The 72089-nt window shown below is 45.0% G+C and overlaps 1 pseudogene; it reads right to left on the minus strand.

Annotated features, from left to right (window-relative positions):
* Window positions 1–35082: 35082 nt before the first annotated feature.
* Window positions 35083–43962, minus strand: LOC144768958 (mas-related G-protein coupled receptor member H-like; annotated as a pseudogene).
* Between the last annotated feature and the right edge of the window lie 28127 nt (window positions 43963–72089).

Below are 72089 nucleotides of genomic sequence, written 5' to 3' on the forward strand. Positions count from 1 at the left end.
ATCCACAATTAAGAACCGCTTACTTCTTCCCCCAATCTCTGACAGCACCACTGATCTAATTAACCACTATAATAACTCTATTCTTGAAGCCCTCGACCAAATTGCTCCAATCAAACTCAAACAACAACAAAAATCCCTCCTAAGTCGTGGTTCAATACTGAACTAAATAATCAAAGACGGACCCTTAGACATTCTGAACGGGTATGGAGGAACCCTCCAACCGTTGAGAATTTGGCCATACTTAGAACTGCTAGAGCCCAATACAAAAACATATCTTCAATTAAGAAGCCTCCTTTCTACGGTCACAACTTGATCAGGCGAGAAACTGCCCTAGAGAACTCTTTAACACTGTTAAAAAACAAACTTCTACTGGCCCTCCTAAAATTTTAGCCTCTACTGACAGATGCAAAGAAATTGACAGCTTCTTTACTAACAAAATCAACATGATCGAACTATCCTTCTCTTCCCTCCCACTTTCGCTCCAACCTCCCCCATCCAACGCACCCTTCCCAACACCTCTAACTCATCTTCGTTGACTGTCTCAACACCTCTCAATCCTTCTCAAGCCCTCCCTGCTCTCTCCCAACCAGACCCTGTTCCGGAATAAAGCCCCCCAGCTAAAAACAATGCCTCTTGGAGTGACTTTAGTCCAGTATCTGAATCTACGATCACTAACATCATTGCCAAACTCAAACCTTCCTCCCACTCCAAAGATCCTCTTCCCACCCATTTCCTTAAATCTATCATCGCCCCTATATGGACCAATATCATCAACTCCTCTCTTTCCACTGGCTGCGCCCCCGCCTCTCTTCAACTTGGTCAAATCACACCCATTCTTAAAAACCCCACGACCGACCCTAATGACTTTAACAACCTTTGCCCTATCTCTAACCTTCCTTTCCTCTCTAAAGCCCTTGAGAAATGTGTCCCATTACAATTAGAAAAACACATCATCACCTTCAATCTACTTGACGTTTTCCAATCTGGCTTTAGAAAGGGATGTAGTACAGAAACTGCTATGCTAAACATTACCGACGACATCCATCGCTCACTAGACAAAGGGGAATCCTCAATACTAATCCTCCACGACCTCTTAGCTGCTTTTGATACTGTACACCACCCCACCCTTCTCAACACTCTAAAAGTTTGATTTGGCCTAGAAGGTAATGTTTTCAAATGGTTCTCCTCATTCCTTCAAAATAGATCACAACAAATCAAGCTCAGCCACTTCCTCTCTAAACCCCAACCCGTCCCACTCGGTGTCCCTCAAGGATCCATCCTCTCCCGAACCCTATTCAATCTGTTCATGGAACCACTCACTCTCATCCTCAAACAAGCTAATATCAGTTACCACCTCTATGCTGATGACACCCAATTATACTACAAGATCAAATCCCACAAAGACATACTTCACCTCAATGACACCTTGACTAGAGTTCAAACCTGTTTCCATCTGAACCATCTCAAACTAAACTCGAAAAAAAACTGAAATCATACTGTTCTCCCCCAAAAACAATTCCCTTCTCATCCAACTCTGGATCAATGACATCAAAGCTCTTAACTGTTCGCTCCGCACATCTAATTCCGTTAAATCCCTAGGCATCAGTATTGACCAGAACCTTAATCTCATACCCCACATAAAAAATGCAGCAAAAAGTGCTCTTTTCACCCTTCTCCACCTCAAGAAAATTAAACCATTTATTCCAGCACACGATTTCAAGCTCGTTGTCCAATCGCTTGTCCTTTCTAGGATTGACTATGGTAACGCCACTTTGGCCGGCACTCCTAAAATCCATCTTGCTCCGATTAAATCTGTCCTCAATCTAGCTGCGAGACTCATCTCGGACTGTAAAAAATTTGATCACATCTCCCCCGTCCTCAAAAACCTCAATTGGCTCCCAATAGAAGGATGATCCACCTATAAGATCACTGCATCGCTCATAAAGCTCTCCACCAAAACACACCTTCTTACCTTGCAACCAAACTACACAAAGCAGGATGCTCCAGGTCCCAGAGAAACATTAACTCCCTTGTCCTTATCCCTCCTAGACTCAAATGTCAAAAGACCCAATCCCGTGCATTCTCTGGTAACGCTCCTACAATTTGGAACTTTCTCCCCAAGGATCTTCGTTGCAACCCCTCTTACTCTCTCTTCAAAAAAGAACTCAAAGTACTTCTTCTCAACAAATACTGGGGTATCTAATGCTATCAATCCTGAACATGCTCCCTCTTCTTTCCTCGCATGTCCGCTCCTCTCCCATCCCCCTCTCTATCCCTTCTTATTCTCACTCCCCATCTTCACACCTCCTTCTCTATCCTAACTCTCAATTACTCTTTTCTCCTCGCATGTCCACCCCTCTCCCCGCCCCCTCTCAATCACCTCATACTCTCACTCCCCCTCTCCACACTCCTTCTTTCTCTTAACTTTCAATCTCTCATTTCCCCCTTAATTTTATCTCTTTTTTTCTCCATTTAGCTCCCTTAGTTCTGCCGATTGCATTATGTATATTTGCTTTTTGTTTTTCTGTTTTCCGCACAAGCATACGTTTATCTCACTTTGTTCACCTCCATGTAAAGCTTTCTGATACTCTTGGGTCCAGCAGCGCCATATAAAACCTTTGAAATAAATAAATAAATAAATAAATACTACATGTCAGACACCCCTAGGTTGGCCCTAGCTAGCCCTATCGGCAGGGTGTTTTGGAGGTAAAAGGTAGGACATGTACTATAAGTGCGTGACATGTCCTGGTAGTGACAAACCCATTTTGGTTTCTCACTGCTGTGAGGCTGCCCCCCCATGGGAATGCACGGGAGATTCCCTGATAATTGTTTCAGTGGTTATTCCTGCTATGAGAGGAGCAGCCTGGTCAAGTTTGGTATGGTTGGAATAGTAATAATAAATGCTACGCAATGGTGTGCGCAGATTTATTATCAGTATTTTAGAAATGCCACTTCTACAAGTTGGCACACTTCTACAAGTTGGCATTTCTGTGTGCTAAGTGTCTCCCCGCCTGATGTGGATTGCATGTCTGGCTTTGGGGTGACAGGGGCTGGTAAGGTACGTGTGGCTCCAGGGAGGGCAGGGTGAGTCAGCGCTAGGCTGAATGGGAGATCTTCATTTGGAGTAGTTTGGAGGAGTAGTCCCCTGTCCCTGAATAAGTCTGTGCCTACCTGGGTGAATGCTGGCTCTGCCCCCCGGTGGGGGTCTGAAGACCGAACCCCCACCTGACAATGAGAAAGAGGAGCCCTGCACACAGAGTGCTCCAAAAACTGTAGAACCAGTCCAGGCTTGTTCCCTCAAGCCCTTTGCCAGGGGAAGACACAGGAAAAGGTACTATACATATTGTGGCTGTGATCCCATGAAAAGGTTGTGCTTCTTTTTTTTTTTTTTGGCAGAGTTTTATATAGCTCAAACTAGATCCGAACCAAATCAGGTATCAGAGCGCTTACATAGCACCAGTTACGTTACATTAGGACACACATTCATTTTTGTTAGGCACGGGGAGATTAACCCCCAGATGCATCAAGCATCCATTTTGCGATTCCTTATTAGCAAAAAATAAGGATTCGCTAATAAGGAATAGCAAAATGCTATGCATGAAGAAATCGCAAAAAAATTGCGATTTCTTAATATTCCTTAATTGCGAGTCGCAAATTGCGAGTCGCAATTAAGGAATTCCTCCCCATTCATTCCTTTGGGCCTAGAGGCCCATAGGAATGAATGGGAAGACATTCTCAATTTGCGATTAGCAATTAGCGAATCGCAAATTGAGAATGCAATTTCAAGGGTGCAGGGGTGTCCAAAGGACACCCTGTTGCACCCCTGAAATTAATCTGTGCACAAATGTTGCGCACACACATGCCCGAAGGGCATGTGTGTGCACAACATGAAACTTTGAAAAATGCCCAAAAGTGCATTTTTCAAAGTTTTTGCAAATTACCATGAAGTTCAACTTCATGGTAATTTGCTCCCCCTATTAGCGAAATCGCAATTTTTTTTACTTTGTTGCATTGCATTTAAGGAATCTCAATTTGGGATTCCTTAAATGCAATAGCAATTTAAGGAATCTCAATTTAGAGATTCCTTAAATTGTGATTTTTGCATTTGGGATGATGCATCCCAAATGCAAAAATACCGGTCGCAAAGGGGCAGATTCTGAGAATCTTCCCCTTTGCGAACAGATTTTCCTTTCATGCATCTGGGCCTAAGTGATTTGCCCAGAATCACAGGAAGTTTGGCGTCGTTACCGAGACTCGAACCCAGTTCCTCCAGGTCCGAGGTCGAGCGCCCTAGCCATTAGGCCAACTCCTCTCCCCATTTCCTCACCGCTTCTTGTGCTTCCTTGTGACTTGGGGGGGACCTGCTGCTGCTGGGCCCCAGGAGGAACCGCCACTAGGGACTGCATGCCTCCTGGAGGGCCCTGTGAGCTGGCCTGCCTGGGCCCAGCCTTGTGCCCGTGAAACTTTGGGATTCAACACACCTCGTGTGTGCTGCCCCGTTTTTCTTCTGGTGCCACAAGAGAAGGACAGTGGTGGGGCTTCGCAGCACCGAGCTGCCCATCGTTGAGAGGAAATCCCTGGCATAGGGATTCTCCCGTGCTTAGAGGAGAAGTGGGAGCCCACCCCGCATTTGGTTTCCTGAAGAGCAGGAGCATACCCCGCATTTGTATTTATTTAGAGTGGAAGCCTACCCCGCACGCCCGGAGTATCCGCCGAGATCTACGAGAGTCACCGAGATCGTTGACCCAGAAGCCAGGAGGCAGTGCCTAGTTGGGGGCGTGGCAGGCCGGCAGAGAGGAAGTCAGGCCGAAGAAGGCAGGCCCCCGTGTGCCAGTGGGAGCCCCTTGTGTCACCACAGAGTCTGCATCCTGGCGGGAGCCCACCCAACCTTTGTGGGTGCTGGAGAGAGAGAGCTGGTAGAGTGGCTGGAGTGGAAGACATGCAGTACTGCGCCTGATTCGAAGCAGGGCTCCCGTCTGGTGAGGAGAGCCCTGCTTGCAGCCTAGATTGTGCCAGAGCCTCGTATGCTCATCCGACAACGAGGAGCGATGTCCCAGAAGGAGCCCCGGTGAGTTGGGCTCTTTGATGCATTGCGGGTGCCTATTTGGAGTCCTGTGAAGAGGAGCCCCTGGAAGGAGGGGCTCCCGAAGCACCGTGAGTGCTGATTGCTTTTTGTTGAGCATTGCGCTGGTAAAAGGAGGCATCAGGGGGAGCCCCGTGAAACGGGGCTCCCCAGGCACGGTGAGGTCGAGTGCTTGTTGATTGCAGCTGCCATTTGGAGGGCAGCTGCAATGTTGGGAGCAATTTTTTGAGTAGAGTCCCCGAGTGGGGTTCGCCCAGTGGTGCCAGCGCCAATTTCCCCAGCTGCACCATGAGAGCGTGGGCAGCTCCAACGTGGGGGACAGTTTCTTTTGGTGAGAAGGAAGTGGTGAGATGTACCCCTCAGCCCCCAGTGTCTGACACGCATATTTTCCGCTGCATTGGCAGCCAGAGGGTCATTGGGAATGTCCTATCATTTAGAGACCTGACATTTGGGACAGAGAGCATTGGAGCCCCAGAGAAGGCCAATTGGCCTGGGGTCATTTGGAGTACCTGTATGCAAGGCTCTAAGGTAATGTATGCACCTGGTGGTAGTGTTACTGTGGTGCACTACTGGTCTATGGATAATGTGTTTATGCAGAATGTGTTTTATGTTGCTAGGTATAATGCTGAGGTCATTATTGTACCAGCAGTACCTGGTTGTTTTTTATTTCTACTACTTGTGCTTGTGGTGGTTCTGACAGTGGCCCGATTGGCCCTGTCCTGTATATAATCCCCTGTGAATATTGGCCAGTGCCAGTTGGCACAGTGTATATTGTGTGATTATGATTCTAATGTGTTTTGGATAATACGAAGGCTATTTTTTATATAACCCTGTGTGGAGTCTCTTTTGTAGTGTGCCTAGTGTGTTGCTGCTGTGTGTGTCTGTTGCGCAAACGCTTTACACATTGACTCTGGGATAAGCCTGACTGCTCATGCCAAGCTACCAAGGGGGTGAGCAGGGATTATCTTCAGCTATATCTCCCTTGGCCTGACTAGACTGGTAGTTTCGGCTTGGCTTAGGAGCATGCCCTAGCCAACCAGAAATCCCATTTCTAACAGACAGGGCCGGATTGGCCATAGCAGGCACTGGGCATTTCCCCGGCGGGCCGCTAGGGTGGGGGCCGATTAGCTGCAAAATCGGCCCCTGTACCAAAATCGGCCGAAACCGGCCCTGGCAAACAGCTCAGCCGCTCCCAGGCGGCCGGCCAAGCTCTTTGACAGGGCCAGTTTTGGTTCCCAGTCCGGCTCTGCTAACAGATACCAAATACGAATCCACGGACAAAGAGAGGACACACAGAGACAAGATCATTGGTGGAGAGGACATTTGGCTACTGAAATGAATATTTCTCTTTCTGCACAAACAGCTCACTGTTTGTCACAGTGAAACAAAAATAAATGGACATCAGGGAAGCTCTTGTCAACATTGATTTATTAAAAGGTGGCCTGTTGATGTCCACCGCACTGTGAATGTAGTGTGGTAGACACCAATGGGTCACCGAGCATGCTCGAGCTGTGAACATTTTATGTTAATTAATGTTAATTTCTTTAGTATGTTAGTTATTTAAAAGCATTTTGTCCTGCTTTTTATTTTAGAAATGTTTAATATATTGTATAATTGTTTATTGAATTTAATTACAGGTTGTGGATTTATTGGGAGTTTGAATCTGTAGTATTTGTAATGATATATTAATTATTGATAGTTGATTAATATGTTGAATATTTTTTTTATCTTTTGAGTGCTATTAATTTGTTTAAATGTTTTAATTATGTATTGAATTGTAATTTCAGGTTGTGGAATTTATTGGGGGATTGGATGGGTAGCCTTTTAAATCATGTATACACATATGTGACTTTTGTCGTGAGAAATGTGGTAACTTTTTCAAAAAATCTAAAAAACACTGAAATTTGGCAGCTACAGTTTAGTGAGCTAACCATTATTTGTTTTCCCATAATGCACTGCTTATGACTTGGCCGGAGGCCAAGACTGAGAAGTCATTTGTAATGTCATCAGTTGTGTCATTCAACAAGTCATGAGAGATGTCATATATAAGGTCATAAGCAGTGTACTAATAGTCCTAATATACATAATTATTTAACCTAATCCATGCCTAACTTGAGCCCCTCTTTACACATTAGTTTTTTTATAATGACTTAACAGATTTACACTAAATCAGAAAAAGTGTGCTTTCTGTGTTTAGTATTTAATTCTTGCCAAATTTCGTGTCTTTGGGTCCAGCTATTTTTTCAGTATTAGGGAGCAAAGGCATAAGATATAGTTAGATCAGTAAGCTATATCTTGTGAATATCAGTTTTGTTTACATCATTTCAACACTTAACTATATCGTCACTTTTACTTTAGTTTTTTTTCTATGAATTCTTGTATATGTGTGTGTGTATATATATATATATATATATATATTATTATTTTGTATTTATTTATTTATTTATGTATTTTTTTTTATTATTTTTTTTATATATATCCATCCTTGAAAAGAGGAATTAATTTTTGCGTCATATGAATTTGGCACAGGTCAGGATTGACCTCTATCTGTATATCAGAAAAATTAAACTCGCAAAAGCATTCAAAGAACGCACCTTAAAAGAAAAATCCAAAAATCAATCAGAAACAACACAAGGTGAATTACAAATAAGAGATGCAGAAGGATTTTTGACCCTGATGAATATTGATCAGGACCCCACAGAAGAACTGACACTAACACAAACAGTACATCAACATGGGGCAGGCCAAAGTGGAAAAGAGCCCAAGTCAAAATTTTACCCACAATTAGGTCCAGGTAACAAAATAGATCTTTTTCAGGAGTCTGTAATTCAAGATCTTTACAAACTCAAGTGGAATTGTGATCAAGACAATCTAACTAAGGCAGAAAGAGCAGCATTGAAGAACCTATCTGAGGATGACAAAATTGAAATAAAAATCGCCGACAAAGGCGGTAACGTAGTAATCATGGAACGCAATGCATACATGACAGAAGCCCATCGACAATTGAGAGAGACTCAATTTTATGAAAAGCTCAAGAAAAATCCTTTGTCAGAAATAAAAAATAAAATTGACACAAAATTAACAACATGGGCTTCAAATGGCCTCATTGATGAAATGGAAAAGAAATTTCTAACGGTGGAACACCCAAAAATGGCGACAATGTATTTTTTGCCCAAAATACACAAAGATCAAAAACGGCCCCCGGGAAGACCCATCGTATCGGCCAAGGGATCTTTATTGGAACCAATGGCTGAATATATAGACCATTTTTTGAAACCTTTTCTGGAAAACTTGAATTCATACATTCAAGATACAGTGATCTGTTGCGAACCATACAAAACACACCTTGGCAGGATTCATATCATCTGGTCTCAATGGATGTGATCGGTTTATATACTAATATAGACAATGAGATGGGGAAAGAAGCATGTAATTTTTTCTTGGAAGGAAGAAACCTTAATTACAACAGTCACAACAAAATGTTGTTGGAAATGATTTCAACCTGCCTGGAAGATAACATCTTCACATTTGGAGAAGAAATCTTTAGACAACGCAGTGGAACGGCAATGGGATTTTCTTTCAGCCCTAGTTATGCCTGTCTAACTATGGGTTGGTGGGAACAAGAAAAAGCGTGGAACTCAACAAATGAGTGGGCAGTGAACAAAATCATCAGTTGGAAAAGATTCATTGATGATTTATTAATAATTTGGGATGGTACAGAGGAATAGTTCCAGGAATATTTCAACTCAATGAACAATAGCACTAAAAACTTAAAGTTCACTTACACCATAAGCAAGGATAAAGTCATTTTCCTGGACACAGAAATCTATATAAAGAACAATCAAGTCCACACCACACTTCATAGAAAATCAACTTCAACCAATGCTACTTTAGAAGCAACAAGCTTCCACCAAAAACCATTGCTGAACAGTATACCTTAAAGGGAATTTTTAAGGATCCGTCGAATATGTAGTGAACAGGAACAGTGGGAAAAAAACAGTAAACATACGATGGAAAGATTTGTGAGGAGAAAATATACCGCAAAGGCAGTAAGGAAATGTTGGATAAGGGCAAATCAGAAGACAAGAGAAGAATGCCTAAAAAGAAAAGATCTAAAGGAAGATAAGGAAAAAGGAAAAATCAGAATGATCATGGACTTCTCCCAAGAAAGCACTCAAATTGGAAAGATACTTAGAAAAAACTGGAAATTGTTACAATTGGATAACACTGTCAAAGAAATTATGGGCAATCATCCTGTAATAAATTACAGACGTGCTAAGAATCTTAAGGATCACATGATACGGAGTCACTTTCAAAAAAAGAGACAAGATGATTGGTTGAAAACCAAAGGATTTGTAAAATGTTATTCATGCAAAATGTGCCAGATTGCCAGACCAATGAAGGAAATAACAATGGCCAATAACAAGAAATGGCAAATCCGACAATGTATCACTTGCAAAACATCATTCACAGTCTATATAGTGGAATGCCCATGCCCCATGTTGTATGTGGGAAGCACCACAGTGGAACTCAAAAACAGAATACTACAACATATGAGGGCAACGATTCACAAAGATCGTTCGAATGCCATATCAAAACACATGGAATTATTTCATCAAAGTGATTGGCAAAAAATAAGATTCTATGGCATCCAAACTATCCCAAAAGAGGTACGAGGTGGAGATCGTGAGAAAAAACTGCGACAAACAGAATCACGATTCATATTAAATCTGAGAACGCTGCACCCATATGGACTTAATCAGTCGGAAGAATTATATGTACATTTGTAATAATTGGATTAATGACTTTGTGTACAGTGTAACAGAGGAGAGGGAAAACAAATTGAAAACAAGCCCTGACTTGAATATAAAAGTGACACATTGCCAATGAATGAAACTAAAATAATTATATAATACAGCCTATTGGAAGGCGAAGAAATGATGTATGTGACGTATAAACATAATCAATATTGAACTGATGTAAAATACAAACAAAGACAAAAACGTTGATAACAAAGGAAAAATAACATAAAACAGGTGATTATGTGGTCAAAAGTGAGGACTGAGGAAACATTCAAGTCCCGACAAAGGACCATTGTTTGAGTAAGAAAATATATGGTGCAGAAGTTGTATTCAAAGTAAAATTCACGTAGTCATTGTAAATATTGAACTACAAGTGCCACAATCCTTGGTGCACGGACATGTGACAGGAAATGATCACAAATCTAATCAAGTGTAACATTTAAATTGGAAAAAGGCGGCTCAGTCCGTTGATCGTGAGCAAGGTGAAGTCACACCGAAACGCGTAGATCTATACGTGATGTCAGCCTTTGTATTGTTAAAATAAAAGCAGATTTGGTAACGTTATTGGGTGTGCGACCCATTCTTTCCCTATCTGGGGAAAAGTTGTTGGATATATATATGTTGGACCTGGCCCTTTTGGCAGGTTCATCCCTAGACTTTTTGCTTTTTCCTAGCCTGTTTCTGTGACCTGGTGTTGGTGATTTTAGGCCTCTGCGCACTTTTTCACTGTGGTACAGTGTAAAGTGCGTGAGCTCTCTGTGTATGTGTGGTGAGTGACCTGCCCTCCCATAGGAATGAATGGGGAATATGTATGCCCATGGTAGTTCCTGATGTGTGGGGAGTGCAGGGTCGAGTTTGATATGTGCGAACTCGTGAGATTGAATGCTGCGTAATGGTGTATGCGGCATGGTTGTGTCTAGTCTAGAAGTGCCACTTTTAGAAGTTGGCATATTTGTGTAATTTGTGCCTGGCGTGTGATTGGCTGGTGAGCCTGGCCCAGGAGTTCCTGGGCCTGCTTGTGGATTGACTGTCTGGTTTGAGGGTGACAGGGGCTGCAGAGCCCCAGGAGGTTGTCTGAGTCAGCCCGTGGATGAAAGGCAGCATCTGCTGCCAGGGAAGTGGGAGGAGATAGCACCTGGGTGGGAATGAGGCTGTGCCTGCCTGCCACAATGCTGGCTCCACCTCCCCGCTGGGCGACTGTCACCTCTGTCCCTGATACTGAAAGGACTTCCTTATAACCAGTTCTAGCTGGTTCTCACACTGCCTGCACAAAGACTTCAAAGACTTTTCTCTGTATAAGAAGGGGCTGTGTCCCCTTCCAAAATGTTCTTGTTGCTGACTTGAATCTACCAGGGGTGGGCGCTGCCCAGCCCCTGGATGCCTGGAGGACTTCTGGGGGACCCCTCTGCTTTGCCTGGGCTGAGGGGGGGACTTGGCTTTGCCCTGGATTCCTGCTGTTTTCCTGGACTCTGGAGACCCTTTTACTGGGTCCCCTTTGCTTCACCTTCCTGAAGGACTTTGTGGAAGACTTTTGGGGCACTAGCGCCTGAGGAGCGCTTTAATTGTACTTTTTGCTGGACTGGTGACCGTTGGTTGCCTTTTAGCGCTAGGAGCGCCTTATTTTTCTGTTGTAGCGCTTGGAAGCGCTTGACTTGCTATTTTAGCGCATGGAGCGCTTTAAATTTCCTTTAGCGCTTGGGGAGCGCTTTATTTGTTGATGCCAGTGCCCACCCGGCATTTGCCCCAGATTGCCGTGTCTTTTTGCCGTTTTTGGTGGCTGCCCAGAAGAAATCGCAAACGCAGCCTTGGCAGTGCGACCAGAGCCGTGGGCTCGTCAGGAGGGCCGCGCTGCCATTGGCTGGCCCCAAGAAGAGTTGCCGCGCCGTGATTGGCTGACCGGCCCGGGATTTCCTAATGACGCGTCCCCGGGCCGCGCCGTGATTGGCTGCCGGCCCGGGGAGAGAGAGGAAGATGGCGGCGGCTGCTGCGGGGCTCCCGTGACCGAGAGGGAGCCCCGACAGAGGGAAGCATGGCGTTCGTGGCCGGTCCCCCGGCAGAAGAAGGAGACCGGAGATGTGACCGAGGGTAGCGGAGGCCGGCGTGAGCTTTCGCGGGGCTCCCATGTGGACGGGAGAGCCCCGCGGTGATGTGGTGGCTGCAGAGGCAGGCGGGGTTCCAGTGTCATCGAGAGCCCCGCGCTTCCCAAAGGAGTCGTCCAGCAAGCCCTGAGGAGCTTCGTGACTGCCCGCCTGCAATGAGGAGACCCGGTGAGTGGCTGAGAAGGGGAGTGGGGCGTCGGGGCACATTGCCAGTGCTCGCCCCTCCCCTCGAGTGCGAGGCTCGTGTAGGCTCTTTTGTTGAAGAGTCGATCCCGCCCCAGCGAGGCCGCATTCCTGTTTCACCCGCGAGGGTCCCGGGGGCATTTGTTACTGAGTGTTAAGGGCCCAGAGAGGCTCGTGGCCACCATTACTGAGTGTTAAGGGCCCAGAGAGGCTCGTGGCCACCATTACTGAGTGTTAAGGGCCCAGCGAGGCTCGTGTCCGCATTTACTGTGTTTGGAGCCCAGTGAGGCTCTTGGGGGACACGAGTGATTCAGAGCCTGTGTGGCTCCAAAGTTCTGCACCATGGGGCATGTGTGATATGCCCAGAGCCTGTGTGGCTCCAGCATTTGGCCGCAGTGTGGTGTCAGAGCCTGTGTGGCTCCAGCAGTGGGCGCAGTTTGCGCCTAAGGGTCAGTGAGGACCCTGCTGCAGTTTTTGAAGTTTCCAGCTGCCCAGCAATTAGTGGGCAGCTGCCCCGTTTAGGTTTTGGGATGTTCCCAGGTGCCCAGCAAGTAGTGAGCACCTGCCACGTTTAGGCCCCTGACATTGAGACACAGGGCGTCCTAGCCCCAACAAGGCCAGTTGGCCTAGGGACTGCCACAGGTGGTGGCTTATGTAGGTTTTGCGCAATTGTGTGGTTTTTCCTTGCACCTCTGAATGTTTTAGGCATCATGTGTCTTTGCGCTATTTGAGTTGTGTCTTTCTTTCCCTGCGCTGCACCTCTGAATGTTTTAGGCGTCATGTGTCTCCTAGCGCTGCACCTCTGAATGTGTTTGTGATGCATCATGTGCTTTGTTCTTAACACCGCTGAATGTGTAGGTTTATGCATCATGTGTTTCCCTTTACTACTCCTCTGAATGTATATTTATGCATCATGGGTAATGTGATCTTTCCTAGACCCCTTGTAGTGTAGCTCCTATTTTCCCAATAGGCTCTGCGCATTGGAATAGTACCTACAGCAGTAAAGGCCTAGGCCAGACGTTAACTAGGTCTACTACTGTCGAAACTAGACTTAATTTTTGGGTTTGCCAGCTAAGCTCAGAGTTCGCTAGAAACTTTCTCGAATGTTCAAGGAAGGATTAACTTCCCTGATTAGACAAGAAGGGATTTAGTTTCTGACAACCATAGAACATGACAACTTTACTCTCCCCTAATCAAGAGTCAATCTCAAGAGTCGTGTGAGCACAAGGCAATTATTTTACTCAGTCAGTACGTGCATTCTTAGTCTCATCAGAATGTAGAGAAAAGGAAGAGACGGGCGTGTTCAATAAAAGATGTTATTTATTGATCAGTCTCTTTTCTCGTACAAGAGAAATGGATCGATATTATTGCAATACTTATAGTTAAGTAAAGTGCATACATTAGAAGCAATAGTATAAAATAATACTGTAAAAACATTGATATGGTTTCTGAGCCATATGATGTTTAAAATGATTAAAATATATTTACATACACATATACATTTGACTAAACGTACTCAACTGGTGTTTCTAAATACGCCTACCCCGTGTACCTGACCTAAGTCTAATGCGTGGGCGGGAATAGAAAGTTACAGTTTAAGTTAAGTTTGTTTTTGCCAAGTTAATAACTAAAGAATTCTCTAGGAGGGGTTATTCAGTTCTGTACCTGGAATTTAGGATGAATGAGGAATGGTATCTCTTTCTCTGCTCTCGATATTCCAGGCTGCCTGCGAGGGCTGCCCAGAAGCGCCGGTGCTGGGTCTCTCGGCTTGAGATAGCAGCGCGTCTCTCAGCGCGTCAGGAAGGCGGGGCTGCTGCCTGCGGGGTCTGCTTCTGCTCTCGGCTTCGGCAAGTATGGCTGCTCCGTCTTGTCACCACGCGTGTGTTTGCATAGGGCACGGTCGGCAATATTTATACCTTAAAGGTGCCGAGATTGACGTAAGGATGGACATAGGTACGTCAATAAAGATGTCATACGACTTGCTCGTTAGCACATTCTTTTGCAAAAGTTCTCTGTGAAATCAAAACAATGGCCGCACGGATTTTCCAGGTTGTCATAGGTTTGATTTGTTATGAGAACGTCGTATGCCTTATCAGGGGCTGGAGGAATGTCGCTTGTCTAATTAGATCTCAAGCTTTATGACCTAATCAGATAACACGTTCCTGTGCCGTAGTGTGACTGCGTCAGATAACGGTATCTGCATCATGGGGGATTTCTTGCCTCATGGGCTGACTGTTAGTTAACTAGCTAGGTAGTTTAACCAGAATAGGGTCAGGAATAGGGGGATCGATTCAGAACCTATAGAAATACACGACACCCACTCCACGCTAACTATGGTCATATCTACTAATCTATGCATAGTATAACATAGTACAACATACTATAGAGTATAGTGTATACCTTACCACCCCAAAATACATAAATGCATTTCGAAATTTTCAAATATACTGAAAAATTGCAGTCATATATATTGTATGCACTTAAGCTATGAATTAAATGCAAAAGTAAACACGCATTGTAATGCATTATTGCTTTTTGGTATATGAGAAATACACATGAAATGGCTCTTAATATAGCTATACAGAAAGGAAGGTCGAGACCATTTCATCACATAATAAAATATTTGTGAACATACCAGCGGGCAGCTAAAGTCTATATAAAGTCTCTAAAATAGAAATCTTAGTTCTCTAGGAATAGTTTCTTACTTTAAGCAGAAGATCAGTGTCCCGGGGAAAAAATATATAGAAAAATATTTTAAGGGCTTGCTGAAAAAAGTTGCTGTCCGTGAACTGGATTGTAATTGTTCATGTGACTTTATTTTTAAAGGTTGAAGGCCGAATTCAGGGAACGCCGTGTGCGAGTTTACTCAAAAGTCTCTATTTATGTTCCGGAGAGAACATCATATCATTCAGGCTTTCGAAAAAACTGTCAACAGCTTCATGGGAAAGTTCCACTAAGTCGGAAATAGGGGTAACCATGCATTCGTGCGCATGATTGTCTCCATTGACATTCTGATTTGCATTGCTGACAGAAGGTCGTACCTGTTCGATGCTGCTTTCATCTTGAACTTCACTACTCTTCAATCGTAGTGGTGAAGATTCCAGGAATGCCGTCATCAGAATTGGCAGCCTTTGAGGGCAGCACAGTGCGTGAACCTTGGTAGGAACCAACAGTGTATCTGCATCCACCGGCGCATCGGATTGTAGCGTCAGACAGGTGTCTAACACGCATTCTTCTCCGCATAGCAGACACCTTAGTACAGGTAAAACACACCTTTGCCACATTGGTCGAAATGATAGAAACCAATTCATGTTTAGGTCTCTAAGCCGGGAGAGTCCCAGGATTTTTGATATCCGGTCCCGGTATCCAATGGCTAGGATCGTATCTTCCATTGTCGCGAGAGTTTGATCTGTGACATGGGTTGCCATAACGAAAAATAAGGACTAGGAATAGGATTCCTGCAATTAGTCCCAGGATCAGGGGAAGTCCGCCAAAAATCGAATGGACGAAATCTGGAAAAATACCCAGTATGGCTTTGAATGGTGTTAATGCCATCGAAAATACTGTCTTAAATACCTTTGAGACCCCAGTGGTATCAGAAATATTTAAGATTTCGCTCAGGATTTCCGCGAAATGTACGGGGGAATTAGTTGATAATAATGTATGTATCTCTGCAGTCGTCCTTGCGACTTGTAGATCATACGTTTCTTTAGATGACGTGAGCCTTGTAGGCGTCTGAAGAAGCACTGTTTTCATTCTGCTTAAAGTGTCTATTCGAATAGAAGTAATTTTCAAACCGGGCCATGCCCTTGCCTCCCTGTCTGGTAAGGAGCTGGGGAACAAAGAACGTCCACAGCACTTGACCTTCGCCGTCGTGGTGACGAGATAAGGAGTCCCGGGCATAAGACTACAACATCTGCGGTCTACAATAAAAATGTAACTCCCATTATAGAGTCTTTGAAAGAATGGTTCTATTTCAGTTGCAGGTGCGCCTTGCTGGTGACATGAAAGGTTGTATGAATTCCCTTCACAGGCTCCGTGCAAACTAATACCGTTACACAGAAGCGTGCCGCTTAGTGACATAGCACAATTGTTGCCACTAAGAAACACTTTCTGTCCTTTGTTACTGACACATGCATGTGAATAGGGCAGGTTCCAAGTTGTTTTAAGGTACCCCTTTCCCAATTTCTCGTACATGCCAGCCTGTATATATTTTTGGCAGTATTGAAACCTGAAGGTTGAGATTGGAATATTTATGATTCCGTGGATTATCCATTCACTGACAGGTCGTTCTGACATTGTCATCGGTAATCTTTCTAGTTTTTCAATGCTCAAGATTGTATAATCAGCACCCTTCTGCGCCATACCGATTTGTCTATCAGTAAGGTTAAAGATTTGGAATAGTGACGTTGTGTTGATTAAACGCCAAGGCACATAGCCTGAACGCAGATTTTGTAACGTCCAGCCAAGCTGTACAATAGAGCGCAATTGCGACTGACCATGTTGTAATAACAGTAAGTCTTGCGATAATATGTCGATTGCTGAAGACACAATGCTGTCCAATGAAAATATTCTGGAGGACAGAGTCATTAACCCATTGTCCACTACAGAAAGTGATTTTTCCAAATTAATACGATCAATTTCACGTATTCTCTCTGCTGTTTCAATTTGAGTAACCTTCCAGGCCTCATTGTATGCTGCATATACAGAGGCTGCTATGAAACGCTTTTGACGCTGTTTGCGTGGTCCCAGTATGAAATCACGCAAGTCAGCACCATCAGTAAGTAAAGTAAGGTGTTGCTTAATTTCAGGCAGTGTGGAAGTTTGTAGCCATTGAAGGCATAATTTGCCCACACTGTAGGTTGTTATTATTCCTGGGTGATGTCTTTGAGGATATCTAGGGTCTGGCCTGGTCATTTTGAAACCCTGTGTTTTATTCAGGAATCTATCTTGACAGTTATTTGTATCTGTGGGCCAGATCAACCATTGTTTCCAATCAGGATGTGTTCTGTTTTGGTTAAGTATATGGTTTATGTCTATTTCTTCATCTGTATCAGAGTTATTGCTAAACATTGTTGGCTTTGGAATAGACGGGTTATTTAAATCTTTGATTTTGGCTAAGCCAAGACAGGTGGTTTGTTGAACAGTGTCATTTAAAAATATCATTTGTTCTGGGATCATGCAGGCTCTAAACAAAGCTTCTAAACCCTGTACTTGCCATTCTTTTGTACCCCAAACACTTTTCAAATCAACATTTTTGTCCCAATAATCAAATCCAAAAGTATTCATTTTTTCAAAGAATGAATCTGAATATATCAATTTCGTGTTGGTTATCATGGTTTTCATCCCTGTCTTGTTTGACAATTTAAAATAAAATGTTTCAGCATTACTTGTGTTAAAACCTGAAAAATATGAATATTTGTCATAAACGGTTCTAGAGCTCCCTTTTGGAGGTGTAGCACAATGTTCCCATTGATTATAATTTAAAACATTTCTAGGTTGTGCAGATTTATGCAAGAAATGGTTACCATAATGGTTATAGCAATACATACTATCATAATTTGTAGAACCTTGCAAATAATCATGTTTTGTAAATTTAGCAGACATTACTAAGTCAGACATCATATTGTTTATACTTTCAAAGTCCCAATCATCAGCAAATGAGTTTGGTTTTGCAAAGTCACTCAAGGAGATCTTGATTTGGTGTGGATATTTCAGGATCTCGACCGGACCATAAATTTCATAGTCAGTGTTGTCCCAGGCTACCCCACCAGGTATTGGAATTGCTGTGAAGTTGGCTGAAGAAAGTTCTGAAGAAAGTTCTCGTTTCTCGACGTGTGAAGATGTGTGTGGTTTGAGGACCAAGTTGATGTTCTGACTTGCTGTGTCCATTTTAGCATATTTTCCCTCAATGAAGCGTCCCAAGGTAAATACCATGATGAGCCAAAGTATGAGGATAAATGCACCAAAACCCACCCAAAATTCAATCCATGGAGTAACCAGATATGTTTCTTTCAGTTGTTTCAAAAGTTCCTTAGCTTTGTCTTTAAAGGATTTTGATGATGGCTGTGTCTTTTGTTCGCTGAAACCTTCAGAGGAATCATCGAAGTTGATGAAGTAACCAGATGCAGTTCTGTCAATTGTTCCAATTTGTTCAGGATTTTTGTTTCTTGCATTTTCACTTGGAACTTCATTGTAGATTGGTGTGTCTCTGCTAAATGTCTTTATTTGGGTTTTCAGAGGTCTGAGTTCTATTGCATTGTTGCATAGTCCTTGTTGTTCTTCTTTAGGCGTTTCGAATGTGATGAGCCTCTTTGATAGGACCTCTGTACTGGTAGCAAACCTTGGTGTTCTGCTTCTTATTGGGAGTCCACTAGGCCTACTGTTTGTTATCGGCCACATGTTGTGGTTTTACCAGGTCGATGGATACAACTCGGTTCTCCTTTTTTCCAGCAAGTGGCGGTAGTACAACTGATCTTGTCCCGTTGACAGACAAGACAGGAACTGCTTTTCTGTAAGAAGGCCCAAATTCCTTCTTTACCGCGATCTTCTCCCTGACTAGATCCCCGACTTTTGGAATCCAGACAGGTCTTGCTGGGACAGGTGGTGATTCTTCAGTGGTTGTTGGCTGTTGTTTCAACTGTATGTTGCTCAGGTCTTTTCTTGTTTTGTTTAAGTCCTGCAAAATAGCCAAACGGTCTTTGACATCAAAGGTTTTTTCTATTACCACTGAAGTCTGACTATCAAGGTCAGAGATCAACATCCTAGTTCCGAATAATAATTCGTACGGACTGAATCCCTTCAGAGAATTTCTTGGCAAGTTATTTAGACTACGTTGGACACTTATTAGATGTTTGACCCACCCAGCTCCCGAACCTAATGTCCTTTCCATTATAGATTGCTTTCTGCCTTGGTTTTTTCTTTACACCATCCCATACCCTCAGGAAGGAAGTGAGAAGATTCCCGCTGGGCTGTGCTCATTTGGCCATTCTTTCCCCCCCCAGGCTGGATTGCCTGAGTGAAAAAAAATGGTCGAACGTAGCATGCTCTTAGCGTATATGCCATTTAGACTCGCAAATCTTGTATAACAGTCCGGACGTCAGCCGAGTGCTGTGGATCTACATTATAAGTGGAACTAGCCTGTGTATGTTAATCGCAAGCCATTCTTTTTGTTGGTAATATTATCTGCCTTGATACGACGAGGTATTAAACTGCTTCTCTCCCCACTGCGATCTCTGTTGCAGTTTGGGCAGTTTTTTACAAACATGGTGTAGTGCAGGCTCATGCCTGGCCACCAGTACCGTGATTGTAATTCTTCCAGAGAATCTTTTAATTTAAGGTGTCTGAGACCCTCGCCCATGTGTGCGTCTGCGATTAACAAGTTTCTCCTGTCCATGTTTGGAATCACTCTATCCCCCACTCCAGGGATTCGAGCAAAAGGGACGGAGTTTGCATCGATTATGTATGTATAATTGAGTGGATAATTGATCGGTAACGCTGAGCAGTCGCCTTTTGATGACGTTTTCACCGCCAGCAATGTTTCGCCGTCAATGTATTTTAATGTACGCTTTTTTCGATCTACGGGAGCCGGTTTACTGGCTGCCGCTGCGGCTGTTTCAGCCAATGAATTCCCTACAACGTGAACGCCATCACGCTGGTGACTCAGTGAGTGTGTCACGTGAGTCTTTGGTAGTTCTTTTTTCAAAAGAGCTACTTGTTCCCAGAGCAGTCTCTGCTTTATTGGTGCATCTGTGTCATCTTTGTAACCGTTCTGAATCCATGTCTGCAAATCCTTGTTATATGCTTTGACGCAGTAATATGAATCTGACACTATAAGTGTCGGGAATTCGCGATCCGCATTATCTAGCGCCATTTTCAAAGCTATTATTTCAGTTTGTAGTTCTAAATTAGTTTCTACTGAGTGTGATTTTGTTAATAGAGGTCTTAGTTTACCTCCGCGCCACACTTCTTTTGTAATCTCACATGTGGGATTGTATGCATGTTCTCCCCAAACGGAGGGTTGAGCATGTCCGTCTGTATAGATTACACAGGCGTAATGTCGTAGAGGCAGAATGTCGATTGGCAGAGGATACGTCTTTTCATATTTTAGATTTTTTAATTCTTCTAGTTCTGGATCAAAGTAGTAGTATACTTTGTCCGTTGTGATTGAATTCACCCATTGTATCCATTCTGGATCCAATGTTGTTGATGGTAAATTACACGGTGTTGTTAATGCCTCAAAGGCTGATTCAGCTGTTCTGACTGTGATATGTCTACCGTCAGCTATGTCTTTTTCTCTAGCTATTGCGGTTTGAACTGCTTGAACAATTTTTCCTTTGTTGCTGAATCTCTGTTCAGCTTTTGTGTACAAGTGTGATTTGAATGCAATTGGTACCTTTTCTCCCTCATTAGAGGTCAGGTATGTGAATCCGCATCTCCCTGGGATGACTCGGATCACAAGGTTGCGTGTATTATCACGGGTTTCTAATTTTGTCTTAATTAGCATGTCTGTTTGTAAGGATCTCAAAATTTCTGTGTGTGTTTGAGTCCAACTGGATCTTTTAAAGTCTGGTTTAATTAGATCGTAAAGGGGTTTCACCCTTTCTGCGTAATTTGCAATGTATGTTCTTCCGAAATTTAGGAAGCCTAAAATTGACTGTAGGTTTTTTAGTGTTTTAGGAGCTTGGATAACGGCACATTTCTCTAGGAAATTGTCTGCCAGGCTTTTACCTTCACTTGATAGCTCATATCCTAAGAATAGGACCGTCAGATGGGCAATTCTGGACTTTTTGAAGTTGAATTTGTAACCCTCTGCAGCGAAACCAAGTATTATGGTGTTCACTCTTTTCAAGTGAGTCTCCAAGTCATCATCTGTTAAGTAAATGTCATCGACATAAGATAATGCTTCATCATCATATAGTTGTAGTAATTCTGTTACTCTCGCTGAGAATACCCCCGGGCTGTTCTTGTACCCCTGGGCTAACCGACAGAATTGTTTTTGAGTGCCATTTATTGAGAATGCAGTTAAATATCTGCTCTCTGGTGCTATGTTTTGACAAAAGAATCCGTTGGAGATGTCCAAGGTTGTTTTGTATTTTTTGCGCACTATGTTATTCATTAGTGCAGCGCTGTGTGAGTTTTGCACTGCAAAAGTTTTGCAACATGTGTTAAGGTGTCGGTAATCCAAAACTAGGCGATATGAATTGTCTGGTTTGGAGACCGGAAACAAAGGGTTGTTCATTTGTGAGGTGCAAGTTTCAATCACCCCCTGGTATTCTAGCTGGTCTAGTATTTCATTTACCTGTTTTTTAGCTTCTTGCTTAATTGGGTACTGCCTTTGTGCAGTTGGTTGTGATTTTAACTGGATTTTGTGAGGAGGAGAATCCTCATCCCATCCTACATGATTTTTATATAAAGCAGGTGCTAAGGCCACTGCCCACTTTCTAGCAAGTGTGTATTTTTTATGAATCGGGATTTGATTCGAGAAGGCAGGCATAATTACTTCTTCGCCATGAGGGCACTCCCTGACAAACTCTGGTGGCCAGTCTTTTTCAGCTAGAAGGATGTCATAACCCTTGGAGAGGTTATCCCAAAATAGTCCCCTTATTTTCCTAGTCTTATCTCCCTCTATACGTAATGTTATCTCGTATATTTTGTGGGGCTTGCTAACTCTGGTATCTGCAGTTTCCACTTGAAGGTATTCATTCGTGTCCACTGTCTCGAGATGATTCATAAGGACTTTGCGAGCTATGCTCACCTCTGCTGCGCTGTCTAGCATTGTCTGAGCCCACTCTCCGTTTTTCAGTTGTGTCCTCAGTATTCTCGGCATTGTTAACTACCTTGATACTGGCTACCTTCTTTTTTGGAAATTGTAATTTCTTTTTCAGTTGAGCAGGTTCCTTGTCTTTGGACTTGGCGTGCTCTTCTGATCGTCCTCTTCTTTCCGATTTCTGCGAGGAATTCTGAAAAGATTGAGAGGGACGTGTATCAATGTCTTGATATCTATCAGGTTTTTTAATATTATCCCTATTTCTAAGGTTATATCTATTCCCAGAGGGGTCACTCTGGGGTGACCTTTGTCTCGGGTTTGGAGATTTCTCTCTTCGCCTAGGAGACCTTCCTCTGGACTGGAATTTCTTTTCTTTAGGATTGGATTGTTTGTTCCCATCCCAGTTCTTTTTTGGTGAATTATTATTATTATTAAAAAACATTTTTTCTGGACTTGTAGTCAGTTGCGGTTTTACTGGTATTCCACCTAGACTATCTCTGCCTAGTTCTTCATAGGATTTTTCTATGATTCTGGCAATTTCAGCTGGTTGGTCTGCTATATCTGTCTCTTTTAACCTCTGGCGGATCGCCACGTTTGCTGCTTCACCTTTTATGTTGGCTAATAATATAGCCGAGACCTGCTTGAAGTCTTTCAGTAATTTCATACCAAGAGTTAAAGCAGGTTCTGGACCGTATTCATCTTGAATTTGTTTTAGCACATCTGGTATCACCGAAATGGATGGAACACCGTGTGTTTTTGTATAGATGGAAGCAAAGACTGTACCCCAAGTGTCACAGTCCTCAATGTGTGGTGCGATTCCCATTGGGAGACATATAGTCAGAATCCTGTGTTTTTCTAATGGGGTGGTGTCAGGAAACACCGCCTCTATTTGGGTGATTTTCTGTGCCAACCAGAATGGTATTTGTTCCCGTTTAGCTGGAACTTTACCTAGGCAGGATTGGATGTTCTGTGGTGTAATTTTATTTGTGTTCCCCTGGTGAGGGGTCAGCTGTGGTAGTTTAATCGCTGGCTGAATTGTTGAAGTCCGCATTACATACTGAACTAATTGTCTGTGAATTTTTAGTAGTTGTTTTAGCTGTATTAACAGCTCTGCTGCAGGCATTCTTTCGATGTCTGGATGTGGTGTGTATCCGGCTAGGACCGGCCACGTTGCTCCTGGTCTTCCTAAAGGACCGAGCCTTGTAATGTGATTGTTATGTTTTAGGGCGCCATCAAATAAGAGCAAATGCTCTTGGAATTTGAGTGGTACTTCCACCTCCTCGAAAGGAGTGTACTCATTAGGAGGTTCCTCTACTTTGTAATAGTGGAAGTACTTTGTTACAGCATTTGCTGCTGGAAAATGTATCCATGTATAGTATACCTCTGTCTGCCGATATTCGTGTGCCTCAATTACGAATATGACTGTTCCACCTCTAGGTGTCAGTCCATTTTCTATAAGTTTTAGAGTTATAGATCTCCTTTTGGCGACCTGGATGAGTATTATATCCGGGTCTGCTGTTTGCATGGTAGCATCAGCATCTGCTATTTCAGTAGCTAATCTAATTGCCTCTCTTTCATCATCACTCTCTGCCATTTTACAGACAGGATGGTATTATGTTTGTTTGCAGATCAGGTTTCTTATGGAAACAGAGATTAGATGCACAATATTCTGGAACTGTTTTATCCTTCAACGTTGACTAGACCAAGAACCATACATAGGAGTTCCCTCCTGCGAGGTTTTGGAGGATATAATAACCTTTCACCCACTCCAGACGTCTTTGGAGTATTTGGGAAAAGGGGTCTGAGTGAGAAAGCACGACTGAGTTACTCTAAATGTCTTACGTTAGTTTTATCGCCCTTTCCAAACGCGTTGGGCGCCATGTAGTGTAGCTCCTATTTTCCCAATAGGCTCTGCGCATTGGAATAGTACCTACAGCAGTAAAGGCCTAGGCCAGACGTTAACTAGGTCTACTACTGTCGAAACTAGACTTAATTTTTGGGTTTGCCAGCTAAGCTCAGAGTTCGTTAGAAACTTTCTCGAATGTTCAAGGAAGGATTAACTTCCCTGATTAGACAAGAAGGGATTTAGTTTCTGACAACCATAGAACATGACAACTTTGCTCTCCCCTAATCAAGAGTCAATCTCAAGAGTCGTGTGAGCACAAGGCAATTATTTTACTCAGTCAGTACGTGCATTCTTAGTCTCATCAGAATGTAGAGAAAAGGAAGAGACGGGCGTGTTCAATAAAAGATGTTATTTATTGATCAGTCTCTTTTCTCGTACAAGAGAAATGGATCGATATTATTGCAATACTTATAGTTAAGTAAAGTGCATACATTAGAAGCAATAGTATAAAATAATACTGTAAAAACATTGATATGGTTTCTGAGCCATATGATGTTTAAAATGATTAAAATATATTTACATACACATATACATTTGACTAAACGTACTCAACTGGTGTTTCTAAATACGCCTACCCCGTGTACCTGACCTAAGTCTAATGCGTGGGCGGGAATAGAAAGTTACAGTTTAAGTTAAGTTTGTTTTTGCCAAGTTAATAACTAAAGAATTCTCTAGGAGGGGTTATTCAGTTCTGTACCTGGAATTTAGGATGAATGAGGAATGGTATCTCTTTCTCTGCTCTCGATATTCCAGGCTGCCTGCGAGGGCTGCCCAGAAGCGCCGGTGCTGGGTCTCTCGGCTTGAGATAGCAGCGCGTCTCTCAGCGCGTCAGGAAGGCGGGGCTGCTGCCTGCGGGGTCTGCTTCTGCTCTCGGCTTCGGCAAGTATGGCTGCTCCGTCTTGTCACCACGCGTGTGTTTGCATAGGGCAAGGTCGGCAATATTTATACCTTAAAGGTGCCGAGATTGACGTAAGGATGGACATTGGTACGTCAATAAAGATGTCATACGACTTGCTCGTTAGCACATTCTTTTGCAAAAGTTCTCTGTGAAATCAAAACAATGGCCGCACGGATTTTCCAGGTTGTCATAGGTTTGATTTGTTATGAGAACGTCGTATGCCTTATCAGGGGCTGGAGGAATGTCGCTTGTCTAATTAGATCTCAAGCGTTATGACCTAATCAGATAACACGTTCCTGTGCCGTAGTGTGACTGCATCAGATAACGGTATCTGCATCATGGGGGATTTCTTGCCTCATGGGCTGACTGTTAGTTAACTAGCTAGGTAGTTTAACCAGAATAGGGTCAGGAATAGGGGGATCGATTCAGAACCTATAGAAATACACGACACCCTAAACGCTGTGTGATACTTAGGTGGTTGTCCGTACACCTCTGAATGTTTTTAGGCATCATGTGTTTTCCTTTACTACTCCTCTGAATGTGTTTCATGCATCATGGGTAATGTGTTCTTGTTTATACCCCTAAATGTATTTTATTCTTAGGTGGTTGATCTTTTTAGTACAGGTGGTCCTAGTGAGGTCCTGGTCCCCTGCGTGACATTCTCCTAAGGTGGTTAGGGTTGCGTAGGTGGTACTTAACTGTTCCCAGTAGTTACTGGATGTTATTTATAGTTGTTATCTTGTGCTATACTTATTCTAAGTTCTAAAAGTGCTGACTCTGACAGTGGCCCATGTGGCCCTGTCTTGTAAATAATCCCTTGTGAACATTGCCTGTGCCAGTTGGCACAATGTATATTGTGTGATTACTATCTGATGTGTTTTGACAATACAAAAGTTATTTTTATTGTGTGGAGTTCCTTTTGTGGCGTGCCTGGGATGTTGTTGCTGTTGTGTGCTGGCGCAAATGCTTTACACATTGCCTCCGAGTTTAGCCTTACTGCTCGTGCCAAGCTACTAAGGGGGTAAGCAGGGGTTATCTTGGCGTGTGACTTCCTTGCCCTGACTAGAATGGTGGTTTCTGCCTGGCTTTGGCGTCAGCCTTAGCCTACCAGAAATAGCCAGTTCTGACAATATATATATATATATATATATATGAAAAGGATCCAAAGTCCGACTCGCGCTGCCTGGATGCTCAGCGCCACTCGCCGCAAACTGGACACAGACCCAAAGTAGGTGCTTCAAGATGATTTTATTTCCCAAATGCCAAGACGCGTTTCGCAGCACACAGCCGCTTGCTCACTTGTCATATATATATATATGAAGAAAAAAACCACGTGGAGTACTGGATGAAGACGCGCTGATGGTTGGTCCGAAAGGCGAGCTGGAAGCGGGTGTCATCCAATCACGACGGTGGTGACATTTTTGGAAAGTATCCAGGTAACGAGTGCAAGTGCAAGGCAGTAAGAGGACCGGATTTGGCGTTTGCCATCGGTACGCTATAGTTAAATCCTCTCATTTTCACAATGTCAGCTAGTTTGGAGAGAGTTTGCTAGAGACCTGAACGACTACACAACAGTTCAGATATACACCTTCTCGCGCAAATTTGATAAAGCCAGACAGTCCAAGTTGACCAAACAAACGGTCATGGGTGGAGACGCGGCAAGAGTGAACCTGGATGATGCTCAAAGTGAGAACTCTGATGCAATTTCGCTGGCTAGTACATCGAGTACATCGCTCTCTGAGCTGAACGGGGCAGAAGGAGGTCAAGCTGGCAGAGTCTTAAATCTTGCGGAGGAAATCGATTTTTTAGTGGAGGACCGGCTGCAAACCCTGCGCCCGAGAACACGAAAGAATCACAACGCAAGAGGCGTAATGCCAAACGTCACGCAAGACGACAAAAATGAAAAGCCTCAACAGCTAAAACAACAAAAAAAGAAGAGGCAATGGTACAACAAAAGGAATTAGGCAGGGACTGTACCATCACGAATCTCACTAATGTAGTCCTATCAGCTGCTGAAGAACAACTTTTAGCACTAGGATTAAACTTTTGTCCCGAGAGTTCTTTTAATTACACCAGCACCAGAGCGGATGTTTTTAAGTTCATCCGCAAATTGAAACTCAAAAAATTCTTTGCCACAAAACCGGTTTTAGAGAGAAAGGAAAAAACTTCTAAAAATACCAAACAGCCGGTTAATTCTGCCGGCAATTCAACAGCGCCAGCAGCACGAGATGCAAGATTGCTTCTTACCCTTTGTGATCTGGGGAACTCGGATAATTCTACCACGAATGATGACGCCGCTCCATCTACACAATGTGAACTACAAAGCATTGATACTCAACAGAAAGGAGCTGGCGAAAGTCCATTCAAACCGGTAAGCACATTTTTGCCTGTAATGCCGAAAGATGCGGTTGATATATATCATGAATGTGTAATAGAAGATCTTAAAAGACTAAATCGCAAAACACAGGCACATTCGCATAGGGATAATGCTATGGTGCGTGAATATAATGCACTAATGAAAAAACTGAATCAGAACCAAGATGTGGTGATCAACAAATCAGACAAAGGTGGTAATATTGTGTTGTGGAATAAAACTGAATATGTTGTGGAAGCCATGCGACAACTAAATGATACCACATGTTATGAGAGATCAAATGGGATGACATACAAACGAGCGAAAGATGGCATAAAAAAGCTTCTAATGTCATACAAAAGGAACAATTTGATTTCACAGGTTGAATTTGACTTTTTACATGTTGAACATCCGGTTATACCGATCTTATATCTGATTCCAAAAATACACAAGCAGAAAGTCCCTACGCCTGGTCGACCGATCATTGCAGCCATCAAAAGTGTAGGAGAAAATATCTCAAGTTACATTGACTTTTTCCTACAAGACTGTGTGCAGAGTTTGCCGAGTTACATCAAGGACACTGGCGATTTTTTGAAAAAATTGTCTACCATTACGTGGCAAGAAAATTGGTGTTTAATTACTCTAGATATAGAGTCTTTATATACATCTATAGATCACACTAAGGGTTTAGAGGCTGTCAAACATTACTTGGATCTACGAACCTGTGAATACTATGCTCACAACAAAATGTTGTGTGAATTGATACATTGGTGTTTGCATAACAACTATTTTATGTTTGCTAAGAATATATGGAGACAAGTCCGTGGTGTGGCGATGGGATCATGCTTCTCCCCCAGCTACGCGTGTCTTCACGTGGGCTGGTGGGAGGAGCGTGTTCTAATGGCCACACCAGGATTCAGGCATGTGAGATACTGGAAGCGGTTTATAGATGATGTCTTTTGTATTTGGGAGGGAGATGAGGTGAGTGCGCAGATATTTGTTGACGCACTTAATACCAACATTGAGAATCTTTTTTTCACCTCTCAAATCAGTACAGTACATGCAGACTTTCTTGATGTACACATAAATATTGAAGACAACAAGATAAACACATCGCTTTTTCGTAAACCGACTGCCGGTAACAGCATACTCCATGCTAGTAGCAGCCATCCACAGCATGTCATCAATAATGTTCCATATGGAGAACTGGTGCGGGTGAAACGAATAAGTAGTACCGCCGAATTATTCGAACAAGAGGCTAAAAATACAATTGGCAGACTTAAAGCCCGAGGGTACAACGATAAAATTCTGAACAGTGCACTGAAACGCTGCCGTGAAAAACCCAGGGAGTCACTGTTCAGGTCTGAAACATCGTTAGTAACTACAGAGAATAATACTCCCCGCTTGATCCTGACTTATAGTAAGCAGGAAAAACAGATCAGGTCAATAGTAAGAAAACATTGGCCTGTCTTGATGACAGATGGCTTCTATAGTGAGATATTGCAGGGTTCTCCTACTATTACATACAAGAAATCGTTCAGCATGCATAATAGTTTGGTCAAAACTAGTCCTGAGTCAAGTAGTGGCAGTACTTGGCTCAAATACAAAGGATTCTACAAGTGTTCCTCATGCAGGGCGTGCAAGTTTGGTGTTAACACCACTCATTATAGCACACCCTTTTGCCCTACCAGAAAGATTATTCGTGGCAATTACAACTGCCACAGTGAGTTTGCGATATATGTTCTGACCTGTACCTGCGGGCTGAGGTATGTTGGCAGCACTAAGTTGCAGGTGCATGTCAGAATACTGCAACACTTACGGGCAATAGTCAATAATGACAACACCTACCCGGTAGCACGCCACTTTAAATCAACCCACAACAATGATTTATCTCAGCTGACGTATTATGTCATAGATGTGGTGGCTCTTTCAGCACGGGGAGGTGACAGAGAGGGACTGCTCAGAAAAAGAGAAACTGAGTTTATTATAGAACTGGACAGTAAATATCCAAATGGATTAAATACGACTGAAGATTTACACCATATGTTATAAATTTTTCACATTAGCTCATTAAGGGCAGAAGCTCATGTAATTAACTTGAGGTAATAGGAATTATATTTTTATGTGAATCTGTGTATTCCTTTTATGTCTCAGTCTCTTAGGGCTCTCAGAGAATATATACATCGTGTATGATAATTATGAATACTATTTTGCATCAATTGGCACCGTGGGGGGACGGGGTGTGAGATTACATCGACCATGAAAATGAATCTGATAACGAGCTAAGTGTTTGTCGAAACTCTCTCCCAACAATCATGTAAAACAAAAAATTATTGTATATAGTATATTCACTTTTTTATTTAGTTGTAATCACAAAAGGTGCCTATTGGCACTTTGCTGGTTTATTTAATCATTTTTAACATCACATAGTATTTTGTTGTCACTAAGGGTATAAAGATGGGCATTGGGGGATATGTTATTGTAAGGAAACCTTGAACCTTTGATCTTATGTGTATACATTATCATAACTTGTTTGATTCACGGTTGTGAACATTTAGGCATTCATGTCAGGAATGGTGGACTGTCCAAAGTATATTTGTACAGTGGTAGAATCATGTGAATATAAAAGAAGACGTATATATTTTTATATAGATAGATATATATATTTTTGTAAGTGTATATACATTGTTTGAGTAAGAACCTTTATGATTAATTTTGAGATTTAGTTATAGTAGGACATCCTCAAATTTCGGCATATATTAGCTCTAGTGAGGAATGCGTCAAAAGATCAATGGTGGGTTTTTGCATTTATGCAGATATATTATTTTCCCAGCCTTTTTAATTAAGTGCAGTGATGGTGGGTGCTGAATTTAATAGCATAGAGAAATGTGTTTTCCATGTCTATGCACCATGTGATTCACTCAGGGGGTGGAGCACTGCAAAGTAAAAAAACGTATTTAAATGAATGCTGACCAGGTGCATGGTGTGTGATCAAGAGCACGAGTTGCTCGAAACGCGTCGCCTGAGAGGTGAATAAAATCTCCCTTACTGCAGCCTGGGGTCCGTGTCTTCTTTATGCAAAGGATTGAAGATTTTGGTGTTCATATATATATATATATATATATATATATATATATATATATATATATATATATATATATATATATCCGTCTCCTTGGTTCACTTTACCGGGATATGCAGCGCTCTATTTGTCGGTTCATGAATCCCCACGGCAGAACCACGACGCAATTAATGTCCTTTTCGAAATCTCCCCAGCAGGAAGAAAAATGGGACGAACTCGCGCTTCCCTTGATTTATACGTTTTTTATTTTCCTAATCCCCAGGTCATGGCAGGCAGGCACAGATCTGCACGTTTCAGGACAACATGTCCCTTGCTCACGATCAATCTGGCTACAAGGCAAACCAACGCATATAGTCCCAGCATTCTTTCATCATTTCCTGTATGATGTCAGTTCCACCCTGAGCCTTCTGGATGTTGTAGTCTTTTTTGTAATTTTATTTAAAAAAAAAATTAAAATGAAAATCAACCCACGAACAGTACTCAAATGGTTCACCTCCTTCCTCCACAATCGGACTCAGAAATTCAAAATCAACAACACTTTTTCCAGCCCTGCCCCAGTAACACTAGGTGTCCCGCAAGGATCAGCCTTATCCCCTACACTTTTCAATCTAGTCATGGAGCCACTCACCGTACTGCTTCATGCCTCTAATGTGCAATTCCACATGTATGCTGACGACACCCAACTCTACCTCAAGCTACAATCCCCGGACGACATCAAACTTCTCAACTCAACTCAGGAAACACAGACATGGTTGGCAGAGAATCATCTCAAACTTAATGCTCTGAAAACTGAGTTCTTACTAATAGCTCCCCCCGCCAAAATCCACATCGCTCAGGATTGGCTTAAAGACCTCAATGCATTCAACGTCCAACCTATCATTGTAGACTCAGCAAAATCTTTAGGTATAACCCTGGACTCCAATCTCAATATGCAACAACATATCAGCAATGCTACGAAGGGAGCTAATTTCCAAATCAACACCTTGAAGAAGCTGAAACCCTTCCTCCCAGCCAACGACTTCCGAACTGCGGTCCAAGCGCTAGTTATCCCTCTGAAAAACTTAAGACAGACTTAAGACAGACTTAAGACAAAATCCTAACTTCTGTGAATACAAAAAGTAGTAAATTCATTCTGTGAATGCCAAAAGTAGTAAGTGCATTCTGTGAATACCAAAATAGTAGTAAGTTTAGGATTGAGTCTTAAGTTCATTCTGTGAATCGGGCCCTCAGTGTGCTTCAATGGTGCCTGCACAAAAGCATCAAACTTACTGTCTTTGTAAATGCTACTTTTAGTTTATAGAGATCACTCCATGGATGTGCATCTGTTTCATCTCTCCGCTTGTTCCTTTGTCCATTCCCGGCATGCACTCTTTTTCTTCTCTTCCCCTGGTCTTCAATGCTCCCTGATGCTCCTTCCCACTCTCCATCCCACCTCCTGCTCGGGACCCATAATAAATATGTTTCTTTTGTATTATGATGGCCCAGCAGATGCAAAGTGCTACCAGGCCACTTCATTCCTTTTTTAGCACTAGCATTATTTTTCTTCAGGTTTATGTTTCAATTTTCAATAGTAACATGACTGTTTGCCATGTTAAAACAGTACAGTATATGCATAACATCATGGTGCACATGTGTGCATGAATCATGACACCTAGGTGTGAATCAGCGGCCTCCTTGGTAAAGTTGTCTTTAATAAAAAACGAATTGCAAGACAGCAAGACATTCATGTTTTTGCATCTTGATGCATGTGTTTACATTCCAATAGCAAAAATCAATGGCAAACACACTAATTCAGCCTCTTACAGGCAGGACCTATTGGCTTTGCTAATTTGGTGATAATTAGCAATGTGTCCTAGTGCATAAATCCATGTTTTCAATGGGAACAGCAAACAGCAAAATACTCACTGACATGTAAGGTAAAAAAATAAGTATCAAGTGGATGAGAAACACGTGGTAGAAATTCAAAGGACACTAAATTTAATAAATACTGGGAAGAATTAATTCCATTATCCTCTACTTTTTTCTGCTATATTGTCTGTAGGAAAATAAAGTGAATTCCGTAGAGCTGTGCTCCGAGAGGTTTGCAAAAAACACAGCACTTGGTTCACCAAGTCAATAGGACTCCTCAATAAAGACCAAGAAACGCTGAATATGGTAAGAGGAATTCATTTGAATTGCCACTCAGTGTATATGGAACACCACTTTAAAGGTAACAGGATATTCAGAAACGCCCTTATCTCCTTTCCCACTACCAGGGACAAATCAAATCATGACTTTCATGCCCTCTTTGGCTGGGTCACTGACAGTGCACATGCACACTCGGCCATATTCTAAATGTGTTTACATTTAATATTCAGGGACAGTGACGTTTGTTATCAATTTTGTAACACAGCTGCAGCCAACTAATATTACTGCAAATAATCTCTGTGACACCCTCCCATTTCTCAAATGTGAGGTCCAGTTTGGATCCAAAATAACCTTTTTTATGGATAATGCATGAAATGTAAACACATTTCTCTGCAAGTCTGCAATAGACTCTCCTACATCACCTACATTAAAAATAAATTACAAGAAAACGGTATTGAAAGCAATGTATTTAACAATTATTCAAGGTCTTCAGGGCAAAACTGAAGTTGAACCGCCTGCAGATTGTTATGAATGATGCGGCCAGGTTGATTTTTAAGAAACCTCGGAGATCGCATGCCTCCCTTCTATTGCGTGAACTCCACTGGCTACCGGTTAAACAGAGGGTTCTGTTTAAAGGGCTTTGCATCACGCATAAAGCCCTGTATGGGAAAGCGCCAAGCTACATCAAAGCTCGTCTGGCCTCGTACAAACCTGGCAGACGGCTGCGCTCTACAGATGCCTCCTTGTTAGTTCAACCGCGCTATAAATTATCCACCCTTGGGGGTCGCGCTTTTTCTAACATCTTCCCAGCTGTTTAGAATAACTTACCCACTAAATTGCGCAAAGAATCCAACTTGTTGCCGTTTCGAAAGAAATTAAAAACAGTGCTTTTTCAGCAAGCATGGGGTGTGCTGTAAATCTTGATTATCAGCTGTAGAACTTGGTTGGCATTTTTACCTGGAAAAGCGCTTAGAGACCCCGGGGTGATTACGCGCTATATAAATTAAATAAATAAAATAAAATAAAATAAATAAACTACCTGCAGAACAGAGCTGGGTCTATCAGTGGGACCCCCGAAAGGCTGAAGGCCTGGGCCAGAGCCCACTTTGCCCATGCCTTAAATCATCTCTGACTTAAGTGCATCTGCAATATCGCTTCAGTTTCCCAACACATCGAACTGGGACTGTGGCTCTCAACCACAAACATCTTGTTATTCTGGTACTTGATGAACAGAAGGCCTCTTTCGACCATTGTTTCTCCACGTTCACTGCCAAGTTTTTCCCTACAGGTCTTTATATCAGAAGTCTTATACAGATAATAAGCCTTTCTCTAACAAATAAAAATAATAAACCTGCAAGAAAAGGAAAACATGCTAGCAAAGCAAAATGTATTTCAGCTCAGGCCTGCAGTCAGGCAAACTTTAACTGAGCGTTTAATATGCAATTGAATACATGTTTATACATGCACATCTGTAACTTTTAAGAACAAATGCAAAAGTATAAGTGTAAAACTGTGAATAAAGAATACATACAAGCATGTTTCAAATGAACATTAGTGCACATTAGGTATAGATCCTCAGCCTCTACAGTAAATCCAATTGCTGAATATGTTTAAATGGTTCAGACACATTAATGGAGTTAATGTATTTCTGTGCCGTTTAAGGGTGGAGTCTAGATTGCGCTGCTCCATATCTTTAATGAAATCAATTACTCTGATAAATCTTTGGCAGATGACATACATCACAGTAAAGTGCCTCATCCATTTTTCCCTTCTTGTTGGGGTCTGCTAGATATCCATGTTGTATTTCCACTTGTTACTAACTGTAGAATGTACTGGTACAAGATATGCTGTGACATAAATATTCCAGTCCAGTGGTGGCTCAGCTTATCACAGGAAGCTGTGTCTTCCTATCGAGAATATATTAGAAAAAATACGTTCTGTGTGTTTTCAGGCACATGCAGCCTGTCGATAAATCTCTTACTGCCACGGGCAGAGGCGGCTGACTCAAGTAAGGGCTGTGAGGCAGTGGAGCGAGGCGAGTGCGGGGAGGCAGGTGAGTAAGTCGAAAGACAACGAAATGGTTATAATTAAATAAATAAATAATACTTAGTCTGTTGTCTGTCAGCTTCCTCCCTACCGAGTCCCGCCCGCTCCACTGCACTTACCTGGACCAGCCTCCACTGGCCACGTGAATAAAAGGGGGATACCCCAATTCACAAAGCCCTTGGCGCAAATGTTGGAAATCTACTATTGTAATTCCATGAATCTCTCACAAGTGTACATTTCCAGGTGTACCTCTCCTCCTCCATACTTACACATGTGGGTTTTCCAGTGGGCTGAGTTGCTGCATGAGTGTTTCAGAAATATGCATTTGAAAACAAATTATTTTATTTCCACAGGACTAATAGTTTTACTGTAGAAAACCCCTTTTCGGTTTTTATACATTATTTTTTCTTCTCCATTTACTCACCGTTGCAACCTTTTTTGGAAATAGTTTTAGGGCTGCTAAAGGGGTAGAAAAGTCAATTGGAACTGTCTATCAAAACCCACAATTGAGGCGTTAGTGGAGATACATTTTGAAAGGTCACCCTCTTTTTTCCCCTTTAGGATCACCCATGTTCAAACCCCAAAACTAAGTTTACAGTGGTGGAAGATGTACTGTGTTGTCAGATTTTCCACTGTCACAAATGCAAGTGAGGCACGGAAACTCCTTTGTGAGTTGGTTCCTTAGACCATGCATTATTTTTAACCGTCTTTTTTTTGTGAACCTGAAAAACATTCTAGCTGTCAACAGACTGCTGTTGCCAGAATGTTTCTGTCGCCTTAAATTTCTTCCCCAGCGCCTTTTTGATGGAACACCAAAACCAGTGCTTGCTCCACATCCCTACACATATGTAAACAGAAGGAATTGCGCTGCAGGATGTGGATGTGCAGATAAATGTCACAAACAAAAATTCCACTGGAGACATCTCTGATGGCAGAACCCCAAAGTATTACAAAAGACCCAGCACCCTTCGGCCACCACTAACAGGAGGAAGATAAGGACAGTAACAATACTGACATGGTAGAGCCTAAGCTGGTGACATTGCTTGGAGGTCTTCTGTAACTCGATGATCAGGGTCAGGCTGGACAAGACTACGAGCAGGACCACCAAGAGGTAGAATGCAGACGTGAAATGGTAGGCACCAGTGCACCATTCAGACACCCGTGCAGGGTATTGAACCACAAGCATGCAAACAAAGCTTTTTAGTAATGTTAATGTTAATGTTAACTTGGATTTCTCAAGCGCATAATCACCAACAGGTCTCTCAGCACTGCAAGAGAGTAGCTAAACCCCGCCAGCGATAGATTGTACATACTCAAAGTCAAAGTCAAAAAGGCTTTATTTCGATAAAAAGAATTATCATAAAAGCTGCACATAAAATTCATGAATACATTGAGAAAAACCAAAGATAAACAGATTACAAAAAGAATCTATGCATGAACAGTTATTTTAAAAAAGAATTCAGTGTTTTTTTTAAAATCACATCATAAATTAATTAAGAAAAAATTAAACAATTGATTTAAGCCTTTTGGCTCGGATTGACCAAGCCCAAGATAAAAATTTGGCAAGAGCACAAACATAGGTGGTACGGCTATCAGACATTAGTATGCGTATTGCATCTGAGTGGCACCTAGTGCCCAGTTGGCGACATAGATGTTTAAGCCATATCTTCCTAGGTAAAGTGTACTCTCCACATTCAAACATAAAATGTGCCACTGTCTCTGGTCTAACTAGACATGCTGGGCAAAGCTCTACAGTTTGTGCAGGCAATTTCCATCGTGAGGAAAAAGTGTACAGCGGCAATGTTCCTGCTCTTAATTTAAAATAAAGTGCCCTATCAAATGGTTTACCAATAGCGTCCAAATAGAGTTCTCGTTTTGGTAGGTCATTACATTTTAAAAACTCTTCAGTAAGTCTGCCCATGGAAGCATTAGTATTCCGTTGTAACGCAATCCAGTTCCAGTAGAGTTTCTTGAGGATTGCCTTTGGGGGAGAGGATCTATTAGCCCACGCATCATTTAGGCCCAAATTAAGTAGCAAGGTTTTCATGTCGCTCAACCATTTGATTTTGTGCCACCCTGGTAAAGACATAATTTCTGCGAGGCCTTGCGCATATTTACTAAGTTCGGGCACTCGCCACAATCGTGCCCATAGTAGGAGTGGGCGTAATTTTGCTAAGTCATCAATAGGGCGACAGCCTAGATCCAACATTAGTGGGACCGTAGGGGTACCCTGGGGGAGTGACATAATTGCCCTACAGAATTTCTTTTCAGATCTAGGCAAATCATTAGTAATAGATGAACCCCAAAGCTCCGCCCCATACAGAGCAGAACTGACCCCTTTAGCTACATAAATATCGAGGACAACAGCAATTGGTCTGATTACGCAGGAGCGTTGTTCTTTCAAAATAGCTCCTGTTATCCTCTTGTGGGACAATAGCATTTTATCCAAATGTGGGGACCATTGCATTTTATGGGATAAGCGAATGCCGAGGTAGTCAAACACTTCTACTCTCTCCAAGGGTTCAGCATTCAGAGTTGGAGGGCGTGCTAATTTTTTTGGGGGGTTCAACACAAGATATTTTGTTTTACCCGTATTAATTACCAGGCCCCGTTTGGTGCAGAAAGATTGGAAGTTGTTCAAAAGCCTCTGAAGACCTATTGGGGATTTCGATATTAAAAGCGTATCATCCGCAAAGAGGAGGGTAGGTATGCGTTCTCCAGCCAGGGATGGTTCATCTGAAGGATGTTCCTGAAGGTGCTCAACCACCCCGTTGATATAAAGAGAAAACAGGGTGGGAGCAAGGACACATCCCTGGCGGACCCCTCTCTCTACCGGGATACTGCTAGTTTTTTCCCCTCCCGAACCCCACCTAATCTGGGCAAAACTGTTTTCATGGAGCCTAACCAGTAATGAAAGTATATAGTGTGGCAACCCCATATCGGCCAAGACTCTCCACAGGGTCTCCCTCGGTACAAGGTCAAAGGCAGTCTTTAAATCGATGAACGCGAGATAAAGACTGCCTTTGCCTATAACCACGACCTTCCAATACACCATCAACAGCCTAAAAGCTTGTTCGATTGTCCCAGTACCCACTCTAAATCCTGCCTGGTAGTCGGAAAGGATTTTATTTTCTTCTATCCAGTCCAATATTCTGACCAGTAGAACCTTGCCGACTACTTTTTGAGTAATGTCCAGCAGGCTAATGGGTCTATAGTTGGTCGGATCTTCTCTGGCACCTTTTTTAAAGATGGGGACCACCTCTGCCCCCTTCCATGACGAGGGGATCGGAGCACCCCTGCAGATGGCAACAAGTAAGGAGTGAATAAGTTTCCCCCACTTTGGGATGTCAGATCTCAAAAGGTCACCAGGAATACCGTCCGGGCCAGCGGCTTTTTGGGGCTTGATGGTGCTTACAGCATACTCCACTTCTTTTATTGTGAAGCCTAATTCATCGGGGTCAATGCCCCAGTCTATTTGATTCATTGTTAGGGCCACAATTCTCCCTTCAGCATCATTGGGAGCCTCAATAGGAGACTGATCATCTTGTCGGGAGTATAGCTTTGAGAAGTGGTTAACCCACGCCTGGCTTGAAATATTACATGTGATAAGATCGCTATCTGGCCTATTTCTGGCTCTAATTGTATCCCAGAAACATTTAGGATCTTTTTTGAGGCTAGCTTCTTTAAGAGTGGACCAGTACTCCTCTTCCCACTCTTTTTCTGTGTGTGCCAGTATGCTCCTGTGCTCTTTCCTGGTTGTCTGTATCAGAGGTTGAGATTTACTTTTGACGGCCTCTAATAAGAGAGACTTTGCCCGTCTGCATGCTGGAGTATACCAATCATGCTTTCCCCTGGGTTTGTGATTAGACGAATTCCTCCCTGCAGAGCCCCTTACCCAAAAAAACGTCCCCTATGGACTTGACAACTGCTTCGAAGATAGGTGTTACCTTTCCGATTAGCAAGGCTGGATTAGTGTTGTCTAATTCTGTTTGTGAGGCCATGAGTAATTCGTCTATGGTGGAAATCTTGGCAACATCCGTGGCAATTTTATTCCACTTTAGGCGCCTTCCACAGGAAGAAACAATAGTTGTGTGTGGGCAGTTAAGTGAGACTACAGATGCATTGCTAGGCCAGGGATTCGTTAAAGATAGGGAAAGTGAATTGTGGTCACTCTCCACAGTAGGTATCACTACCATGTCTTGGACCAGTCTCCAAAGTTTTAGGTCCAACAGAATATAATCAATCCTTGAGGAATGATCAACTCTGTTGAACGTATGAGCACCCAGGTGATCTGAAGCTGTACGGCCATTCGTAGCTCTTAAGCCAAATTCTAGGGTCAACGCATTTAGCTGTATTGCGCTACGGGACCATCTTTTTATCGGGGGGATAGTAAGTGCAGGGATACCCCATCTGCTGTCCTCCTCACCTAGGTCTGAAATGTCCTCCATAGGGAGTGGCTCGTAGGTGCAATTAAAGTCACCTGCTACCAAAGTATGGTCAGCTTCCACATGGTCTCTAAGTTGTGTTTCCAGATCGGAAATCACCATAGAAGTGCACCCATTTTTTGTGCCTCTGGCATAGATATTATATATGGCAAGGGATAAGCCCATAGTAGGATTAGTTAGTAGGATCCCTAATATATCTGGGCTATTAACCTGCCTAGATGTAATACAACAGTTAAGGGAGATGCTTATCCAAATGAGAAGACCCCCTGAGGGACGTCCCTTCCCATGCATTGCTTTCTCAGCAGGCACAAAATGGGTTACAAATCCAACCCGATGGAGCGGTTCTATGCTCCAGGTCTCCTGGAAGAGGCAGATTTTGTGTGCCTCAACCAAGTCGTTCCATTCAGGCAGGCCCAATTTCCTATGAATACCTGCAAGGTTCCAACTAAGGATTTTTATTGGTTCCTTGACAGGTTTACTTTTATAGTTATTAGTTTCACTAAGGATTTGGGCTTCCAGGCAATCACTTGCCAGTATAGAGGGTGTTTGCTGGATTAAACTAGTGACTAACGTGGTAGGAGGATTAGAGCACGTGGGTTGTAATACAATCGCGCTTGCTCATCCTCACACCATTTCGAGACTAAGTGTTGGGTAGGAGTTTCCTCAGAAATGAGTCAATCTACCTCATCAAGGGCACAGAATCTGTTCCAATGTGCAAACTGAGATAAAAAAGGGTCGAATTCAGGGGGGCCTTGCCAGGGTGGCTGTCGATATTGGATAGTATGGTGGGGAACATATGTATGGGCCCTATTGGATGGAAAGCCAAATCTCGGAAATTGTTGTCTTGGTGCCACAGGGTAGAAATAGGAAAGAGGGAATGGATGGACTTGGGTATTGGGTCCACTACTGGGTGCGTTACATATGTAATTTACTACATCCGTGTCCCTGAAATTAACAGTTACAACGTCCCCTGCTATAGTCTTAGTGTTTCTTCCAACCCACTCTCCTCTTCTAACTGCGGGTATTTGACCATACATATTTTGGGGTAAAGGTCTATGTAACTTGAGCCATTGTGCACATTTATTTCTCAACTTAACAAAGGATTCCCTTCTTCCCTCCTTGAGAGGTGGAACACCCGTTAACACAACCACAAATGGCGAAGCCTCCGGTGGCAAATTAATTGTCTTAAAGCGAGCTGGTCTTTTTGGAGGCTCTTGTTTTTTGGTTGGGGACAAGGCTATTGGGGCACTTTTACCAGTGCTTTGCGCAGCCTTCGCTGATTGGTTGGGCGATTTTCTAGTACCCAGATCCTGTTGCGTCTCCGAAATAGGGCCACTGGTGTTAGAATTTGCAGGAGTGGCAGCAGGTTTTTCCACAGATTGAATCGGGCGTTGAGTATTTACTCCTGTGGTTGCAGGAGGCAGATTAGGTTGAATGGGGGTATCCTTTGTTATCGATTCTCCCAATGGCACCCCTTTCAAGTTCTCTTGGGTAACTAATGCCATATTTCCACTTAATTTGTTAGAGCCACACCCTTTGGTATTGATTAGTGATGTCAGTCTATCAATTTTAGACATTAAGGGCTTTATGTGGGCAATAATCGTGGCTTCAAGATCTGATTTTAAATCAGCGACCATATTTACTACCCAACACGGTATGCCAGATGCAGAGTTGGGAGTGGAAGACACCAAGTTATGATTCTGTATAATATTTTTGGGCTTTTCCTTTAGCATTGATTTGCTGTTTGTAGGGCCTATACTGACTTTGTCTGCCAATAAATTACTTGTTGAACCATGCTTCCTTGTAGGGCTTATGTTAGATAGTACATACTCTAGATGTTGTACCCTAGACTCTGTAAATAGAATAGTCTTGAGTTTTTTCCTGAATGGGAGAAGGACGGATTCCTTACGTATGTTCTTTGGTAGCTTATTCCAAAGTTGAGGGATCAGTATAGAGAAGGCTCTGCCGCCTTTTGAAGTTGTAGTACCATCACTACCCAGGATAGGGCTCAGAGTAGAAGACATACAATGACAGCCTGCTTCGTGAGTTGTCAATGGTGGTACCACACTGGGAACAAAACACACAGGCACCGCTCCACACTGATGGTCATCAAAACAAAACTGCTGATGTTGAAACCAATGCTGTAGAGCACTCCAGCAGCAATCATTGCATTGTTACTGTCTCGTCTTGATGTCTTCATGCCACTCTAGATGCAAATTAACACCACCAGTATGATGGTGCAACCAAAAAGGAAGACGGCATCTTCCGTCGCAAGGTTGATTATATTGACAGCACAGTTATTCTTTTTCATCTTGAAGAGGAGGACCCACAAGATGATCATGCCATTTCCGACCAGTCCTATGAGACAGATGACCAAAGTCACGATGCCCAGTGTTCGTGCGAAATACAATATCTTCAGCTCTGCTTTATGATTGGCCGATTCTCTGTCATTTCCTCCTGGTTTAAATGTAGTTGCGAGAGAAATGTTGCCAAGGCCAGCCATGCTGCTTGTTTCGAGTCCTATCGAAAATAGTATTTAAATATAATGGATTCAAAAATAGGAGACAAAAATATCAAATAATTAAGACAACTTCCAACACCAACCAATTAAACCAGACAGAGGTGTCTAGCATCCTTTTATTCGCAAACAAACCTAAACAATACTGTAAGTGAAACATCATGCACCAGAATGCACCAGTCAATTAACTTTATGGAACTATTAAAAATGTTTATTAATAGGGTATTAAAGTATTAGAAAAAAGTGGCAAGACTAATCATTCGTTTTTATAAGTGACCCACTTAATCAAACATGATGCAAATGAAATATCTCAATATAACCGCAGCCAAGTTAGTTTTACCTTTACAGCTACGGCTATTGCAAAAACCTCTGTAAACACTATCTACCTCCGTGTATCTATCTACACCTTCCCTTTCTATCCCGCCAACCACAACATATCATCCGAGACAAAACAAGATAATCCCAACATATGAACCTGCACTTTCACTGACAATCAAAAACACTTTAACATACCAATATGTAGCTACCCTGACCACACAAACCACCCAACATACCAATATGCACCTGGGTTGAGTCCACAAACCCCCAACCTTATCAATATGCACCTGCCCTCACTATTCAGATCATCACACCCTATCAAAATACACAATATGCACCTACCCTGAGTATTACAAACAACCCCAATATATCGATCTACACCTTTCATGACAAGTCCAACCACACAGACTCATTGATCGGCACCTAACTTGACAATGCAAAGCATCCCAACATATCCATCTTCAACTTCACACTCAAACACCTTAAACTTCTATCTCCATCTTCGCCTACCATTAATAAAAAAATGAGAGAATCTACCTGCATCGTGCTTTTCAATCCCAAGCACTGCAGTACCGCTATTAACACCTTCTCTTCCAAACCCAAACACTGACCCATGCGTCTACACTTTTCCTTATATCAAGTAACCAATATTGTGACTGCACATTTCCATCCACTTCAAACCCTGAACACATCTTCCTGTCCTTTTCTTGAATGCCAATGTGAACCAAAAGAGTATGTTCATCACCTGTTAAAACACCAACATCTTTCTTCACCTTTTTTGATACTACCGAACACTACTATGCTTCAACCTGCAATCCCGATCATCCTAACATATCTGTCTGCACCTTCCCTCCCTTAATTAAATACCCCAATTTGTCATTGCTTTGCAACTCCGGCCACCAAAACGATCCATCTAGCTTTCCTCTCAAACTGCAAACAATCCTATGTCAATCTCTATCGCCTTTTTCACTTTCGACCACATAACAACATCTATTTGCACCATCACTCACAATCCCAGACAACCCAACACTTATGTACCCTTACAATCCCGACCACATTTACACTATGAAAACCTTACCTTATTTTATACCCAACACAATAACAATACTACAATATGCATCTTTACTCTCAATCCCAACAACTTCAACACATCCATCAACACCACTTCTTTTCGTTTCTAAACACCCTCAATGTATCTGTCCAACCCCTTCCCATGCAGCCACAGCCACTCGCCCACATCCATCAGCTGCACCTTCCCTTAAAATTGCAAACAGAACAACATATCTATATAATGTAACTTGAATTGTAATTCTAAACAACAGACGCATCTTCACGTCCTATTACACTACCAAACGCCTCACATTCACAACTTCACAACTCACCTTCCGGTCTTAAACACAAAAATTATTGAAAATCCCAACTAACCCAAGTAATCAATCTACTCCTTCTCTATCAGTCTCCTGACACTTCTGCCTGCCTCGTGATAATTCACTCGCAAACACCCTTTACAAGTCATTACAAGTTGCTGAAGCGATATATATTCCCCAGTTCGGGGGCAGAGTTTTCCACCATGGCTGACTCTGCTCGGCCAGGGCCCCCGCACCTGGGATTACTGGGTGAGATAGAGCGGTCCTAGTTCAACCGGGGGCAGAAACGTCCTCCTGACAAACCACTGGGGCTCTGATCCAAGGGGAAGAGGCACTCCCCACTCCAACCCCTCCCCTCTCCCCCCTTCGCCCCCACAACAGCACGGAAGAAACATGCAATGATCTTCCGAGCCACAGCAGGACTGTCCTGTCTCCCACACACTCCCACAATCACAGATCACCTGCAGAAAAAGACCTGGGAATACCAGGTCCACATAGTTATTCCCCATTCCATAGGGTAATAACTTGGAATGCCTGGAGTATGGTGGGGAGGTATCATAAAAATTGGCAGTTCCGGCCCCGGTATTTACCCTTCTAAACTCTGGAAAACTCGTCATCCGGACCTCAGGGTTCTACAAGGACTCAACCCGCTTTTAGGAGCAAGATGGAGGGACAGCGTGAATGATAGTTACAGCAGCGGGAAGAGGGAGTTTAAGACAGTGAGGAGGAAGAGAACATAAAGCCTGAGAAGAGAGGGAAGAATATGGGGGAGAATTAGGTTATTAATAGTGATGGGGCCAGAGAGAGGGCTTTAGAGACACAGACATAGGAGCTAACACTACACCTGTGCTTGACTGCCTCAGCGGCGCCTCTGACGCCACGTGTTCTCTCAGCAGCTGACTGAAGGTGGAGGCGGGAGGCTCACTTAGACCAGTGACAACGTTTCCGAGGCTTTCATTGTCTTCACGACGCTGTCTCTCCTGCCAAGGGACAGACTAAGGCTGGTAGGTTTTTCAACAAGAAATGCTGTACCAGAGAGTAAGTACACGCTGACACCCTGAAAGCTGGCATCCACCCAGCTGCAGTCAGCACTACATGTCAGCGTGACTCAGCTCTTGCATGGCACCGCGGGTGCAAGCTTCTACTGTGAGAGCATCTGTTGTGTAAACGACCTGGGGCGTACCCGCAACCAATTACAAAGCTATTTTCAAACCCGGGTACATCTACGTTTGTGTATAAACTCACTGGTAGTAATGCAAAGGAGGCGCACCTCATACACGAGTACAATCAAATGGGAACCAAAAGTTATAGGTTAAAAAGTCCCTCAGTTTTTAAATAATCATTTGGAGTTGGTGCCTCTCGGGATAAATATGCACCCTACTACCTAGATGCTTAAGTACATAGTTCTTGCCAAGCAATCCCTATGAAACACAATATTTATATACATATATACTGGCACTCTAGAGTAACTATTTAAGTCTACACTTAATCAAAAAGAGACGTTCTATGTGTCGATCCAAATATCACTGGCAATCAACAATTTTAGGTTCTCAAAGTGTTTTAATTCTAAACAGTATATAAAACATTACAATTTATTTTTTTGGACAGACATAAGGTATAACTTCAAAAAAAGAGAAATTCAAAAGCATAGACCAAGAAAGGACAAATGTCCCCTAATTATATAGGACTATAAGCAGTTTTTATGTCCTCTTCATCCTGGTCCATGAAGACATTGTCTTTCATGGACCAGGATGAAGAGGACATAAAAACTGCTTATAGTCCATTGTCTTTCATGGACCAGGATGAAGAGGACATAAAAATTGCTTATAGTCCTATATAATTAGGGGACATTTGTCCTTTCTTGGTCTACGCTTTTGAATTTCTCTTTTTTTGAAGTTATACCTATGTCTGTCCAAAAAAATAAATTGTAATGTTTTATATACTGTTTTGAATTAAAACACTTTGAGAACCTAAAATCGTTGATTGCCAGTGATATTTGGATCGACACATAGAATGTCTCTTTTTGATTACATCTACATTTGGTTGCCTTTGGTGAATGTGATGTGGACTGAGAAAGTGTTTGTTTTAGTTACCATTAAGACCAATTCTCTGGTAATATACAATGCCAATTGTACATTCTTGATCAAATACGTCATTTCTCCATTGTGTAGGTTATACCAACGAGTGGTTATTGAGGATGATTTTGGTAAAAGAAGAAGCCACTTGGCAATTACTAGATGCAAAAAAAGGTTGCGCACTCTTTTAAATTCTTTTTTTTATAAAATGGGGGGTTGGGCCTATATTTATCTCCAAAGTAGGCCATCAATACACGTAGTAACAAGAAAGGGAATGGACGTATTATTAAGTCAAGTTATTTAGAACAAACCCTTTTCGATAAGTAAACAGGGTTTGGTGTTTTTATTTCACCTTTAACTTTCACTGTCAGTTTTATAGCGTACAAAATAAACATTAAGGGGCAGATTTATGTTAACTGGCGCATCCCCAGGGATGCGCCAGTTAACATGCGCCACAGTGCGCCACTGCTCCGCCACCCATGGTGCGCCTCATTTATGATGCGGCGCACCATGGTGCAAGGCAGCGAGGATGCGTGACGCATCTCTCGGCGCACGGGCGGCGCATTGCAGGAGTCATGTCGCAAGTGCGACATGACTCCTGCAATGCACAGGAGCCACCTATTCTATGCATGCTGCGTCACCCTTAGCAGGCGTAAGGAATTGACGTAGAAAGTGACTGAGTGAAATCTCATAGATTTCACTCAGCCACTTTTAGGAGGCGTTCCTGCGCAGGAACGCCCCCCCCCCCTGCGCAGGAACGCCTCCTTATGGCGCAGGGGTTTCCAACGTGACGCATCTCCTAGATGCGTCACATTGTAAATAGGGCGCATTGTTTGCGCCGCCGTTGCGTCACATTACGTGACGCAATTGCGGCGCAAGGAGGCGCAAGAGCCTCATAAATCTGCCCCTAAATTCATGTCATAAGAGAGGGACATACATATGCATTCAACAGTACATAAAATAATATTTACGAAATATTTAACATATTGGCAAGCACATGATAAAAAAACATGAACAACAAGAAATTACCAGTCCTTAAGGTAGAGAGGAAAGTGTAGCGGTACAGACTTATTTGAAATTTGCATTACTGTGCCCTGCTGCAAACAGCCAGTCGATAATGGATATGCAACAGGCGTGCGGCCTTGTTTGCACACTGTGTAGGTCAGTGGGGTAGTGGCTTTTTTCGTTTAGCTGTGTTTGGTCGACGCGTTTCCGAACCCTATCATCATTGGAGGGTTCTCATCAGGACCAGGACTCGGTCGGACTCTAAAATGTGATAAAATAATTCAGAGATGTAGAATAGAATTTGGACTTATATCTGTTTTACTTCGAAAAGTTCCACTGTTAGATCTAATCTTACCTTTCATGCAGAAAAGGTAAGTACAAGGGCTGTTAGATATTCAAGATCAGCTTGTGGAGCATGTATCATATGTTCATCTGGAAAAAGTAGAGTAACTGCGTTTTAAAGTGCACTCTCGTGAACATTGCCACAAAATAACTTTTGTCAGGAAAAGTTTTTCACACAAAATTGTGTAAACCATTCCTAAAAAAGCGTGCCTTAGTTAAGACTTGCCTGTATTCTTTTGCAAGGGAAGCCAAATCAACGTGAACTAGTTTCCGCAGTGTACGCATTTGTTGTGACTCAAATAAGAAGCCAGGTTCGATCATGTAACACGCTGTGGCAGTGCCTGTCAAATCATAAGGAAATACCAATTACATTTGGACCTGTGTTTTTTCTTTTGAATTCAGGCAGTAAAGGAAAGATAAAGTGACTCACTCTGGCGTTTTCGAGGCTTCTATTAATGGCAGCGAGGGAATCAAGACATTTCTATGATTTGTTTAACTCAGCTCCTACAGGATTTAGAAGTGTAGGCTGCTGTTAGGATAAGTGTGGAGAGAAAGCTTCAGTATTGTTGTCAATACAGTGCGCACTCGCGCTGAACTTGAAACTTGCCTGAACACAGCTGATTTTCGATCTCCTCCCTCGCTGCACACATTCTTTTGGCGTCTGGTCTAATGCCGAAGCAGAATTTCGTCAGTTTGGGACCTAACTAGTAGATTTCCATAGCGGATTGTGGTCACATGATCTTAACTCAGGGACTTACTGTATCACTGGGATGAAGTGTGTTTTACAGATGCATTTTCTCTTTGTTTTTTTTTACTACCATCACAGGTTTGATGTGAACCTCCCATGAAATTCTAAATTGGAACCCCACTAGCCCTGATGAAGTTGCTTGAAATTTGTTATGGTAATGAAACATGTTGGCTAATAATGATTGACTATGGCTCTATAATAGCAATTTTTAATTTGGAAGAGCTTACACCACTGAATAAAAATTCACACAAGCAAGTAAGCTTCACCAGTTTTTAATGGTGAGGATTATCTGTGTGTATTCTCACAGGGTCCAAAGGTCATGCATTTTGACAGCATGCATAGGTGGTACATTCACATTTAGGTCTCTTCTATCTTTGTTTGATTTCATTGGGTTCAGGTTTTCCTTACAAGAGCACACACACTTCATTTTTTTCTGGAAAGAAAGCAACCTATGATGATAAGCGGGCTTGCTGGCGAGTACCACTCAGCATCCCCCTTAGTGTTGCAACCGTGAGGTGCTTTCTCTCCTTCCCACACTTTTTTCAGTTTATGGGTGGGTCTTTAATGGTAGTTTATTTGATTATATTTTAACCAGGATACACCACAGCATTGTGACCAGCAGGTCCTAGAGGGAGGCTTGTATGAAGTTATGATACCCCTCCCATGTTGGAATTAGAGTTCTTGGTGCATCTATTCAGGGACAGTCCTTTGGTTGATTTGTAGTCCATTGGAAGTAGACCCAGGTGCTTGCTCCAACGGAACCAACGTATCCTCTGCCATGAGAGCAAAATCAACACATCAACGCTGTTGCGGCAACAGGACCAGCGCATTGCGCTTGGAACCACATTATAGGAATCACTGCATCGCTGCCACTGCAGAGAAATGATCGACGCATCCCCTCAGCCGCGCGGACAAACCTGGTGCTTCTGGGTACCGGAGCTTTGTCTTCAGAACTGGTGCCTCACCATTATTACATGGAGAAAATCGACGCGCACCTTAACTGTAGGATTAAAACTGACGGATCACTCGCCTGCACCCCGAATCTTCGCTGTTGTGACAAGGATCAAGGTACTTTTGTTCAGCAGGCCAGGCATGTGTGGTCACTGTATCTAGCCCACACTTCAGCGCAGGAAGCTTGAATTTCTTACTTTGTCCCAGCCTGGTGTGACCAGATATCCCAATAGGCTCTTATTGATTCTAAGCGCTATTTTCACTTGTATTCTACAAAAAAATCATATCTTAATTTCTACCTGTAGGATTTTTGATGCTTTGGTCTTGTTTTATTTATTAAATTAAGAGCAATGTTTCTAACTTGTTGTGGAATCTTCATACGTGGTGTTTTCACTATTTTACACATTGCCTCTTAAGATAAGCCTGACTGCTCAGTGCCAAGGGCCTGACTGCTCGGTGCCAAGCTACGATAGGGTGATCACAGCTTAATTTAGGGTGTGTTCATGACTTACCCTGATTGGGTTTGTGGTTCCTTCTTGGACAGGGTGTATACATCTGCCAACCAGAAACTGAATTTCTAACAGCAATAATAGTGATGAAGGAAGAAGAAACACAGTATTTTCTTTGTCTTATGATATTGCTAGTACCACAGTACCAATTACCGTAAACCAGGAGTGTAAAAAATAGATACATAGAGGGCCCAATACCATGCACATTTTCAGGAAACCCACCGACAATTCAAATGTTTCTACGTTGGGATCATTACATGTACATTCATACGATGTGGGAAGACTGAGTATACCACTGTTGTAGATTAACACTGGACACCAGTGATTTAAGCCCCTAAAACAGAATAGTGTGACTGAGGCACAAGAAGGATCAAGCACTCACCGAGATCCCCTGATGTGTCCAGTGACAAAGCCAATATTTGCATCATTGGTTACACTGCGATCTGGATCGGGATCGTAATTATATGTGGTGTGATGTTTTTTGCATCCAGTAATTACCAGGTGCAAGGAAGTTTGCAACGCCCAAGACATTTTGTCAGGTCAAGAATGCCAGAAGGTAAACATACATGCAGATTTTAGAATAGCAAGCACCAAAATCTTCATGTTAGCCCTCAAAAAAGGGAGAATAGGTGATAATTATTGCATCCAATAAAATCCAATCACCTCCGTGTTGAAATTTATCAGTAGGTTTCTGGTTTTGACTGAAACAAGATTATAACTGATAAAACACCACCAAAGGGAATATTTGCTTGTCAGTAGAAACTGGAAAATACTGTTGCTGCACTTTTACTGCTTTGATACCCTCTGGTGTCAAAGTAGTACAAGTGTAGCTCCTCCCTCTTAGCCTCCATTTTCTGTCATGGACGCACCTCATACTACATATTTAGGTCATTGTAAACCATTCTTCGTATGTCCTTATGACTATCTGCAAAGTCCATGGACCCTCATGATCTACTTGCACTCCCATTGTGAGTGGAGAGATCACCTCATATTGCCTTGACTGACTGTTCACTACATATTGCTTTGTAGAAGCTAGAAGGTCTATGGCTACATTGTTAGCAGGGTGTCAGTTCAGGGTAAATAGCACCACCATGATGTGATCCTTCTTCTCTGGCAGGAGGATGAAACTCTGCTTTCTGAAAGCCCAGGTATCAGGATTGTACCATAATTATCTCATTCAACACAATGACTTGTTGTGAGAAGCTGACTTGGTATATGGTGTACACTTATGTAAGTCAGCACCTTGCACCAATCCAGACAACCCTTATGGGGATTTTAGTGGTCTTGGACAATCTTAAAAATATTTCTAAGTGGTAGCTGTGGAGAGCAACCTTCAGGCTTAGTCCAGAAGGAGGGTAAAGCAGCTCGTTTTACCAGACCGTAATGTTATAGGTATAGATTAGTGAAAAAGAACCACACAGAATATTTATAAAAATATGTATTTATCATAATATAATCACTAACACATTAAGGTATCTCCTAGCCAGAGATATACACAGTGCACACAATACTTTTCAATAGAAACAGGTAAATAGCACACAATACACATGGTCGCCAAGGGGAGACCAACCATATACTAAAATAGTGGAATGCAAATCATGACGCAAGTCAAGACTATACCAAGAAGACGTAAATGTGCCAGAGACCCAAGAAACCACCCGAGGTAGGTAACCAGGAGTCCCATGGAGGCTGTGTGCAGAGCGGAAACACTACCGCAGGATCAATGCAAGTCAATGGGTAAGTCGCAGGTACAATTTTAAAGAAGGACCCTTCCCAGTGGATCCTGAAGAAATCCTGTGAAATACAGAAGGTTGGAGAGCCACCCCACCCGTGCATATCTTAGGAACCAGGATACTTGCACCAGGGAAGCCGGGTGCATAGGTGTGAAGTGGCATCGGAAACCGCTGTCAAACTCAATGTAGGACTTCAGGAAGATGCCGCTGCTGGAGAAGGGGAAAGTGTTCAGCGAAACCCAAAGGTGGATTCAAGCTGTGAAGAACCTGCAAGCAGAGGGGACAGAGTCTATGCCACTCAGGAGTGACCAGGGGGCACAAAGGACTAATGCCCACCGATGTAGAGTGGTGTAGGACCTGACAGTGACCTTGAAACTGCAGCTGTGTGGACCAGGCGATGCTGTGGAAGACTAAGACCTGTACACAAGCTGTACCCCATTGGATTTCGAGTGTTGAGGGGTCTGTGTCCGGCGAGAGCATCAACAAGCCTTGGCAACTGCAACCAATGTGGAAGGTGCAATATTGGGACCAGCAAGGTCCAGGAGACTCACCACAAGCAGGGGAGTCAGGAAAGGCCCCTAGCAATCAGGGAAGCCTGTGGAATTCAAAGATAACCCTCAAGAGGACCTATAGGCTGGAGGCACTGGATTCGCAGGAGGACCTCGAGCAGTGGCCTACGAAGCAAGAGTTGCGGTGAGGACGAAGATCTTGGTCACTGGAGATGCCTGAGGTGGGGGCTAATTGGAGCCCGAAGATCTTGGTGGAAGAAAGCCAACAAGGCTTTGCAACTGCAAGCTCACCTGGTGCACAGGGGTTCAGTTCCTGCAGCTCTGACAAGGGATACTGGCCTGAAACTTGGGGAGAGGACAGGGCAGGCCTCGATGGATGTGAAGCACCACCACCTGTGCCTTTCGGAGTCCAAGGGAGCCCAGGATCAGCAGACCTGTTAGCTTAGTTGCGGTGCAGCAAATGCATGGCAGTGACTCCTTCACTTCAAGGGAGATTCCTTCAGGTGTCTTGGATGCCCAGAGGCCTTGGATTTTTCCTGTATGGTACACAGTCATGGACATTTCAGCAGATGAGCAGGGTGAAGAGGTCAGGAGCAGCAGGAGTCTTCCCAGTTTCAGCCTTGATAGCCAGAGCAAAGTCCAGCGAAGTCCAGAGTGCCAAAATAGTTGAAGAAGTAGTGGTGTCTGAAATGAATCTTGTCCCACGATGAATCTAGGGACCCACCCACAGGTATGCCTTTAAATACCCTAAGGAAAGGGTTGGGACGGTTCAGTGGTGTCCCTCCCTATGGAGGGGCTGGACAAGAGGGAGAATACTCCCCTATCCTTTATCCAGTTTCACACCAGGGATGGAGCCAATAGCTCCGTGTACTGGTTTGAACTGGAATATGCATTTAAGGCACAAATTGTGCCCTGCACTATGTGGTGCTGGCAAGCACCCCCACCCTGCCCCAATAAACTAAACCCTGTCTGGGAGGTGGTTACACCTCTATGTGACAGGATACCTATTGCTCTGCTTTCCCTGCCTGAGCTTGGATCAGCAGCAGGAGGGCAGAAACATGTCTCCGGCCAGCAGCAGCCCCAGCTTGCTGTCCGGGTTTGGAAGCCTGGTACAAGGAGTAAGCATGGGCGGATTTTGCGGATTCGCAATCCGCGTATTTGCGTATTTGCGTATTTGCGGATTGCGACAATACGCAAAATCCGCGAATTCTCGCGGATTTGCGTATTTTTTTTGGGGTGTGTGTTCGCATGGGTTTCTGCAAGTTCGGAGGGTTTTGTACAATTTCGCAAATTGCGAACTTACTTGTCGGGTCGCCAGTTTTGCGAACTTGTTGTTTCTACGTGCCCAGCCTGTTTGCAAGGCTTTCTTCATCACTGCCACCCTCTGTCACCACTGGCACTCTCTTTGGTCACCCATGCCACCCTCTGGCTCACCCATGTCACCCTCTGTGTCATCACAGCACCCTCTGGTTCACCAGTGTACATTATTGGGGCAAAGCAAAGCACTGCCATCCTCTGTCAACACTGGCACTCTGGTTCACCCATGCCACCCTCTGGCTGGCACACCCATGCCACCTTCGGTGTCATCACAGCACCCTCTGATTGACCAGTGAGTGTACATTATTGTGGCAAAGCCAAGCACACCTGCTAAGTGCTTTAAGTTTTGCAAACAACAACACCTGCCCTGCCCCAACTGACATTAATGAAGGCTGGCTCCTGCTTGTCTGCTCCCTTTCCTTTTTGTTGCAATAACAGGATGCAATGGCATACTTGTAACTATTCTGTGACTGTCAGAGCAGGGTCACACAATAGTTGCAAGTAGGCAACCGGATTCTGGAGGGCCCCTTCAGGAAGCACTACAGGTAAATGGTTACAAATGATGAGCTCGAACTTTTGCACCTGCTCGTTGGTTTTGCTTTTGCAAAACTCGTTTTTCGGTAATTTTGCCCTATTCGCGAGGCGCGGCGTCTTGCGAAATCGACCGTGGAAGCCGCGAACTCGTGCGAGTTACCCCAAGGTTGAGTATGGGCGCCGCCATTTTGTTTGCGGGACGTATTTCCGTTTCCGCCCGCTATGTGTAATCTCGCGCAATGAGCTCCTTGCGAATGCAAGTTCGCATGAGTTCGCGAGAGAAATCGCGTGCAAACTTACTTACACGCACGTGTTCGGGCCGCCATCTTGTTTTTCATTCATTCCTATGTGTCTGGGCATGGTGTTTCTATCCTCTGTATATCTCTGCCATCCTTTGCTTGTTTTAATATTTTTTTGATCTATTTAACTTTTTTCTATCCCTCTAGTTTTCTAGGTCTATATTTTTCTGTTTTAGGCTACTTTTGTTTACTTTTCAACTACTTTTTTAAACTTTTATTTCCTTCTTCCCTACTCTTATTCTTTTTCATTTTGTCTCCTTACTGCTAACACCTGCCCAGAACATGGTGAAGACAGCTGTCAAGCTGCCCAAGACGGGCACCGCAGCCCGTGCCCGGCTCCCGTGTGGCCGTTTGAGGGCGGAAATGGTGGTGCCCAGGGAGATCTTCAGCCCTGAGGAGGTGGGCTCACTCGTTTTTTATATGCAGCGCTGTCTCCCCAGGACCATCGCGGCAGGCGGCAGGATCGCTGCTGGTTATACCAACAGCCAGGAGCGACGGAAGCGGTGGGGGCAGGTGTGCCGGGCCCTTTTTGACATCACGGGGGTCCAGCGCACCTACAATCAAGTGACCCACCGCTGGACCGATATCCTGGACCGGGAGCGCGACCTGCTAGACCTGCTGGGAGTGGAGGTCCCCGGGCTTGGTGAGTAGTAGTAGCAATTTTTTCATCACTAACTACTCTGTTTTTTCTCCTGCTCTGTGTGACTGTGTTATATTGCAAATGTTTGCTTTAACTTTTTTACAAAGAGCAATAATGCTGCTGATTACATTGATAGGAGAGGTAAATTAATATTTCAAAATCTTCTGTGCATTTCAGGTGCACTGTTCTCCTTCTCTGTGGCGGTGCCACTGCTTATTTGTTTTCTATTTTGTGTTCATTTAATTGGGCTGAGTAATGTATGAGTGTACTTTACAGAACTGCATAATGCTAGACACAAAGGGGCAGATTTACAAGCCCCTTGCGCCACGTTTATGCTGCCTTACCTGACACACAGCGACGTAAACGTGGCGAATCCATGCGAGTCATGTACAACGAGATGCATCTAAGGAGATGCGCCACGTTATGGCCTGGGCCTGCGCCACAATGGGTGCGTTCCCACGCAGGGGAGGGGTGGGGGGTGGCGGTCAGGCAGCTGTGCGCCTCGCAAAAGTGCCTGCGTGAAATCTACAAGATTTAACGCAGGCACTTCCGCGACGCTGCTACGTCAATTCTTTATGCCTGCTTGCTTGAAGCAGGCGTAAGGACTGATGCGGTATGTTGAGTATTGGGCAGCCCTGAGCATTGCTATAGTTGCATCGCGCCTGCGACGCGACTCTAGAGATGCGCCCCTCTTTCGTCACGAGATGCGTCACGCATCTGCCTACCCTTGCGCCAGGGTTTGCCGCATTGTAATTGCGGCGCATCTGCCGTGACGCAAGGTTAGTTTTGCGTTACGCATTTGTTCTGGTGCACATCTGGAGGTGTCCAGCTCAGAACTCGTAAGTATGCCCCTAAGTGTCAGATTAGCAATTACCTGCGCATCCCTGCAAAGTGTGCGGCACGCCAGCACCACCCATGGTGCGCCGTATTTACAATGCGGCACACCATGGTCCCAAAACGTCACCGAAGCGTTACGCATCGGTGCCGTAAAGGCGGCTCATTGATGGAGTTGCGTTGCAACGATGGCGCAGCTCCAGCAATGCTGCGTCAAGCCGTAAGTCTGCTTCATGCAGGCGCAGGGTTTCAGTGACGCATCATTGTCCTAAATGACTGATTGAAATTTTATATATTCCCCATAGCCACTTTTAGCATGCGTTCCTGCGCAGGAACGCCCTCCCTTGCGCTGGAACGCTCCCTTATGGCGCAGGGCTTTAGAATGGGATGCATCTCCCATATGCGTCACGTTGTTAATATACGCCACACCATGGCGCCTCTCTTGTTGTGGCGCTGCGTCACAAAAGTGACGCAAGAACGGAGCAAAAGAGCTGCAAGGGGCTTGTAAATCTGCCCCTAGAGTAGAGGCTCAGGTGCAGTCCTTCCTTTGTAGCCCTCTTTTTGGCTGAAATAGTTGGTTCTTGTTCTTTCTAAATGTTTGATTTGGTTGACAAGGACATCGACAAGCAGCAATCATCAATGTTTTCTGTTCATTCTTTCATGTTGTACGTCAGGTCCGCCCAGGGGCAAGCGGACAGAAAAAGCGGATGCAGTGGCTCCAAAGGAGGAGGATGCAGGCCAGGGTGGCGAGTGCTCCTTTGCTGGCCCCAGTAAGTTTTCATTTAAATATAGAGGACCTATTGTTGTCCAAGCGTTCCTAATTAAATTTTTTCGAAATAGTGTTTAGATAGGAGCAAAATCAATAATACTACTGTTGCAGGGACAATTCTCCACAAACCTAACTATGGACACCAAAGACCAGAGTAATAATATTTCAGAGTGGCATGTTTGGCACACTGTATAAACCTGGTAGTGTCAGCGGCACGGACTCCTCCTTGCAAAAATTGCAAAACCTTTCGCTCAGTCACTCTAGTCTGGAGGACCAAAAACCACAGAGTCTATTCAAGTTTAAAAGCTTTATTAAAAGTAAAAGTAAACACATATATTAAAATAAAGTTAGCTGGAAATGGAAAAGTGCTTGGTGCTGAGTTGATGAGTAATGGAACACATTTCTTGTGGTCGAGCCGAGCTTTCACCTGGTTTGAAGTTGATGTTGCTCTTGTCCTTAGAAGTCCAGCTTCTGTCTGTTCAGAGAAAAATGGTGTGTTAAGCAAGCATTCAACAATTGTGACAAAAAAGTGAAGCAAGACAACAGCCTTCCCTGGAAGGAGGGACATTTTTACTTTAGACTAGAGTAGACAGTCAATTAATTTTTCTGTTGTTTTCACATTTCTTCATTCCTAGACCAAATACTAGTGAGTGGTGTAATCTAACAGTCTTAAATCTACTTTGTAGGTCGAGCATCTGGTGGCGGGGCCAGCTCGGATGTGGTGGTGATCATTGACTCTGAGTCCGAGGACAGCTCTGGGGATAATGCGGCGCAAGTGGCCAACGAACAACTGTGAGGAAGCAGACAGTGGCGGTGGCGAGTACAGGTAAGCTGGATCATGGTACTATCTGACTCTTAGATAGGATATGATGTGTATCCAGTGCTGGCCCAGTGACAAATTACAATATGGTAATTACAGCAGGCTGGGACCGACAGACAGATAGAGGCAGAGACAGAGAGAGAGGAAGACAGAAGGAGAGAGAGAGAGGGAGGGAGCCAGAGGGAGGGTGAGGGAGGGAGACAGAGAGAGAGAGAGACAGCGAGGTAGAGGGAGACACAGGGAGACAGAAAGAGGGAGACAGAGAGAGAGAGAGAGAGAGAGGGAAACAGACATATCGCCTGGGCCTGGTGCAGATGATACGGTTGCTGGTGTGGTCAACGGCTCAGAGGAAAAGTCACTCACTTCTGCCAGATCTCTTTCATATGAAAGAGCACCAAACCAAGGATACAAGTGAGTTGTGGGAAGGGAAATGGTGATTCAAGCGCCCCCCCTTGCCCCTCCCTGCGGACGCCCATGATACTGGCCTGAATAGTTTTGTGCTGCGCTGGCTAGTTGCTAGTTGTACTGTGACACAACTTCCTGCTGAATCATTTTGTGTTAATCATATTCTTAAAGAGCATTGGTTACTGATTATGTCTTTCTTTCTTCATATAGTTGGTAATACTAAAACCTCAAAACCGACGAGGAGTATGCTGGCTGTACTGGCCCGGCAACGGAGGCTGGATGCTACTGTTGCCCAATATTGGCGGCTGGTGGAACTGGAGGGGGACGACACGCAGTCCAGTGCATCAAATGTGACATCTGCATCCTCCTCCGTGACCCCACGTTTTGCCGGTAAGCGCAGTGCTCCGGCGAAACGGAGCCGTGCTGGCAGACGCCACCGGCGAGCAGCAAAGGCTACACCTCACAGTACTGTAAAGGCTCGCTTGCGCCGTGCACTCCGCAGAGTGTCCGACCTAGAGGCGGAGGTCCAGAAATGGAAAGACTATCAGAATATGGTGGAGGGCCTCCGCTTAGATCACGCCACCCTCCAGGAGAAGTACGATGCCCTGGCCCTAAGGCATGATGCCCTGGAGGCCAAACTCAACACCGTGCATCCCTAGAGTGTCCCTTGCCCCTTTTTTAGAGACTTTTGGGGGTTGGGAATTGGGAGTTGGGTTTTTTGGGGACTTTTGAAGGACTATTTATTTGTTGGGGTTAGGGAGGGTCTTGCGGGAGATTATTTTGTTAGGGATATAAAAATATACTTTTTCAAACTTTATCTGAGCATACCTGTTTTTTTACTACTTTTGAGCTTGGTGGGTGGTGGTTTTGCAGTAAGTTCATTTAACTGAACACTGTCATCGTGTTGGTTGACGTGTAATAGGCCAAATGTTTTCCAAAGTAAATGCCTGTCACAGAGTTTGTTAATTCAAGAGCCCTAGGACTTTACTACTAGTACCACTGTCACTCTCTCGCCTCTCCGAATACTCCATTATACTACCTCCCATCCAAACGCTTATCTTACCTGTAATTTGTGTTTGAGGGCTGGCTCCACCTGGAATTCACAGAGTCCTAAGGCGTTCTGCAGCAGGGCCCCAACTGGAGTTTCCCGGCGTGGATTTTCTGCAAAACAAAAGCAATCAACATTAGAAATGTGGCAGCGGTGCTCACAGACCCCAAAATCCTAGAAGCCCCACAGACAGCACCCCTAAGACAGGCAAGCGAGCAATAATAACGCCTAAACGTTCACGTGTAATAGGCCAAATGTTTTCCAAAGTAAATGCCTGTCACAGAGTTTGTTAATTCAAGAGTCCTAGGACTTTACTACTAGTACCACTGTCACTCTCTCGCCTCTCCGAATACTCCATTATACTACCTCCCATCCAAACGCTTATCTTACCTGTAATTTGTGTTTGAGGGCTGGCTCCACCTGGAATTCACAGTGTCCTAAGGCGTTCTGCAGCAGGGCCCCAACTGGAGTTTCCCGGCGTGGATTTTCTGCAAAACAAAAGCAATCAACATTAGAAATGTGGCAGCGGTGCTCACAGACCCCAAAATCCTAGAAGCCCCACAGACAGCACCCCTAAGACAGGCAAGCGAGCAATAATAACGCCTAAACGTTCACGTGTAATAGGCCAAATGTTTTCCAAAGTAAATGCCTGTCACAGAATTTGTTAATTCAAGAGTCCTAGGACTTTACTACTAGTACCACTGTCACTCTCTCGCCTCTCCGAATATTCCATCATACTACCTCCCATCCAAACGCTTATCTTACCTGTAATTTGTGTTTGAGGGCTGGCTCCACCTGGAATTCACAGTGTCCTAAGGCGTTCTGCAGCAGGGCCCCAACTGGAGTTTCCCGGCGTGGATTTTCTGCAAAACAAAAGCAATCAACATTAGAAATGTGGCAGCGGTGCTCACAGACCCCAAAATCCTAGAAGCCCCACAGACAGCACCCCTAAGACAGGCAAGCGAGCAATAATAACGCCTAAACGTTCACGTGTAATAGGCCAAATGTTTTCCAAAGTAAATGCCTAACCAATTTCATCCCTTAATAGACCTTGCCAGCAATGGCCCAGCCAAGACCCCTAAACCCAAACGCAAAAAAGTCACACTTAGCAAAATGTATTTAAATGAGGACTCACTACTTCCAGACAGTCCCTCTTTAGGGGACTCGTCAACGTAAGTTTCTTCATTGTGCAGAATCCAGGCATCAGCATTACGGGAAATGGATAGGGTGAGTCTGGAGGAGGAGGATAGACGACCAGGACTGAGTTCTTGTCAACTAACTGTTGTGAACCTGAGGAATGCTGCGGCATCAAAATCAAGACAGTTCTGTTGATGGGCTTGTTGTTTGATTGGGTGATTACAGTTTTGTTGTGAATGTGATGAAGCACTTGCTAAAAAAAGAAAGACAGACACACAGGAATAAAAGTGAATAAGGACTAATGTTAAAGTTAATGAATCATTGACTCATTTTCAGAACTCGCTGTCAGGGAAGCAGAGCTCGTCCTCAAACTCTGCAAATTGAGTCGGTAGTACTTCTGGTAACTGAGGAGAACTTTCCTCAGGTAGGTCGGTGTCCTCGTCTTCTTCCTGCGTGCATTCTCGTACTTTGTAATCTGGTGGTATGAAGTGCTGGTTCATCTTTATCATGGTGAGCCGCTTCACATTTGCGGGCAAGAGGCGGGACCTTTTGCAAGTCACAATGCCACCAGCAGAACTAAAAACACGTTCTGAGGACACGCTTGCGAGTGGGCAAGACAAGTAATTGATAGCCAGGTTGGTGAGCTCTCGCCATATTTTTGTTTTCCCATGCCAATACGCCAATGGGTCCTCAGTAATATTGACCGCTGTTGAGTCATCCAGATAGGCCTGCACCATTGAAAGAATGTCCTCCCGGATTCCTGTACTTTGCACTTCTGTGTCCTTTCTGGGACAAGGAAACCCTAAGTCACTTAGCCAATCCGCTTCAGACATATCGCCTGGGCCTGGTGCAGATGATACGGTTGCTGGTGTGGTTAACGGCTCAGAGGAAAAGTCACTCCCTTCTGCCACAGGCACAGATGCAGAAGTGCTTTTTTGGGACGCCTGATGGCCTGCTGATTCACTAGTAGTACTGTCTTCTCCTACAGTTTCCTTCCGCTCTCTTTCAAAACGAATGGCTGACTGAGCTAGCCAACCTTTGTACTCTGTAACATCTGATGTTTCAAAAGGAATTATTACTTTGCCAAACAATGGCTTTTTGTAACGTGGATCCAGAATAGTAGCACAAATGTAGTGCTGTTGTTTCTTGATATTTACAAGCCGTTTATTGCTAACTAGGCGTTGTAATAATCTCTGCGCCAACTCATATGCTTCATTCTTTCCAGCATCTTTCAATTCTGAAGACACCACCTTGACTTGGTGCTCGAGCTTCAGCAACAATGGGATAGCTTTGCTCAAAGAACAGTCCTCCCTGCTGACGTCACGCGTGAAGACCTCAAAAGGACGAAGCATGTCTGTCAGGCTTTTAACTAGCTGCCATTGCTCCACCGCTAGCATCATTTCTGTCGTATCACCACCCAGGTTGTAGAAATACTCATTGACTACTGGAAACAGCTCATGCAGACGCTCAAGCATGTAGAAGGTTGAGTTCCAACGTGTTGCCACCTCCTGGATAAGTGCTTTCACTGGCATTCTACGTACATTTTGCTGGCGCCTCAGCTCCTTCCGGGCCTTAAAAGAATGGTTGAAATGTGTGCATATTCTTCTGCAGATGGTCAGTATTTTGTCGACAGCAATTTCTTTTTTCAAGAACTTTTGCACGACAAGGTTCATACAGTGCGCCAAACACGGCACTCTGAAATAGTAACCGTCCTCCATGGCCCTAACTACATTGCTGCCATTATCAGTAGAAACATTACCAACCTTGCAATTTCTTGGGGGCAGCCATTGCGAGACCTTTTTGTTAAAGTCATCCAAAATGTTGGCTGCAGTATGACTTTTCTCCATGCCAAACATGGCTAATGTTGCATGTTTACGAGCACCCTTAAAAATCTCGACCAAGTCACCACCTGCATTTATCTTTTTTGTAACCCCTGAAAAAGAGACCCAGTGTGCAGTGATGCACATGTAATCAAGGGCTTGGCAACTGGTCCACATGTCTGTTGTCAGGTGTATAGTGTGAACAGCACTCTTCTGCAAAGCTGCCCCAACCAACTCAAGCACCTCTTTATGTAGTGCTGGAACAGCAACCCTGGCAAAATAGTACCGGCTAGGAACCTTCCATTTAGGGGCCAATGTTGCCACGAGTTCAAGAAAACCCACACCTTCGACAAACGAAAAAGGGAGAAGGTCCACCGCTAGCATTTTTGCCAGCTTAGTGTTATACAGGCGTACAATTGGGTGGTTGCGTTGAAATTGCGCATCTGAGGAGAACATGGCTGAAATGGTGCGCTGGACAAATTTACTGGCTGATGCTGATGCCTTCTTCGACCCACTTCTGCTCAGTGTTGACATTTTCCGCATTGGTGTGTCTCTCAGACTCTCAGTGTGCCTCCTATGTGTTCCAGAGGGTGTGGTGCTGCCAGGGGTACTGGGTGCAACCGGACAAATGTCTAACGCTTCTTCTACCTCCCCGTCATCTTCAGATGAAACACCTAGTATGGGTATATTTTGGCCACTTGCCCTTTGGGATTGCTTTCCCTTGATGTTTGCTAGGTGCGCAAACCATTCGACAGCGTGCCTTCTTTTAAGATGACCTGTCTGGCCTCCGGTTCCATAGTTGGTACCAGTCTTACCACGGCTAACTCTAGTCTTACAAATGCAACAAACGGCTAGGTTATCATACTTTGCATGGACACTAAAAAAGTTCCAAACTGGGGACTGGAAACTTCTGGTTTTGCCGCACAAGATGAAACTGCCAATGCCAGATGAAGCAGTGGTGGATGAGCCTTGCAGACATCTACTGGGTTGTGCAATTATTGCAGCAACCCTACTTGAGGGAGTCGAGCTGGATGGAGTCCCCCTCTGGGGAGAAAATATGGGAGCTGTAGGTTTTGTTGAACTTGTTGTACTACTTGACTGCGTTGGTGGTGCTACCAGTGCCACGTCGCCAGGGTCACGCTCAGCATGACGTCGGGATAGGGTATAAATGTCTGTCTGCTGCATGGCCGGTGTGGCTGGAATGACGTGTGTGATGACTAGGTCATTGCTGTCATCCTGTTCAACAACATCAGAATGCACCACTTCATCAAGTCCGACGTTCGGATCCATAAGTATGAGCTTTCCGGGGCCCTTCCTTTTAACATTTGATACCTTTCGCAGCTCATGGTGTGCCTCCCTCTCAGACGTCGGAGATGGGTGCCAATCTAGATCCAGATCATCATCTGATGGAGCGGGGCTTGAAGAGGAACTTCTACACACACTCCTTGATCTTTTCCTTGGTGGGGAGCTGGGAGAAAATGAATCATCAGGAGGAGTGCCTTCGTCTTCCTGACATGATACCCAGGCTCCAAAGTCAATTTCCTCCTGTGCCCCTACTTCTGGAAGAACAACCATTGTGGGCACTTGCACCACTCCATGCGCCGCTACATGGGCCTCTTCACTGATCGCTACTTGCAACTCTACATGGACCTCTCCTTCTCGGCCTTCTCCTTCTTGGCCAGCTCCTTCTCGGCCAGCTCCTTCTCGGACAGCTCCTTCTCGGACAGCTCCTTCTCGGACAGCTCCTTCTCGGACAGCTCCTTGCGCATGTACTTGTGCTTGTACTAGTAGCCCATGCAGTTGTTGTTGCGGCTTTGGTTGTTGAATAGTACTTGTGAGATGAGTTACAACCTGTGTTGATGGTGTGCAGCACTCATGGTGGGCCTTTGTTTTTTCCACAAAAATTTAGTGGTCGAGCCACCAGTCTCCTTGGTAAGTGGTGCCACTTGCTTCTTCTTCTCCTTAGTAGAGACATCTTTCTTGCTAGAGGACCTACGGGCACCTCTTTTTGGAGCCATCTTCTTCAGATGTCAGAACAACAGGCCGCAGCAGGACTTCTTCCTGGCACTGATGCTCAACGATGATGCGGAGTTATTGACTTTATGCACCTACAAGCAAACGAAGACAGAGGAACATCAGTAAATATATGTTGCATATGTAGCACTTCAATAAATAGTTTGCAAGTAGGCATTTATGAATACACACGTGCACACCACACAATATGGAAATTTCAAAATTAAGAATTGCTACATTTTTGGGAAACAGGAATTTAACATTGATCCAAGAGAGCACACACAGAGAGGGTTATAGTTTCATGTACCACTGACTCCCCCTGGGCACAATGGGTGAAAGCAAGGCAAAATGGGTGCAGGCCTATGGCACAAAGCTCACTGCCTGCCTTCAAAATGGCCGCTTGACCCCCATCCACATGGCCAGGACCATGCCCCAAAATGGCCCCCACCAACATAGCCAGCCCCCAACCCCTACTCCAAAAAGTCAAAAAACACAACACCAATCTAATCACCACAATCCAATGCCATCCATCAAGTTTCAGAAGGTTTAGGCTGCCTGCTGGTGGTTTTCTGGTGCAGAATTGCAATGTTTGCAATTTCGCGAGTGCGAGATTGTTGCTGCACGACGCGAACGTGGCGAAAAACTAGCAAAATCCGCGAACAGACCGATTCTGGGCCCCCTGGGCATGATAAAATCACAGCACACTCGGTGCAGGCCTATGCCACAAAGCACACAAACTGGCTTAAAAATGGCCCCTAGACCCCCACCCACACGGGACCAGGCAATAAAATGGCCCCCACCCACATAGCAAGCCCCCAACACCACCCCAAAAAGGTGTAAAAACCACAAAAATCACAACAATCCAATGCCATCCATGCCCTGGCCAGAATAATGTTAAAATTAAAGAAAACAGTTGTATCATACATGCACCCATAACTAAGCCTGGTAGTTTTCAATTCATGTGCAGAATTGTAATTTTTACTATTTCGCGAGTGCGAGATTGTTGCTGCGCGGGACGCGAGCAGTGCGAACACAGGCAAACATTTTTTTTTTAAATCCGATTTTCGGGTAATCCACGGGAGTTCTAGGCCCCCTGGGCATATGAAAGCAATCAGAGCAGACTGGGTGGCCCGATTGACCCCATCCACATGGCCAGGACCTGCAGGACCATGCCTCAAAATGGCCTCCCACCAACATAGCCAGCCCCCAAACCCACCCCAAAAAGTCCAAAAACATAAAACACACACAAAAATCACCTCAAACAAACAACATCAACTTATCAACTTACTTGTGAAATCAAATGTCGAATCAAAAAGTATTCCAAAAGGCCTCAAAGCCAAATCTCCAGCAGCATCCACAAAAAGTAATCCTTCCCAGTCAAGATCGAATTCAAAGTGGCCAGGAAATGGAATAAGCAATGGGAGGAGCTTGCTGGACAGGAACAGGAAATTGGAGACTGGGTCACTTCCTTCACCCCTCCCCAATTGTAATTTTTGTAATTTCGCGAGTGCGATATTGTTGCTGCCCGCGCCGCGGCCCGCGAGCAGTGCGAACACAAGCAAAAAATCCGCAACTCGCGGATCAGCGTATTTTTCGCTACATCCGCGAGAGTTCGCGGATTGCGGACTCACCGAAAATCCGAAAATCCGCGAACGTAGCGGATTTTACGCCCATGCTTAACAAGGAGCACTAAGGGCCTCCCAAAGGAGCTTTATGGTGTATGGAATCATACCTTCCACACCATTTACAGAGTGTGGGTATGATTCCAAAATGTTTGATACCAAACATGACAGGGTTTGTTGCAGCCAGTTTAGAGATGGTCATCACGTACTGGTGCAGTGCCTCTCCGTATGTTATATGGCTGTCTCACTTACAACCTGGGGGAATGCACTCCATAGGCTGTAGGGGTGTCCTGCTCATGCAGAGGTGCCCTCATATTTAGACCTGAGCACCCTGCCTTTAGGGCTGAAAGGCCTGCTTTAGGTGTGACATAGGATTTAAGTGCAGTGAACTTAGATATATGTAAACCTATATATTTTGTGACTGCAATGGCAGGTGTGCCTATGCCCTGGGTACCTTAGAACCATATATTAGTGACTGATAAGGTTACAACAGTGTCCAACCCGGGATGTATCTGAGTACTTACCAAACCAATTTTTGTAAGTACTTAGGGACTGGGGTCCTTGTTAGAAGGATCTCTGTCAGACCAGTAAGTTCAAGTTCAAGTTCAAGCTTAGCATTTGTATAGCGCACTACTCACCCAGAGGGTCTCAAGGCGCTTGAGGTAGGGGGGTGCTTTACTTATCGAATATCCAAGTTTTTAGTTGTTTTCTGAAGGAGAGGTGGTTCTGTGTAAGGCGGAGGTGGGTGGGGAGAGAATTCCAGGTTTGGCCGCTAAGTAGGAGAAGGATCTTCCCCCCATGGTGGATCTATGGATGCGTGGAATTGCAGCGAGGGCTTGATTGGACGATCGTAGTTGGCGGGTGGGGGTGTAAAAGGACAGGCGCGTGTTGAGGCATTCGGGTCCTATGTCGTAGAGGGCATTGTGTGCGTGGGTGAGGAGACGGAACGTTATTCTCTTGTTGACGGGGAGCCAGTGGAGGTCTTTCAGGTGACCGGAAATGTGGGCTTGGCGGGGGATGTCTAGTATGAGTCTGGCTGAGGCGTTTTGGATGCGTTGAAGTTTTTTCTGTAGTTTGGATGTGGTTCCGGCGTAAAGGGTGTTTCCGTAGTCCAGTCGGCTTGTGACCAGTGCGTGGGTGACTGTCTTTCTTGTTTCGGTGGGGATCCAACGGAAGATTTTTTTGAGCATACGTAGGATGTTGAAGCATGATGATGAGACGGCGTTGACTTGTCTGGTCATCGAGAGGGAGGAGTCTAGGATGAAGCCCAGGTTACGTGCGTGGTCCGTAGGTATGGGTGCGTTTCCCAGGGCCGGTGGCCACCAAGAGTCGTTCAAGGCGGAGGGGGATGAACCTAAGATGAGGACTTCCATTTTGTCCGAGGTCAGTTTTAAGCGACTGTTCTTCATCCACTCGGCTACTTCTTTCATCCCTTCGTGTAGGTTGGTTTTGGCGGTGTTTGGGTCTTTGGTGAGGGAGAGGATCAGCTGGGTGTCATCTGCGTAGGAGATGATGTTGAAGTTGTGTTGGCGCGCGATGGATGCGAGGGGACTCATGTATACGTTGAAGAGGGTGGGGCTGAGTGATGATCCTTGTGGAACGCCGCAGATGACTTCAGTGGCTTCCGATTTGAAAGGGGGGAGGCGGACTCTCTGGGTTCTCCCGGTGAGGAACGAGATGATCCAGTCCAATGCTTTTCCTTGTATTCCGACGTTGCTGAGGCGTTGTATAAGGGTGCTATGACAGACAGTGTTGAAGGCTGCGGAGAGGTCAAGTAGGATGAGGGCAGCTGTTTCTCCGTTGTCTAGTAGAGTTCGAATGTCGTCTGTTGCTGCGATGAGGGCGGTCTCGGTGCTGTGTTTGGCTAGGAAGCCGGACTGTGAAGGGTCGAGGGATTTGTTGGATTCGAGGAAGGCGGCGAGCTGATTGTTGACGGCTTTCTCAATGACTTTGGCAGGGAATGGGAGGAGCGAAATGGGGCGGTAGTTCTTAAGTTCAGTTGGGTCTGCTGTGGGTTTCTTCAGAAGGGCGCTGAGTTCAGCATGTTTCCAGCTTTCCGGGAAGGTAGCGGCGTTGAGGGAGCAGTTGATGATGTCTCGGAGATGGGGTGCGATAATGGAGTCTGCTTTGTTGAAAATGTGGTGGGGACATGGGTCGGTTGGCGATCCTGAGTGGATGGAGTTCATCAGGTGGTTGGTGTCTTCAGTGGTGATTGGGTTCCAGGCGCAAAGGTTTTTAGGGGGGGGTTTGGTTCGGGGGTGGGTGGGGTGGACAGGTCTTCCGACAGGTTTTCAAAGCTGTTATGTATGTCAGCGATTTTGTTGTGGAAGAATGAGGCTAGGAAGTCGCAGAGGTCTTGGGAGGGAGTGATGTCGTTGGTGCCGGCGGTAGGGTTGGTAAATTCTTTGACGATGTTGAATAGTTCCTTGCTGTTGTGGGCGTTGTTGTCGAGTCGGTCCTTGAATGCTGATTTCTCGGTGGATCGGATCAGTTGGTGGTGTTTGCGGGTGGCGTTCTTGAAGGTGGCCACGTTGTCAGTGTTTGGGTTTTTTCTCCAGGCTTCTTCGAGGGTGCGACAGAACTTCTTGGATTTCTTAAGGTCATCGTTGAACCAGGGGGCTTTTTTGCTACCTTGCTTGAGTTGCTGTTTTTTCAAGGGTGCTAATTCGTCAGCACTGTGGGTGATCCATTGTGTGAGGTTGGTGGCTGCAAGGTTTGGGTCCGATGATTTTGCAGGAGGGTTTTGGTGGAGCGATGTGAAGAGTTGGTCGGAGGTAATTTTGTTCCAGTTTCTGCGGGGAATTGGTTGTGGGTGGTTGTGGGTCGTAGTCTTTTTGTAGTTGAAGTGAACGCAGCTGTGGTCTGTCCAATGGAGAGCTGTGGTGTGATTGAAGGAGATGTGCTTGCTGGAGGTGAAGATTGGGTCGAGTGTGTGCCCGGCATATTGGGTGGGGGTGTCAACAAGTTGTTTGAGTCCGAGATTGGCGAGGTTGTCCAGAAGGGTGGTGGTGTTGCTGTCGTTGTTCTTTTCCAGGTGGAAGTTGAGGTCTCCCAGTAGAATGTAGTCCTCGGAGGGGAGGGCGTGTGGGCTGATGAAGTCAGTGATGTCTTCGCAGAATTGTATGCGGAGTCCTGGTGGCCTGTAAATGAGGGTGCCTCTGAGTGTGGTCTTGGGGTCGGTGTGGATCTGGAAGTGAAGGTGTTCGGCGGCTGCGAGTTTAACGTCGGAACTGGTCGTGATGCGGATGGTGTTCTTATGGACGATGGCTATGCCTCCTCCTGTTTGGTTGATGCGGTCCTTACGGATGATCTTTAGTCGTCCGGGATGGCTATGGCGATGTCGGGTGCTGATGAGGCGTTCATCCATGTTTCTGTAAGAAAGGCGACGTCCGGTGATGTGGTGTCGAGTAGGTTCCAAAGGTCAATGGCGTGTCTGTGGATCGAGTGGGTGTTGAGCAGTATGCACTTCAGGTGGTTAGTGTCGAATCTCTGTTTGGAGTTAAAGGATTTGGTGTAGGTTTTGATGCAGTCAAACTTGCAGGAGTGGCAGGTGAAGGGTCCATGGGTGTGTCCTGGGGCGGCTTGGTGGCAGTTTGGTGATCGGCCGGGGTTAAGGGCTGAGAGGGTGGCGGCGTCGTACGTTATGCGGGTGGAGTGGATTTTGCGTGGGCCAGGGGGACTGGCGCTGGGCGCGGTCCAGGTGCGGACGGGCGTAGACGGGCTTACCTTTGGCACGCCTTCGGCGCGCATGGGGTGCGTCCACTGCGCGTGAACGCTGCGCGCTAGTGCATCAGACATAAGTGGATGGTGGGGGGGCGGAGCGAGGGAGGAGCAGCTGGGAGGCGGGAGCGGGGTGGAGAGCCGGGCTGGGAGGCACAACAACAAACAAAAAAATGGCAGCAAGCCAAAAGCGAAAGAGGACGAGATTAACTGGGCATTGGCACCGGCACAATCAGGCACAAATAACAAAGCAGGCAAAGCGAGCAGAGCACAGTTCAGTAACAATTCAAAAGTCTATCAGTAAAGCGCTATGATAACGAAGAAATGAGCAAATGAATTCTATGGCCAAAGCAGGCAAAGCGAGCAGTGCACAGTTCACTAAAAATTCAAGAGCAGTCTATCAGCAAAGCGCTATGGTAAAAATTCAAGAGCAGTCTATCAGCAAAGCGCTATGGTAACGATGAAATGAGCAATTGAAACTAATGGCAATCAGCAGTCTGGCAGCAAGCGCTACGATACCAGTGATAGATCAGGGAGCAGTGTGAGGAGTGACCGCTTCTGAGAAGTCAGGACGGTCTGTAAGAAACCATCACAGCACCATGAAAATGTGGGGGTAATCATAGAGAAGGATCCTACCTTCCTACACTTGTGATCAACCAATCAATCAATCAGGACATTTTTTAAGCTCGCTACATACCAGTGAAGGTCTCAAGGTGCTGGAAGGGGTGGGGGGAGGTGATGCTACTGATCGAAGAGCCAGGTCTTGAGGAGTCTTCTGAAGGCCAGTAGGTCCTGGGTCTGCAGTAAGTTGGTGGGGAGGGTGTTCTAGGCCTTGGCGGCTAGGTGGGAGAAGAATCTGGCACCGGCGGCCGCACTTCGGACGTGGGGGGCGGTGGTGAGGGCAAGACCAGCAGAGCAGAGCTTGCGGGTAGGGGTGTAGAAGCTCAGTCGTCTGTTAAGGTATGCTGGGCCGGCGTTATGAAGGTCTTTGTGTGCGTGGATGAGGAGCTTGAAGGTTATCCTCTTGTTGACGGGGAGCCAGTGTAGGTCTCTCAGGTGGAGTGTGATGTGGCTGAGGCGGGGGATGTCGAGGATCAGTTGTGCTGAGGCGTTCTGGATGCGTTGCAGCCGTCTCAGGAACTTGGTTGACGTTCCTGCGTAGAGGGCATTTCCATTTTCCAGCATGCTGGAGATGAGGGCCTAGGTGACTGTTCTTCTTGTTTCGGTGGGGATCCACTTGAAGATCCTGCGGAGCATTCGTAGGGTGTTGAAGCAGGATGAAGAGATGGCGTTGACATGTTTAGTCATGGAGAGGATGACCCCCAGGTTGCATGCGTGGTCAGTGGGTGTCTGGGCTGTTCCCACTGAAGTCGGTCACCAGGAATCGTCCCAGGCTGAAGGGGTGGAGCCGAGGATGAGGACCTCCGTCTTGTCCGAGTTCAGCTTCAGTCGGCTGTTCCGCATCCATTCGGTGACAGCCTTCATTCCTTTGTGGAGGTTGGTTTTGGCGGTGTGAGGGAGATGATCAGCTAAGTGTCGTCAGCGTAGGTGATGATGTTGAGGTCGTGCTGTCAGGCGACGTGGGTGAGGGGTGCCATGTAGATGTTGAACAGCGTTGGGCTGAGGGAGGAGCCCTGGGGTACGCCGCAGATGAACTCGGTGGCGGTGGAGTGGAAGGATGGGAGGCGGATGCTCTGAGTTCTGCCAGAGAGGAAGGATGTGGTCCAGTCCAGGGCCTTCTCTTGGATCGAGTAGGCGTGTTCCTAGTGTGCGGTGGCAGACCGCGTCGAAGGCGGCTGACAGGTCCAGGAGGATGAGGGCTGCTGTTTCTCTATTGTCGAGGAGGGTCCTAATGTCGTCGGTCTTGGCGATGAGGGTGGTTTCGGTGCTGTGGTTGCTGTGGAAACCAGACTGGGATGGGTCAAGGATGTTGTTGTCCTCAAGGTAGCGGGTCAGTTGTTTGTTAACGATTTTATCTGTGACCTTCGCCGGGAACGGGAGCAGGGAGATGGGACGGAAGTTCTTGAGGTCCTTGGGGTCCGCCTTGGGGTTCTTGAGTAAGGCGTTGATCTCGGCGTGCTTCCAGCTCTCCGGGAAGGTTGCTGTCTCAAAGGAAATGTTGATGGCTTTCCGGAGATGGGGGGGCGATGATTGTGCTGGCTTTGTTGAAGACGTGGTGTGGGCATGGGTCAGACGGGGATCCAGAGTGGAGGGAGTTCATGATTTTGATGGTGTCATCGTCGTTGACGTCGGGCTATACGATCAGGCGGCTGGTGGACGTGGGGATGGAGGTCTCGGGGGTTAGCGGGGCGGTCGTAGCGTTGAAGCTGTCGTGGATGTCTGCGATCTTGCGGTGAAAGTAGGTAGCCAGTGAGTCGCACAGGTCCTGCGAAGGGGAGATGTCGTTGGTGTTGGAGCTGGGGTTGGAGAGTTCCTTCACGATTCTAAAGAGCTCTTTGCTGATGTGTGCGTTGCGTCCAGGCGGTCCTTGAATGCGGTCCTTTTGGCGGTTCTGATGAGTTGATGGTGTTTGCGGGTAGCGTTCTTGAGGGCTGTTTAGTTGTCTAGTGATCGGCTGCGGAGCCAGTTCTTCTTCAGTTTCCGGCATGCATGCTTGGAGGCCTGGAGGTCTTCAGTGAACCAGGTGGCTTTCTTGCTGGTGTGGCTGTGGGAGGGTGTCTTGAGCAGGGTGAGAGTGTTGGCGCAGTCTTCGATCCACTGTCGGAGGTTGAGGGCGGCGGTGTTGGGTTGGGTGGGGTCGGCTGGTGGGCTCTGGGTGAGTGTGGTAGCTAGCTGTTCTTCGGTGATTTTGCCCCAGCAGTGATGAGGCATCTGTTGGGTGCGGTGGTGTGTGGTGGGTTTCCTGAAGGTGAAATGGACGCAGCGGTGGTCGGTCCAGTAGGGTTCAGTGGTGTGGTTGAAGAAGATGTGGGGGCTTGCGGAGAAGATGGGGTCTAATGTGTGACCCGCGGCGTAAGTGGGTGTTGTCATGAGCTGTCTGAATCCAAGGTTGGCAAGGTTTTCGATCAGGGTGGTGGAGTTGCTGTTGTTGTTGTTCTTGAGGTGGAAGTTCAGGTCCCCGAGGAGGATGTAGTCTGTGGAGGCGAGGGCGTGGATGCAAATGAGGTCGGCGATGGAGTCGCTGAACTGCGGTCTGGGTCCAGGGGGTCTGTAGATAAGGGTTCCTCTGAGGGTGGTGTTGGGGTCTGTGTGAATCTGGAAGTGCAGGTGTTCAGCGGTGCTGAGGGTGTCGTCAGTGTTGGTCGAGCCGTTGTGGGTGTTCTTGTGAACAATGGCAATTCCACCTCCTGTTCCGTTGGTACGGTCTCTGCGGTCGATCTTACAGCATTCCGGGATGGCTATGGCGATGTTGAGGTGCTGAGGCGGGGTTCAGTCAGGTTTCCGTCAGGAAGGTGACGTCTGGTGCTGTTGAGTCGAGGAGGTCCCAGATTTTGACGGCGTGTTTGCGGGCGTAGCGAGTGTTGAGGAGGATGCACCTCAGGTGGTTGCCTTAGTTGGTTGGTGGTTTCGCGGGTCGGGTGCTGGAGAAGCTGCAGTTCCGGCAGGTGATGGGTCCTTGGGTGCCCTTCGGGGTGGCTCGGTAGCAGGTGTGTTCTCGTCCGGGGTTGTGTGTGTGGAGGGTGCTGGCATCGTAGTGAAGTCGGGCGGCATGGCGTGCGTGGGGGTCAGGGGTTCTGGCGCTGGGCGTGGGCCAGGTGATCAGGCTTTATGTGTCCAATCACAGCACATTACTGCAGACTGTCATCATAATCTTTGATCAGCAACAGATGTGCAATTCAGCAAATGCTGGGGAGCCTAAAGCAGCAAAATGTGACGAGACCTGTGAATGAATATCCAGTATGTGGATACTGCTTTGTGCTTTGATGTATCAGGATTAAGACCACCACTGCCTAAGGATCACATTAGGCAACATCCAGCCTTTCTCAGACACTACTACCTTTATGTTTGGAGAAATTTTTCAATGACAAGGGACTAAACGCGGAAAAGAACTGGAAAGTTTCATAAATGCGCATACCCTGTTGGATATTATGGACGCTTGCAAAACTAGTGAATCCGCATATATTCCAACCTTTAGAGGCAGAGACTTTTCCAGTACGGTGGATTATATTTTTATGTCTGTAGAACTATCGGATAGAGTCACCCAGGCAAGAGTCCTAGAAACAGCCTTTGGAGACCATAATGCACTGGAAGTAACCTTAACACTAGGACTATTCCAAGCACC

Source organism: Lissotriton helveticus, chromosome 1_1 (assembly GCF_964261635.1).
Source record: "Lissotriton helveticus chromosome 1_1, aLisHel1.1, whole genome shotgun sequence".
Classification (NCBI taxonomy): Eukaryota; Metazoa; Chordata; class Amphibia; order Caudata; family Salamandridae; genus Lissotriton; species Lissotriton helveticus.